Consider the following 72089-nt stretch of genomic DNA (forward strand, 5'->3'; position numbering starts at 1 on the left):
TAAAATGGTACCAGGATCATGACTGCAGATGGACAACTTGATCAGTTAAAGGAAGTTGAAAAATAAGAGACTTACTGGCAGGACCATGGAGTGAAAATTGAATAAAAGAAAATGCAGCCATCATATCTAAGAATTGGTAAACTGCAATATATTATATCTTTATATTTAATACCACTTTAAGACTGAGGCCATTGATGTGTATCTAACTTGTTTGGTTATTCCATGCAAGAAGCATTGATGAGCTCCATCAGTGACCAGTAACTGAAACCACAGAGATGGGAGGTTTGGGTGGCAGTGCCCTTTGGTACTGTCAGAGCCGGATCAACATAGGAGCCAAATGGAGCTCCAGCTCCAGGCCCCTTCCTTAACCACTTGCCGACCGCCGCACGACTATATACGTCGACAGAGCGGCACGGGCAGGCAAAAGGACTTACAGGTACGTCCTTGCCTGCCCGCGGGTGGGGGGTCCGATCGGACCCCCCCCCGGTGCCTGTGGCGGTCGGCAAATCTCCCCCGGCGATCGGTGGTGAGGGGGAGGCCATCCATTCGTGGCCCCCCCCTCGCGATCGCTCCCAGCCAATGGGATCATTTCCCTGCCTCTGTATTGTACACAGAGGCAGAGGAAATGATGTCATCTCTCCTCGGCTCAGTATTTTCCGTTCCGGGCCGAGGAGAGAAGACTGCAATGTGAGTGCACAACACACACACACACAGTAGAACATGCCAGACACACAAAACACCCCGATCCCCCCCCCGATCGCCCCCGACCCCCCCCCAATCACCCCCCCCTGTCACAAACTGACACCAAGCAGGTTTTTTTTTTTTTTTTTTCTGATTACTGTATTGGTGTCAGTTTGTGACAGTTACAGTGTTAGGGCAGTGAGTGTTAGGCCCCCTTTAGGTCTAGGATATCCCCCTAACCCCCCCTAATAAAGTTTTAACCCCTTGATCACCCCCTGTCACCAGTGTCGCTAAGCGATCATTTTTCTGATCGCTGTATTAGTGTCGCTGGTGACGCTAGTTAGTGAGGTAAATATTTAGGTTCGCCGTCAGCGTTTTATAGCGACAGGGACCCCCATATACTACCTAATAAATGTTTTAACCCCTTGATTGCCCCCTAGTTAACCCTTTCACCACTGATCACTGTATAACCGTTACGGGTGACGCTGGTTAGTTTGTTTATTTTTTATAGTGTCAGGGCACCCGCCGTTTATTACCGAATAAAGATTTAGCCCCCTGATCGCCCGGCGGTGATATGCGTCGCCCCAGGCAACGTCAGATTAGCGCCAGTACTGCTAACACCCACGCACGCAGCAAACGCCTCCCTTAGTGGTATAGTATCTGTACGGATCAATATCTGATCCGATCAGATCTATACTAGCGTCCCCAGCAGTTTAGGGTTCCCAAAAACACAGTGTTAGCGGGATCAGCCCAGATACCTGCTAGCACCTGCGTTTTGCCCCTCCGCCCGGCTCGGCCCAGCCCACCCAAGTGCAGTATCGATCGATCACGGTCACTTACAAAACACTAAACGCATAACTGCAGCGTTCGCAGAGTCAGGCCTGATCCCTGCGATCGCTAACAGTTTTTTTGGTAGCGTTTTGGTGAACTGGCAAGCACCAGCCCCAGGCAGCGTCAGGTTAGTGCCAGTAGCGCTAACACCCACGCACGCACCGTACACCTCCCTTAGTGGTATAGTATCTGAACTGATCAATATCTGATCTGATCCGATCAGATCTATACTGGCATCCCCAGCAGTTTAGGGTTCCCAAAAACGCAGTGTTAGTGGGATCAGCCCAGATACCTGCTAGCGCCTGCGTTTTGCCCCTCCGCCTGGCCCAGCCCAGCCCACCCAAGTGCAGTATCGATCGATCACTGTCACTTACAAAACACTAAACGCATAACTGCAGCGTTCGCAGAGTCAGGCCTGATCCCTGCGATCGTTAACAGTTTTTTTGGTAGCGTTTTGGTGAACTGGCAAGCGCCAGCGGCCTAGTACACCCCGGTCGTAGTCAAACCAGCACTGCAGTAACACTTGGTGATGTGGCGAGTCCCATAAGTGCAGTTCAAGCTGGTGAGGTGGCAAGCACAAGTAGTGTCCCGCTGCCACCAAGAAGACAAACACAGGCCCGTCGTGCCCATAATGCCCTTCCTGCTGCATTCGCCAATCCTAATTGGGAACCCACCACTTCTGCAGCGCCCGTACTTCCCCCATTCACATCCCCAACCAAATGCAGTCGGCTGCATGAGAGGCATTTTCTTTATGTCCTCCCGAGTACCCCTACCCAACGAACCCCCCCAAAAAAGATGTTGTGTCTGCAGCAAGCGCGGATATAGGCGTGACACCCTATTATTGTCCCTCCTGTCCTGACAATCCTGGTCTTTGCATTGGTGAATGTTTTGAACGCTACCATTCACTAGCTGAGTATTAGCGTAGGGTAAGCATTGCACAGACTAGGACACACTTTCACAGGGTCTCCCAAGATGCCATCGCATTTTGAGAGACCCGAACCTGGAACCGGTTACAGTTATAAAAGTTACAGTTACAAAAAAAGTGTAAAAAAAAAAAACACAAACAAAAATATAAAATAAAAAATAATAGTTGTCGTTTCATTGTTCTCTCTTTCTCTATTCTCTCTCTCTATTGTTCTGCTCTTTTTTACTGTATTCTATTCTGCAATGTTTTATTGTTATTATGTTTTATCATGTTTGCTTTTCAGGTATGCAATTTTTTATACTTTACCGTTTACTGTGCTTTATTGTTAACCATTTTTTTGTCTTCAGGTACAGCATTCACGACTTTGAGTGGTTATACCAGAATGATGCTTGCAGGTTTAGGTATCATCTTGGTATCATTCTTTTCAGCCAGCGGTCGGCTTTCATGTAAAAGCAATCCTAGCGGCTAATTAGCCTCTAGACTGCTTTTACAAGCAGTGGGAGAGAATGCCCCCCCCATCGTCTTCCGTGTTTTTCTCTGGCTCTCCTGTCTCAACAGGGAACCTGAGAATGCAGCCGGTGATTCAGCCAGCTGACCATAGAGCTGATCAGAGACCAGAGTGGCTCCAAACATCTCTATGGCCTAAGAAACCGGAAGCTACAAGCATTTTATGACTTAGATTTCGCCGGATGTAAATAGCGCCATTGGGAAATTGGGGAAGCATTTTATCACACCGATCTTGGTGTGGTCAGATGCTTTGAGGGCAGAGGAGAAATCTAGGGTCTAATAGACCCCAATTTTTTCAAAAAAGAGTACCTGTCACTACCTATTGCTATCATAGGGGATATTTACATTCCCTGAGATAACAGTAAAAATTATAAAAAAAAAAAAAAAATGAAAGGAACAGTTTTAAAATAAGATAAAAAAGCAAAAAAATAATAAAGAAAAAAAAAAAAAAAAAAAAAAAAAAGCACCCCTGTCCCCCCTGCTCTCGCGCTAAGGCGAACGCAAGCGTCGGTCTGGCGTCAAATGTAAACAGCAATTGCACCATGCATGTGAGGTATCACCGCGACGGTCAGATCGAGGGCAGTAATTTTAGCAGTAGACCTCCTCTGTAAATCTAAAGTGGTAACCTGTAAAGGCTTTTAAAGGCTTTTAAAAATGTATTTATTTTGTTGCCACTGCACGTTTGTGCGCAATTGTAAAGCATGTCATGTTTGGTATCCATGTACTCGGCCTAAGATCATCTTTTTTATTTCATCAAACATTTGGGCAATATAGTGTGTTTTAGTGCATTAAAATGTAAAAAAGTGTGTTTTTTCCCCAAAAAAATCGCTGCGCAAATACTGTGTGAAAAAAAAAAATTAAACACCCACCATTTTAATCTGTAGGGCATTTGCTTTAAAAAAAATATATAATGTGTGGGGGTTCAAAGTAATTTTCTTGCAAAAAAAAAAAATTTTTTCATGTAATCAAAAAGTGTCAGAAAGGGCTTTGTCTTCAAGTGGTTAGAAGAGTGGGTGATGTGTGACATAAGCTTCTAAATGTTGTGCATAAAATGCCAGGACAGTTCAAACAGTTTTGGAAAGTAGACACCCCAAGCTATTTGCTGAGAGGCATGTCGAGTCCATGGAATATTTTATATTGTGACACAAGTTGCGGGAAAGAGACAAATTTTTTTTTTTTTTTTTTTTTGCACAAAGTTGTCACTAAATTATATATTGCTCAAACATGCCATGGGAATATGTGAAATTACACCCCAAAATACATTCTGTTGCTTCTCCTGAGTACGGGGATACCACATGTGTGAGACTTTTTGGGAGCCTAGCCGCGTATGGGACCCCGAAAACCAAGCACCGCCTTCAGGCTTTCTAAGGGCGTAAATTTTTGATTTCACTCTTCACTGCCTATCACAGTCTCGGAGGCCATGGAATGCCCAGGTGGCACAAACCCCCCCAAATGACCCCATTTTGGAAAGTAGACACCCAAAGCTATTTGCTGAGCGGTATAGTGAGTATTTTGCAGACCTCACTTTTTGTCACAAAGTTTTGAAAATTAAAAAAAGAAAAAAAAAATTTTTTTTTTTGTCTTTCTTCATTTTCAAAAACAAATGAGAGCTGCAAAATACTCACCATGCCTCTCAGCAAATAGCTTGGGGTGTCTACTTTCCAAAATGGGGTCATTTGGGGGGGGTTTGTGCCACCTGGGCATTCCATGACCTCCGAAACTGTGATAGGCAGTGAAGAGTGAAATCAAAAATTTACACCCTTAGAAATCCTGAAGGCGGTGATTGGTTTTCGGGGTCCCGTACGCGGCTAGGCTCCTAAAAAGTCCCACACATGTGGTATCCCCGTACTCAAGAGAAGCAGCAGAATGTATTTTGGGGTGCAATTCCACATATGCCCATGACCTGTGTGAGCAATATATCATTTAGTGACAACTTTGTGCAAAAAAAAAAAAAAATAAATAATAAATTGTCACTTTCCCGCAACTTGTGTCAAAATATAAAGTATTCCATGGACTCAACATGCCTCTCAGCAAATAGCTTGGGGTGTCTACTTTCCAAAATGGGGTCATTTGGGGGGGGGTTTGTGCCATCTGGGCATTTTATGGCCTTCAAAACTGTGATAGGTAGTGAGGAGTAAAAACAAAAATGTACGCCCTTAGAAATCCTGAAGGCAATGATTGGTTTTCGGGGCCCTGTATGCGGCTAGGCTCCCAAAAAGTCCCACACATGTGGTATCCCCATACTCAGGAGAAGCAGCTAAATGTATTTTGGGGTGCAATTCCACATATGCCCATGGCCTGTGTGAGCAATATATCATTTAGTGACAACTTTTTGTAATTTTTTTTTTTTTTTTTTGTCATTATTCAATCACTTGGGACAAAAAAAATGAATATTCAATGGGCTCAACATGCCTCTCAGCAATTTCCTTGGGGTGTCTACTTTCCAAAATGGGGTCATTTGTGGGGGTTTTGTACTGCCCTGCCATTTTAGCACCTCAAGAAACGACATAGGCAGTCATAAATTAAAGGCTGTGTAAATTCCAGAAAATGTACCCTAGATTGTAGGCGCTATAACTTTTGCGCAAACCAATAAATATACACTTATTGACATTTTTTTTACCAAAGACATGTGGCCAAATACATTTTGGCCTAAATGTATGACTAAAATTGAGTTTATTGGATTTTTTTTAGAACAAAAATATCATTTTTTTCAAAATTTTCGGTCTTTTTCCGTGTATAGCGCAAAAAATAAAAACGGCAGAGGTGATCAAATACCATCAAAAGAAAGCTCTATTTGTGGGAAGAAAAGGACGCAAATTTCGTTTGGTTACAGCATTGCATGACCGCGCAATTAGCAGTTAAAGCGACGCAGTGCCAAATTGTAAAAAGTGCTCTGGTCAGGAAGGGGGTAAATCCTTCCGGGGCTGAAGTGGTTAAGATAGGCCTAGCCCAATGTTGTGAGTGAGTCACTAATGCTGTACATCCCTGCTCTGTATGCAGTGTACACATGATTGATATGTAAATTGCGGCAGCATATTTCATTTGTTTTAACAAAAATTTTTAATTTTATTTAGTTCCATTAAAAGGCCCACCAAAATCCTTAGCACCAGGCCCATGATGCTCTTCTGCCCTGGGTACTGTGTGCAAACTCCTGATTGGCTGAGAGTAATCCTGCTACATGCTGCCCCAGTTAGTGACAGCCCACAGAATATTTCTAGCAGAGACGTTCTTCCTTATAAAACAAAAGAAATTAACCCCGTCCACTTCTTGTAAACCTATTAAATGAACAAGGAACCTCATTGGGTTGGACATCTGTGGCTACGCGGAGTTGTTGAAATAAGGGGTTTATCTGCCTTTTCTTCAATGTAAAACTCCTCGAAAGCATTCAATAGATCAGATTTAAAGCTTTTACTAAACTGTCAATTCTTAATAGCCTTAATTTGTGACGGAAAATGGGGTACTATCATGATTGATAGCAGGCTTTGCAACAAATGCAAATGAATGTATGTCAACAAATGAGAGTTGGTACATGGGTGACTGGACGCTATGACCGAACAGCTGCAATGGTGCCATGACTAATTTTTTTTTTTTAACCCTTCTTCCCAAACAATGAGGGAACCTTATCTGAGCAATCAGTGGCCTTGTCCACAACTAATCATAAATCCCATTTTTTTTTTTTAACCTATAACCAGACCTGTGTGTATTCCGCAGATTCCTAATTTAGAACCTGGGAATAAAAAGGTTTGTTTAGTGATTGGCCATCAGCCTGCTTAATGTGATCAGACAGGATCTGAAAAGGAAATTTACAGCACTTAAAACTTTCAGATTAGTAACTTGATGGCTCAAAGATATTTGTTTCCTGGAATCCCTTCTTCTAATTGAGCTTTAATTCGATTCACAGAGTGCAGTAAGAAGCATTGGAGTATGTGGCAAACATGGCTGTTGTCTTCCATTAACACATATGAATGTCTGTATTTGCAAAGCACACCATGACTGTTAGCTAATTGTTCCTAAACACTGAATCAGTTGAATGTAAATTATTATGTATGAAGATATACTGAAGCCATCGTTTGTTCTCAGAACTGTAGTGCCATTGAGAATAAAGCTGCAGACTCACACAATCATTTTATAGTTCTGGCTTCTATTTGCCCTGGTAAAGAAATACTGTAATGGTTTTTGGTCAATTTTATTTTTTTATATCTTTTTCTTTTTAAATATATGAATTGATTACTTATTTTTATTTTTTTTACAATGATTCAATTTTATTTGTTTATATCTTTTTCTTTTTAAATATATGAATTGATTACTTAGTTTAATTTTTTTTACAATGATTCAATTTTATTTTTTTATATGTTTTTCTTTTTAAATATATGAATTGATTACTTATTTTTATTTTTTTACAATGATTCAGTTTTATTTGTTTATATCTTTTTTATTTAAATATATGAATTGATTACTTAGTTTAATTTTTTTTACAATGAATCAATTTTATTTTTTTATATCTTTTTCTTTTTAAATATATGAATTGATTACTTATTTTTATTTTTTTACGATGATTCAATTTAATTTTTTTATATATTTTTCTTTTTAAATATATGAATTGATTTATTATTTTTTTTTTTTAACCACTTGCTTACTGGGCACCTAAACCCCCTCCTGCCCAGACTAATTTTCAGCTTTTATCGCTGTCACTCTTTAAAGGACAATTGCGCGGTCATACAACACTGTACCCAAATTCAATTTTTATAATTTTTTTTCCCACAAATAGAGCTTTCTTTTGGTGGTATTTGATCACCTCTGCGGTTTTGTATTTTTTGTTAAAAAAATTAAAAAACACAGATTAAAAACAAAAAACAAAATACAAAACCGTTTTTTATTTTGTTAAGGGGTAATTTTAACAGGTAATTTTTCCCCTTCATTGATGTACGCTGATGAGGCTACACTGATGGGCACTCATAGGCTGCAGATGGGCACCGATAGGCTGCACTGATGGGCACTGATTGGCTGCACTGATGGGCACCGCTATGCTGTGCTGATGGGCACTGATAAGGCAGCACTGATGGACACTAATAGGCGGCACTGATAAGGTGGCACTGCTGGGCACTGATAGGTGGCATTGTTGGGCACTGATGGGTGGCACTGATGGGCGTGACTGAAGGGCATTGATAGGTGGCACTAAAGGGCACAAATAGGTGGCACTGATAGCTGGCAGTGATGGGTGGCAGTGATGGGCACTGATGGGTGGCAGTGATGGGCACTAATCAGCACTGGTAGGTAACACTGATAGGCAGCACTGCTAGGTGGCACTGATGAAGCACTGATTGGCACCACTGGTGGGCATTGCTAGGTGGCACTTGTGGGCACTGATAGGTGGCACTGATTGCTGGCACTTACTGTGGGTACTGATTGCTGGCACTGTCAGGCGGTATTGGTGGGCACAGAGGCTCTTCCTCTTAGGGACCAATGTCTTTTCAAACAGCAGCAGCAGCTGTCAGCGTGAGAAGAAAAAAAACGATTACCAATCCTCTGTTTACATCACGTGATCTGCTGTCATTGGCTGACAGCTGATCACGTGGTAAGGGGCCGGGATTGACCCCTTACTCGGATCTGTGATCACCCGAGTCTCATTGACTCGAGTGATCACAGCGCACGCCCTTCAGGGGGCGTGGCCAGCTTTGAAAGCGTAGGACGTCAATAGACGGCCTCCCGGCAAAGCAGATCCGCGCTGTACCCGTCATTAGGCTATAGCGCAGATCTAAAGGAGTTAATATTGATTCAAAATCCTTTATTTTTTTCAATCAAATACTTTTTATTGAATTTAAAGGGGTTGTAAAGGTTCAATTGGTTTCTAATAAAAATAACAAATGTGTTATACTAACCTGCTCTGTGCAAGGGTTTTGCCCTGATCCTCCTCTTCTGGGGTGCCCCGCCGGCGCTCCTGGCTCCTCCCCGTCATCAGGTGCCCCCACGGAAAGATGCTTTCCATGGGGGCACCCGTGGGAGCATGCTCTTGAGTCCCGCTGCTGAGTCCATTGGGGATTTTACAATACATGGCCCCGTCCATTGGCCCCTCAATGCGGCAAATTCAGCCTGTACCTTTAGCAGAGAAACAGCCCCAAAGCATAATGTTTCCACCTCTGTGCTTGGCTGTATGGATGGTGTTTTCAGGGTCATAGTCAATATTTTTCTTCCTTCAAACAGGGCGAGTCGAGTTAATGCCAAAGAGCTTAATTTTGGTCTCATCTGGCCACAGCACTTTCTGCCAATCCTTCTCTGAATGATTTATATGTTCATTGGCATGACTGTACATGTGCCTTCTTGAGGAGGGGGACTCGCCGTGTTTGGAAGAAGAAAAATGCTGACTATGACCCTAAGAACACCATCACTACACTCAAGCACAGAGGTGGAAATATTATGCTTTGGGGCTGTTTTTCTGCTAAAGGTAAAGACCAAATATGCTGCATTGAGGGGCCAATGGATGGGGGGCCATGTATTGTAAAATCTTTCATGAGAACCTTCTTCCCTCATCCAGAACACTGAAGATGTGTTGTGGATGGGTCTTCCAGCATGACAATGATCCAAAACATACCGCCAAGGCAACAAAAGAGTGGCTCAAGAAGAAGAACATTAAGGTCATGGAGTGGCCTAGCCAGTCTCCAGACGGTAATCCTATAGAACATTTATGGAGGGAACTGAAACTTTGAGTTGCCAAGCGACAGCCAAGAAACCTTAAGGATTTAGAGAAGATCTGTAAAGAAGAGTGGACCAAAATCCCTCCTGAGATGTGTGCAAACCTGGTCACCAACTACAGGAAACATCTTACCTCTGTGCAGTGGCGGCTGGTGAAGTTTTAGGATGGGGGGCGCCAGACACCGCCCTTCCTTTTTGACCCCTCCTACTTGGTGAAAATGGGCGTGGTTTCAGCAAAATAGTGGGCGTTGCTCTAAGGTGGTGTGGTTAGCGTCTGAGATGAACGAGGGATGGAGGGAGAGGGAGAGAGGGATGAAGGGACAGCAGGCCCAGATCCTACACAACAATAGAAATATGTGTATTCTAGAAAGTTTAACAATCAGCAGATAAAGATACTCCAAACACCTGGTGTTAGCACTTCAATCATCCTGGCACCATGGTTGTTATGGTGTCAGGATGATTGAAGTGCATTATTTTTATTATTACATTGTAATATGAAATGAAATAATTCAACTTACCATAATGCAGAATCAGTGGGAGTCCTGAGCGTGTCACTAGCCACGTCGCCTGTCACCAGATGCCATCAAGTGTCCCCAGCAGAGTTCATCCTTACATCAGGTGCCCCCCAGCGGAGTCCCTCCTTACATGCAGCTTGTGTCCCATCAAATGCAGCCTATGTCACATAAAATGCAGCCTGTGTCACATAAAATGCAGCCTGTGTCACATAAAATGCAGCTTGTGTCCCATCAAATGCAGCCTGTGACCCATTAAATGCAGCCTGTGTCCAAATACAGCCTGTGTCCCATCAAATGCATCCTGTGTCCCATTAAATGCAGCCTGTGTCCAAATGCAGTCTGTGTCCCATTAAGCCTCTGCCCCATTAAATGCAGCCTGTGTCTAAATGCAGCCTGTGTCCAAATGCAGCCCGTGTCTAAATGAAGCCTGTGTTCCATTAAATGCAACCTGTGTCACATTAAACCTCCCCTTCTCGTACTTACCTTGCTGTGTTGTCCTCTCCTGCAATGTGTCTGGGAGAAGAACCCGTTATATGTTTTCTAGACCCTTCCACAAGCATGGTTCGGTGCCACAGTCAACCTATGTGCACATCTACAAGGAGGGTGATGACGTGGACATCAGGAGTACAGGCACAATCCAAAAAGGTAGGCCACACAAGTGCTACCATGGCCAGACTAGCCGGGTCTACAATGTCACACAGCATGCGGTTAGAATAATTGTGAACAAACAAGTCAAAGGTAAGATTCTTGCCAAAAGAATCAATGTCCGTGTAGAGTAGACACGTGCGGTTCGTTTCGTTCCGAATTAAAATTCCCACAAGTTTTTGTTTTTTGGAAATTCGGATATCTGAAATAATGAAAAAAAAAATTCGGACGAAATTCAAATTCGAATAGTTTTCAAATTCGAATTCGAAAAGTTTTCAAATTCGAATAGTTTTCCAATTTCCAAAGAGAATAGAACAGAAAATAAAGGAATAGAATTAAAAAAAAAATAACAGACTAGAAAAGAATATAACAGAAAATAAAAGAATAGAATAGAATCAAGTAAAACAGAACAACATAGAATAGAAAATAAAAGAACAGAATAGACTAGAATATAATAGAAACAAATATAATAGAATAGAATAGCATAGGAAGGATATAACCATCTTCTGAAATTCATATTTCAAGTAGAACAAATTTGAATTCATATACATAAGAATAGAATAGAATAGAACAAAGAACAGATTAGACTATAATAGAGTAGGAAAGAATAGAATTTAAAAAAACAATAGAATAGAACAAAAAGAATATAACCATTTCCCAAAATGCAAATAGAATCAATTCGAATTTGAATAGAATAGAAAATAATAGATTAGAATAAGATAGAAAATGGCAGAATAGTAAAGAAAAAAAGAATAGAATAGAAAGAATATAACTATCTTACGAAATTCGAATTTTTGAATAGAATAAATTTGAATTTGAATAGAAAAAAATAGAATAGAATAGAAAATAATAGAATAGAATAAACAAATAAAAAAAGAGTATAATTAAAAAAAAACAACAGAATAGAATAGATTAGAATCAAAAGAATATAACCATTTCCCAAAATTCTAATAGAATCAATTTGAAAAAGAATAGAATAGGAAGTTGGTTATATTCATTCTATTCTAATCTATTCTGTTGTTTTTTTTCTATACTATTCTGCTATTTTCTATTCTATTCTACTCTATTCTTTTCTATTCTATTCAAATTCAAATTGATTCTATTTGAATTTTGGAAAATGGTTATGTTAGTTATATTCTATTCTATTGTTTTTTTAAATTATATTCTTTTCTATTCTATTCGAATTTCAGAAGATGGTTATAATCTTTCTATTATAATCTATTCTTTTTTTTTTAATTCTATTCTTTTCTATTCTATTTCATTCTATTCTGTTCTTTTATTTTCCATCCTATTTTGTTCTGTTTTACTCGATTATATTATATTCTTTTATTTTCTGTTATATTCTTTTCTACTCTATTCATTTTTTTTTCTATTCTATTCCTTTATTTTCTATTCTATTTTATTCTCTTTGGAAATTGGAAAACAAATTTTTTTCGTTCTGCACATGTCTAGTGTGGAGCACATCCACCACTAAAAGAGTAACAAAGGAGGGGTTTTTGGGACTGTAGATGAGGCCCATGTGTATATATGTCTCTATCCCTTAATCTAGAACAAAAGAGGGGGAGTTTGGGACATATAGAATTGATTCTCTTAGATAATAAATGTGTTACAGTCTACATACACAAGTTTCTATACGCGTACATATAGTATATAGTATAGAAATGAACATGGAAACTGAACACTCACATGATGGTACATAACATGGTAAGTTTAGGGCAGCTATTCTCAATGGTGTGAACCACCATCAACAACAGAATATAGTAGTAGAAACTGAATGGATGAGGCATAATGTACTGTCTATGAGAGAGTATAGTGCATCAGATAAGCCCTACGTGTTTCGTGGAATCGCTCCACTTCCTCGGGAGTAGATGCATCCAATATCTGTAGAAAGATATAAGTACCAATATGGTCTTGTGTTCTATACCAAACAGTGATAGAAGATTATAACTAAAGGAAGGAGGATAAACCTCCCTTTACAATACTCACATTAGGCTGAATGTGAAGTGAGAAACCTGCAACAGGAAGGCCATTCAAGAAGTCTGTCCCGAGAGCCGTGGTACAGGGGCCCAAAGAACTGACCGGGAACTTACAAATATTCCATAAAAGAGGAAAGGAAAAGACTGTCCAAGAGTGGTGTATGTGGGCTCCAATTCTAAAATTTGAACAAGTTGTATAACAAGTGTCACTATAAATGTGTATTATTATCATAAGTAAAAGTAGGTAGGAACCCATAACCAGATAAGAACAAAAGAATACTTAAGTAGGTGTGTATCCAATAGGGGACATGACCATGGTGTGGGGAGAGGAAAAAGAATAAAGAAAAGACTAAACAGTAATGGTGTAATAGAGAAAACCTCAACACTTGAGATGTGAATGAGTGCTCAAAAGTAAAAAAAATGATGAAAGATTCCCAGAATGGTTACTATCACATGAGGCCATGATCCAAAAAGTGATGTGCAGTGTGCACAATAGGTACTGCCAGAAGAGCTGGCTAGTGTCAGATGGAGATCTTATATGCTCCCGGCATTCCCAAGGGTCTCGCCCAGCGTCATGCTGCATGACGGGAAGGGGAGAAAAAGGCGTCCCCAGCAGAGCAGCAAAGCCGCTCGGGAGGGCTGCAAACCCCACTGTCAGCCAAGATGGCCTATGGAACATGCCGGTGTTCTGTCAATTTCTCCAACTCATCAGAAACTTCAACCACGTCACTTCCATTTTTTTTAAACCCTTAGCAATTGGAGATTTTGACGAGTTGGTGGTTGGATACAACACCGACAACCGAATAGAGTCCGGTACAGGAAGACTGAGCTGTTTTGACAGCACAGCGGCTAATGAAGACAAAGTTGTCGCCACCTCAGAGGCACGCATTTTGTTGGCTAGTATCGGAGCAGAGTAAGAATCTCCACTCATAATATCCTGCACCAGACTGTATTCGGTTGCCGGTGTTGTGTCCAACCACAAATTCTTCAAAAACTCCAATTACAGTTGGTTTAAAGAAACCGGAATGTAAGTAGTTGGAGTTTCTGATGGGTTGGAGAATTTGACAGAACACCAACATTGAGGCGCCACCAGGATGCCACATGCATGGTGTGTGGGCATAGGCGTAGTGCCGATGCAAACTAGGACACGCCCACCCAGTCCCCCAGCACCAACCAGAGGTGGGTGAGAGGGGGGAGAGGGAGGGGCACCCAATGTTCATCACGGCTCAGAAGATAACCTGGAGCTACTCAGACCTACCATGAATGAGTAAGAGTATTAGATGTGATGTACAGATTGGCTGAGTGTATCCCATGAATCCCGGTAGTAGGCATAGGACCAAAAAGGTCTGCCATAAACTACAAGGAAACCATAGACTACAAGCTGGCCGGCTACATATGCCTCCATCCCTATTAACTTGTAACAAAGAAGGGGTTTTGGGACTTTAGATGAGACACATATGTCTCCATCCCTTAATCTAGGACAAAAAGAGGGAGTTTGGGACTTTGAGTGAGGCATGTGTGGCATAAAAAATGGTCAATGTAAAAAATATAGAATTTAGGTCAATTTAAGTCAATTTAAGGGTAGAGACAGTTTCCTGCAACGTGTGAAGGAAAACGAGAGGAAGTAAAAGGAAGCCAATTAGAATGGCATCTGGGTGGAGCTAAAACGTCAGCCAGCCCAGCCAAGAGAAGCTCACTTTGTCTGAACATTTGGAAAGGGACCTGAGCTCCTTGAGCCAATTCCATATGAGTTTATGGCATAAAGTACTGCTATTAAAACACCCTTTTCTCAAGAAAAAAAAAAAAAGTGACTTCTTTTTTTCAGCTGAGATTTGAGGCACTGGAGTCACATCAGAAGGAGAAAGAGGAGGACTAAAGCCTCGTACACACGATCGGATTGTTCGCCAACAAAACCGTGGAATTGTGTCCGAAGCGTGTTGGCCCAAACTTGTCTTGCATACACACGGCCACACAATTGTTGGCCAACAATTATGAACATAGTGACGTACTACGTTGTTTTTCAGCTCTTTAGCGCCACCCTTTGGGCCCCTTCTGCTAATTTTGTGTTAGTAGAAGTTTGGTGAGTGTTGATTCGCACTTTTCATTTCGTGCTTTCCAGTTCGTTTCTGAACGGCCGTTCGTCAACCTGCCATGTTGTGGAATCGGAGGAGATAACGTGTTATTTATTATTGGCCTTGGAATTATTGCTTTGACATTATTTTTTTGGTGAATAATGATTTTGATTTGGTATATTTTCTATATTTTTGGATGCATAGAATGCACTTTTTGGTTAAGTTCTATTGGCAGATAGCATGTCTAATTTTGTTTGTTTTCTTTTTAATGCACAATAAAAATATTGTGTAGAATAATACTTGGCTATGTGTTTTACTTCAAATGACAGTTTAGGAGTAGGCAGTTACATTAAAAAAAATACAATATAAAATTGACAAAGGAACACCAACATAATTGTATCTTTGATCTTAAAAACTACGGGATAATGGTGTTGTGGTAACTTGCCCAAATAAAAAAAAAAAAAAGCATAATAATATTATTCTTGATATCACTAGAAAAAAAAGCCTTTGAAAATTTGTTTGTAATAACTCCATCAGTATCACCAGCAAAGCAGCTTCATTATTATCCCATTAAAGAAGAAGAGAATTGTGCGCTGCATTTCTAGATTTCATAATTTGCCGCGTCATGAATGTTAATTTTCCATTACGAACGCTAGATTACAAGACCGACCGCTTCTGGCTCGTCCTTGCTTCCCGAGCATGCGTGTTTGTACTTTGGACGGACTTGTGTACACACGCTCGGAAAATCCAACAACCGACTGTTGTCCGTGGAAAATTTTAAAACCTGCCATCCAACATTTGTCCGCGGGAAATCCGACAACAATTGTCCGATGGAACGTACACAAGGTCGATTTACGGCCAACAGCCTGTCATCGAACATTTCCCGGCGAGAAGTCCGATCGTGTGTACGCGACTTTACTGGTGTCTCAGGGCCGGCAGGATCCTTTGCTCCCCCATGTATTGGTACTGGAAGGACATGAAATTTAAGTAAAGCCTTTTGAATATTTGTGCTCATTAGCTATGTTAATTTTGCAGACTTTTTTTTTTTTTTGCAAGTACTGTTGCTTTCCAGAGTCTGAAGTGAGCTGTACTGTCATCTATAATCTGGTTAGGGTGATCTATGGTAGCCATATGTTCCTACTGAGAAGAACTCTACTGCTCCTGGCAAAACAAACCAAGGTAACGTGTGCGCCTTCCGTGTTCAGCTTGTATTGTTGAGGGAAAACTGAAAGCAGCAGGTGGGGGCTGCTGCAGCTCCTCTTTAGTGTGCACTGAGTGCGGGCAAAACGAATGGGCATCTAGAGATTGATTTACTAAAGGCAAATAGACTGTTCAATTTACAAGGGAAGTTGTGCTTTGCAAAGGATGAGGTGAAGCTCTGCTAACTTCCATCATCCAATGATGTGCAAACAAAACTTTTTTTTTTTAAAAAAACTTTCTTTCCACACGATTGGGTATTCTTTACAAAAGTGAAATTTCACTGCATTCACTAAGCTCTGGGGAAACTTCCTTTGCAAAGTGCAACTTCACTTGCAAGGTGAACAGTTCTTTTTGCTTTAAGCAAATCAACACCTACAGTAAGTGTCCATTGGTGAAAAGCCTACTAACCTTTAGGCCCCATTCACACTTCTGAATGGTTCTGTTTGCGATTAGCTTTGGGAGACCTAGTAGGGGGTCTTCTCTGCTATTAGCGGTGGGTGGGAATCCCCACTGAAAGCAATTGGAGGCTGACAGCTCCCGCAACTATTTGCAGCTGATTGCATGGAACAATTGCCTGCGAATGATCAGCCTTGGATGCAAATGTGAATGCGGCCTCAGCAAATCAAACCCCCTCCCGAGTCTCAAATTCTCTGGGAAGGTAGGTGAAGACAAATCTAGCAATAACCCAGGATATGCCCGACCACCAGCAAATTAAAGAAGGTTCTCCTGATTAAAGCGTAAATAAACTCCCTCAATCAACATTAAAGAGGAACTGCAGTCTGCTCATATAATAAAAACATCTTTGCTGTTCTGAAGCTTCCCTCCAACCACTTTGCATATTATTTTATATATACTGTGATTCTGTACTTGCCAAATATGCTGCAGAAATCTCCCTCCACTGAGACTGGCTGCAGACATGTTAACTGTGGGCAGCTGAAGCTGCTGCCTGTTCTTCCTGGATTTACACAGACACACAGAGGCACACCTCCAGCTCTGCAGCTCTCATCGGCCCTCTTATGACTCATCCCCCCTCCCTTCCTGGCAAACTCTCACAAGAGCTGTGCATGATGTCAGAATCCTAGGCTAATGACCAGACAAGAAACAGGAAGTGGGCTGTATAAGGTATTTACTGGCAGAAAAAAAAATGTTTTACTATCCAAAGTTAAAACAACAACAAAGGCAGAAGATTTAATAGATGGAAAGATGAAATAATGACTGAAGGTCCGCTTTAACTGTTTTTAATCCTTATGCTGCTAGCATTAGCAGTAAGGTATATTATATTTACTTCTTTTAAACCTTATTTTTTTAGTTGTTTCCTGGTTTGGCCTAGGCTAAAATGATGTCAAAAATCCCTGGAATCTTCATGGGCATTTGCTTTGCTTTCATCTGGAGGAGGGGCTTTCTCAGCTAAGTACATGCTCTTGTCTGCATACCTGAGTTGAGGGCAGATGGATTCCAGGAAGCAAAGGCTACATGAATCATCTGCCCTTACTCAAGATGGCCACAGCTAGAAATGCTAGGGTGGTGTTTTTTTAAAGTGGAACATGGAGACATGGATGGAAGGATGGGTGAGTTTTCTCTAAATGTTAAAGTGGTTCTAATGGCTAAAGTTTTTTTTTTTTTTTTTTAACCTTATTGCATTCTAAGCATTAATATAAAAAAGACCTTCCAAATATTGCTCCCCCCCCAGCCCTCCTCTAAATACTTACCTAAGCCCAATCTCAACCTAGAGCTGTGCCCGAGAGCAGTGGCTCTCTCCACTCTCTCTCTGTCCTCACAGGGCAGAGAGGAAGCAACAGGAGCTATTGGCTCCTTCTGTTGTCAATCAAATCCTGTGAAGAGGGAGCAGGAGCTGGGCTGAGACACTCTGTCTGTGTCTATAGACACGGGCAGTGTGGCTCAGGATCAGACACGCACTAATGCCCCCATAGGAAGCTGTTTCCTTTGGGGGCACTTGCAGAAGAGGAGGAGCCAGGAGCACCGGCGAGGATCCCAGAAGAGAACAAGTGCCCGCACGAGTTGCCTCATAGGAAGTGCTTCCTATGGCGCATTTGCCAAAGAGGAGGAGCCAGGAGCGCCAGCAGACGGACTTCAGAAGTGGTGATTTGGGGCTGTTCTGTGAAAAACCGATGCAGGAAAACCAAAAGCAGGTATGATATGATTATTATTATTTTAAGAAAGAAGGTTTAGAATCACTTTAAATTTGGATTAACCACTTGACCTCCAGAAGATTTAACCCCCTTCATGACCAGGGCCATTTTTTGCAATACGGCACTGCGTTACTTTAACTGACAATTGCGCGGTCGTGCGATGCTGTACCCAAATAAGATTTTGGTCCCTTTTTTTCCCACAAATAGAGCTTTATTTTGGTGATATTTGATCACCTCTGAGGTTTTTATTTTTTGCACTATAAACAAAAAAACAAAAATGACAATTTTGAAAAAAATAAACCAATATTTTTTTACTTTCTGCTTTAACCACTTCCCGCCCGCCCTATAGCGGATTGACGTCCGGGAAGTGGTTGTGTTATCCTGACTGGACGTCATATGACGTCCAGCAGGATAACATGCCGCAGCGCGCCCCCGGGGGCGCGCATCGCGGCGATCGGTGGAGCGGTGTGTCAGTCTGACACACCGCTACACTGATCTTGGTAAAAAGCCTCCGGCGGAGGCTCTTTACCACGTGATCAGCCGTGTCCAATCACGGCTGATCACGCTGTCAATAGGAAGAGCCGTTGATCGGCTCTTCCTCACTCGCGTCTGACAGACGCAAGTAGAGGAGAGCTGATCGGCGGCTCTCCTGGCAGGGGGGGTCTGCGCTGATTGTTTATCAGCGCAGCCCCCCCGCAGATCACCCCACTGGACTACCAGGGATGCCACTAGGACCACCAGGGAAGGGGCAACGTGGATGGCCAGGTATGTACCCCATGGCCATCCACATGTGCCCAATCTGTGCCAATCAGTGCCCACAAATGGGCACTGATTGGCACTATTATGCCAAAGATCTGCCCAGCAATGACCAGATCTGCCCAGCAATGCTATATCAGTGCCACCTGTCATTGCCCATCTGTGCCACCTGTCATTGCCCATCGGTGCCACCTGTCAGTGCCCATCGGTGCCACCTGTCAGTGCCCATCTGTGCCCATCAGTGCCCACCTATCAGTGCCCATCAGTGCCACACATCAGTGCCACACATAAGTACCCATCAGTGCCACCCATATATGCCAATCAATGCCACCTACGAGTGCCCATCAGTGCCGCCTATGTGTGCCCATCGGTGCCACCTATGAGTGCCCATCAGTGCCGCATACCAGTGCCACCTATCAGTGCCCATCAGTGCCACCTATCAGTGCCCATCAGTGCCGCCTATCAGTGCCCATCATCAGTGCCCATTAGTGCCACCTCATCAGTGCCACCTCATTGGTGCCACCTCATCGGTGCCCATCAGTGCCGCCGTATCAGTGCCCATCAGTGCAGCTATATCAGTGCCCATTATTGAAGGAGAAAGCGTACTTATTTACAAAAAAATTTAACAGAAACAAAGAAAAACTTGTTTTTTTTCGAAATTTTCGGTCTTTTTTTATTTGTTGCGCAAAAAATAAAAACCGCAGAGGTGATCAAATACCACCAAAAGAAAGCTCTATTTGTGGGAACAAAATGATAAAAAAATTGTTTGGGTACAGTGTAGCATGGCCGCGCAATTGTCATTCAAATTGCAACAGCGCTGAAAGGTGAAAATTGGGCTGGGCGGGAAGGTGTCTAAGTGCCTGGTATTGAAGTGGTTAAACTGTATCCATTAAAAAATAAAAAAAAAATCAAAATTCTTTATAAATTTAGGCCAATATCTATTCTGCTACATATTTTTGGTAAAAAAAATCCCAATAAGTGTATATTGATTTGTTTGTGCCTCTATAAACTATGGGATAATGGCACTGATCAGCGACTTATAGCGGGACTTTGCGGCAGACATTCTGGCACTAACTGACCCTTTTGACATTTTTTGAGGACCGGTGACACTAATACAGTGATCAGTGCTAAAAAATATGCACCGTCACTGTACTAATAACACTGGGAAGGGGTTAACATCAGGGGCGATCAAAGAGTTAACGGTGTGCCCAGACAGTGTTTATGTGACCTGTGTGAGGTGCTTTTACTAAGGGAAAAGATGGAAACACAAAATCCATCCCTTCCCTCCTGTCAGAATGGCGATCTGCCTTGTTTACATAGGCAGATCGCCATTCTACCTCTCTGCCAAATGATGGGCGGGTGCCGGCGGACATCGGGTACCATGCACCCGCCGATCGGCTTCCACTGTGTATAATATATATATATATATATATATATATATATATATATATATATATATATATATACGTGATTTGGCGCACAGGTGCCGCCCTGTAGCAGTAAAACTGCCTATAGGGCAGACCTTAAAATGTTACTAAACCCACAACAGTAAAATCAGAGTGTATATGCAGTAAAACATGTTTGTTATACTCACTGTGGAACCTAAGGGGTTAATCCTCCGCATTGTGTTAAAAGGCTGCTCCATCTTGTTTACAATCAATGTTATAGAGTTTCAAAAAATAAATACCAATTTTAGAAAATTAGAATGACAAATAACATAACAACTGGCAAGAAGCAATACAGTATTAAATGTATCATACAATTTTATGAATCAGAACAATTAATATATAACAAAGTGAAAATTTTAAAATCGAACAGACAAGATCCAAGTCGTAGAGGTCAGGTCAATTAGCCACTTCCGGACCCCCGCACGCCGATATACGTCCTAACTTTGAAGAGGAATATCGTCTTTATGGCAGCAGCTGCCATAACCCCGGTATCCGCTTTTTCGGCCGGCGGTCCGGTTTCGGTTAATAGTGGTATCTGTGGCGGATTTGCCGCAAGATCACTTTTATCTGTGGTGGGAGAGGGGCCCCCCTCCCGCCACGCTCTGGCGGAGACGATCGGATCCTCTTCCTTGCTGGGTATGGAGACAAGTGAGGGGGAAGATGGCCCCCACCCGTCTCCATAGCATTGCAGGTCAGAAGCATTGTCAAAACGTCACTTCCGCCCATAGCTCTTAAAGGGCCATTTAAAAAAAAAAAAAAATTAAATGACAATTTTTTTTTTATTGCATTTTAGTGTAAATATGAGATCTGAGGTCTTTTTGACCCCAGATCTCATATTTAAGAGGTCCTGTCATGCTTTTTCTATTACAAGGGATGTTTACATTCCTTGTAATAGGAATAAAAGTGACACAATTTTTTTTTTTTTTAAGAAGAGTGTAAAAATAAAAAATAAAAGGTAAAATAAATAAGAAAAAAAAAAAAAATTTAAGCGCGCCCCGTCCCACCGAGCTCATGTGCTGAAACGAACACATCCGTGAGTAGCGCCCCATGGCTTTTTTTCAGCCAGAATGTGGGGGAACACAGTTTCGGCACCTCCAGCACTGGATGTATGTAATACCATGGGGTGTGGGGTATGCTGGAGGGTCTATTGTCACTGGTGGGGATCTGATTTTGTGTGAGGGTCTATTGTTGCTGATGGGGAATCTATTGTTGCTGAGGGGGGGCTTATGTTGCTGGAAGGGATCTACTGTTGAGGGAGAGGTCTATTTTTACTGGCTGCTGGAGGATCTATTGATGCTGGCTGCTGGGAGATCTGTTGTTGCTGCTGGGGGGGGGGGGTTAATGTTGCTGGGTGGATATTTTGTTAGTGGGTGTGGTATTTTGTTGTGGGTGGTTCACTGTTGCTGCAGGGAATCTATTGTTGTTGGGGTGGAGTCCATTGTTGCTGGGGGAGTCTATTGTTGTGTGGGGATCTATTGCAGGGGATCTATTTTACTGCTTTTCTTTTTATCATTAACATGTTTCATACAAATGATTTAACCACAAAATGATAGTTGGTTCTGTATTCTCTAAAAAGGGCAGTACTGGTAGGTGGGTAGGGGGTGGAATCAAGGGATGGTGGTCAGAGATTGATAGGGGGCAGAGACAAGGGGTGACTCAGACAGGGGAAGTTCCTGCACCTATTCTCCGAGAAAAAAAACCCTGAGCGCCCCCATACTGTGTTTAAACCACACATGTGAGGTATCGCCGCGATCGGTAGAGCAAGAGCAATAATTCTAGCCCTATACCTCCTCTGTAAATCAAAACATGCAACCTGTAGAATTTTTTAAACGTCGCCTATGGAGATTTTTAGGGCTAAAAGTTTGTCGCCATTCCACGAGCGGGCGCAATTTTGAAGCGTGACATGTTGGGTATCAATTTACTCGGCGTAACATTATCTTTCACAATATTAAAAAAAAATTGGGCTAACTTTACTGTTGTCTTATTTTTTAAATTCAAAAATGTGTATTTTTTCCCAAAAAAGTGTGCTTGTAAGACCGCTGCGCAAATACGGTGTGACAGAAAGTATTGAAATGACCACCATTTTATTCTCTAGGGTGTTAGAAAAAAAAGATGTATAATGTTTGGGGGTTCTAAGTAATTTGCTAGCAAAAAAAACTGTTTTTAACTTGTAAACAACAAATCTCAAAAAGAGGTTCTGTCCTGGTTAGGATCATAAAAAATATATAAGGAAATGGATAAAAAGAAAGTAGCGAAGAGAAAAGAGGGAGGGGGGAGGGTTTAGTAACAACCCCTCGGCTGCTCCATCTTGTATGCACAGATCCTTCTCTTCTTCCACTGACTCCAGAACATGTCCGGATAGTACAGAGCCTTTGGAGTCAGGCTGCACGTGCTCAGTTTGGTGTGTATTGCTAGAGAGTTTTTTTTTTTTCTTGGGAGGGTGCATGTGATCAGTACAGGGCCAATCAGCACTGTCCAGACAGAGGGTCAGGGGTCCTGCAGCCTATTTAGCGTTTTCAGTTTGTGGTGCTCGGGTAGAGTTTAGTTCCGCCTTAAATACAAGCAAATGGAAACAGAAAACTGGAAAGGTCGTAGAGGAGCACCAAGCGCAATGGATTTTATCCATGGTTTCACAAATATTAGATGATACCACTGTTAACATTAAACTCATTGTGTTACAAGCGAAGGCCTTTGATTTGTCTGTAATCTGATGTTGGGGCATGTACCACTTTGACTGCAGCAACACACACGTGTATTCTTTCTCTAGAAAATGACAATATTCAGGTGAATAATGAAGAACATTCCAGCACAGCATTAACACAATTGATTTATTGATGATTACACAATGGGAGGTTATCTTTTGCTAATTGACTCAGTAAATAGGCTGCATTAAATTGCTGTGCTTTGAGCGTTATCAGCCGCAAAACATGAAAAATCAAACATTCGGTGCCACTTCTGAAACTGTGTGGTCACTGGAGGAACAAAGACGCCACTATATAGTCTAATCTCAATATCAATTAAGTCACCAGATGAATAGAATCTTGAAATTCTTCAATGATGCGGGGAGCAGGACGTCGTGTTTCAGTTCAGCAGAGAGCACATGAAAAGCTCTTTGTCTCAAAGGTCACCTGAGTATGTCGTTCTTTAGTTAAAGAGTAAAGATATAATCACGATATCTATCATAATATAATCTGGCTGTGGTGGCACGTATAGAATGTGGACATGGATGGACTGACATAAAATAGATTATCTTGGAGATGTCTGCAAACACTGATAACCAAAGATGTAGATATTGAGGCTGATATATGAAAAGATTTGAGAATGTTCACAAATAAAATGTGTGAAGATTCCCTTTAATTATCCAATCACGTGGAAAGAAAATGTGTTTCACATGCACATGATTGGGTAACTGAAATTAATCTTAACACATTTGATGGTATACCAGACCCAACCTAAAGCCGGCCATAGATGGAATAAATCTTGGCCAGGGACCAGCTGAGATTTGATCATCTATGGGTAGGCTGTTTGTACCCAAGTCAATCCATCAACTTGGGTACAACCAGCCTGTTGGATTTTCCTTACATGCGATTACTGCCGTCGGCTATAGCTGCTAGCAGTAATCATTGTATTCTGCCATCTTGGAAGGCTTCCCACCAGCAGAACACAATAGCACTGTGGGAGGGATTCCCCCATCAACGCTGACTGTGTTGATGGGGGAATCAAGCACTTTTCTTTCCTTCTACTCATGGTGGAAGGAAAGAAAATTGCAAAATCTATGGGATGCTTAAAGTGGATGTAAACTCGAATTTTTTTTTAATGTCATAATGTAGAGTATAAGATTTCCTATCATTTGAGCCCAGTCTTGCCACACAGAGTTAATCCAGCTCTGAACAATCCTCTTTTATCGTTCAGTGAGATAAAACTTGACAAACAGAGAAAAACTTTGTCAAATCCTCCCCCTTGCTGTGAGTGACAGGTGATTTACATATCTCGTGCACTAGTCTAAGACAGGCAGTATTTTTTAATTCCCCCCCCCACTCCTTTCTTCAGCAGCTCTGCAAGGATTGGCTGTTCCACACCTCAGCATGATTTGGCATGCTGAAGTCATGTGGTTACTTTCCTGTCTTTTCACTGGATGTTAGAGATCATAGCAGAAGTTCAGTGTAAGAAATACACAGGAGAAAATGCATATTGACAAGGGGAGTGTAGAGGTGGGCGGGGAGTCTACTAACATCACGACTCCACCCACCGAGCTCCAGACAACAGACCCGCCCACAGAATCTGCAGTTTTTCGGGTCTCATAACAGACAGAGGGGAGACATTTGACAGGTAAAGATACATACAGGAGGCATGTATATCCTTATAGATAACCCCTATGGCAGGAGTTTATTAAGGATGACATTGGGTTCACATCCACTTTAAGTTATGTGCAGGACTACATCAGGTCTCCACCTTCCAAGACCAGAGACAATGGGGTTGATCTACTAAAGACTTTTCACTTTGCAAGGGAAGAAGGATCTGGGGCTTTCCAAAGCGAGCAAAGTCCTTTCTTGTATTAGGAGAGGTATGGACTCCAGAGAGAGATATCATTTTGTCCATTTACAAATCATTAGTAAGACCTCTTCTGGAATATGCAGTTCAGTTTTGGGCACCAGTTTTTAAAAAAGACATCGGGGAACTGGAGAAAGTGCAGAGAAGGGCAACCAAACTGATAAGAGACAAGGAAGAGCTTAGCTAGGTGTAAAGATTAGAGGAACTGAGTTTATTCTCTCTTGAGAAGAGGAGATTAAGGGGGGATATGATCAACATGATCGCCATGTATAAATACAAAAGTGGTCCATATAGTGAACTCGGTGATGAGTTATTCACTTTAAGGTCATCACAGAGGACAAGGGGGCACTCTTTACGTCGAGAGGAAAAGAGATTTCATCTCCAAATACGGAAATGTTTCTTTACAGTAAGAGCTGTGAAAATGTGGAATAGACTCCCTCCAGAGGTGGTTCAGGCCAGTTCAGTAGATTGCTTTAAAAAAGGCCTGGATACTTTCCTAAATGCACACAATATAACTGGGTACTAACATTTATAGATAACATTGATCCAGGGAATATCTGAGTGCCTCTCGGGGGATCAGGAAGGAATTTTTTCCCCTGCTGTAGCAAATTGGATCATGCTTTGCTGGGGTTTTTTTCGCCTTCCTCTGGATCAACTGTGGGTATAGGATTGTGTATACAGGATTGTCTAGATGGACTTGTGTCTTTTTTCAACCTGATCAACTATGTAATTATGAAAGTTGCACTTTGCAAGGGAATTCTCCCCAGAGCTTAGTGAATTCACTTTGCAAAGGATCATGGACAAAGTAAATAAAAAAAACAGCATTTTTGATTGAACATGATTGGATAATGGAAGTCAGTAGAGGTTCACCCCACTCACTAAGCTCTGGGAGAAATTCTCTTGCAAAGTGAACAGTCTATTTGCCTTTAGTAAACCAACTCCATTGTCTCTGGTCCCAGAAGGTTGAGGCTGGATGTGGTCCTGCACATATCTTAGGGCCCTTTTACATGGGCCTAAAAAACTGGCAGGTGGACCTGATCAGAAGTTCTATGTGGGTCTATGGGCAGGCAAATGTAAACAGACTTGTGACTGTTTAAACCCACCTACCTCTGAGTCAATTCAGGTCTGGAAAAACAAGAACGGAAAAAGACAGAGTCCTTTCACGTTTTTCCTGAGCTAACTGTGAGGAATCAGAGGTAGCCTGATGTCAGTGGACACAAGGGGTGTGTATAGGTGTGGCTGAAGCCTGAGGAAGTAACACGCATGTCCCGAGCATGAAGCACCACCCACTGACCCGACTCGGAAGTGATGTCCCCTTGTGTACTCCACCGATTGTAGTCCTCGCCATCCGGAGGCATTGTGAACCAGCAGTGTGACCGGACAATAGACAACACCGCAGAGACACAGCTACAACAACACCAGTATTGGACTTTCTTTCCTTACCTGGTAGTCGGAGTGGATGACACCATATGCCTATCTTTACCACACCTTTGTGAGTGGATTTTATTTTTATTATTTACATTAAGAAATAATTGTTTACTGCACTTAGAGGGCGCTGTTCTCCTGTTCTAGTGATAGCAGAGTAGTGATAGCTTCCTACCGGGATTGTTCAAATGGGTTCAGACTAGGATCCAAACATGCCTGAGCTCTTTTCGACCGGACTGGTCTGACGGACGCCGATGGACCAAATCCGGCGAACAATCCAATCGTGTGTGGGCTTCACCGGACCTTCAGCGGACTTTTCCAGTCGAAAATCTGACGGACTTTAGATTTGGAACATGCTTCAAATCTTTACGTTGTAACCACGCCGGACCCAGAAATCCGCTCGTCTGTATGCTAGTCCAACGGACAAAAACCGACGCTAGGGCAGCTATTGGCTACTGGCTATCAACTTCCTTATTTTAGTCCGGTGTACGTCATCACGTATGAACATCGGACTTTGGTGTGATCGTGTGTAGGCAAGTCCGGTCGTTAGAAAGTTCGTTGAAAGTCCGCCAAAAGTCCGTCGAAAGTCCGTCGAAAGTCTGTCGGACAGGCTGTCGGACTTTTGTAGCTGAAAAGTCCGACCGTGTGTACACGGCATTAGGCTTCATTCCCACGAGGCGGATCCGCTGCCACGGAGTCCGCCTCTGTCCGCCAGTTCAGCGTGAGATCTCTCCGTTGATCTCCGCTGAGCCGGCAGATGACAGATCCCTCTCTGCTCACTGAGCGGGGAGGGGCTTGTCGAGTGCCGCTGGATGCTATGGAGAGATCGGACGAAAACGGACAGCATGTCCATTTCCATCAGATCTCACCCAATCCAATCCGCCAGAGACGGATGCGAACGTAGGGCCATCCGTCTGATTTTAGCAGATCGGACCGGGTCGGATGTCAGCGGACATGTCACCGCTGACATCCGTAGCTCCATAGACTAACATGGAGCGCCCGTTCAGGTCCACCGACAAAACTGACAGGCGGACCTGAACGGTCCGACAGTGTGAAAGAGGCCTTAGACCCGTGATGACAGTTTCAAAGAATAGGGAAAGAAAAGACAGGGTCAGAGGATATATTTGTAAAGTTGCTTGTTGTCCCTGGTTATTTTAATGTGACTAATGTTTTTTTTTTTTAAATTACAAATACCCTTCCACACATTAGTGGCAATGTAGCAGTGTTATGACATCTTTGTCAGAAACATCATGTCAGCCGTCAGAGAGATTGTGCCAGCTGTAAGGCTCATGCCTTATGTGATTGTGCACATGTTTTTGGGCATGGGAGACTAACTAGGCATGCAATAATACACACACGCCTGTGCATAAGAACGCATGCACAGCGATGTGAACGTGGATGCACAGGCACATCCACCACAAATACTGGTTCCCTGTGACCTATTTAAAAATGAGGCCTGCATAGGATCATTGTTGGATAGTCTTTCAACTTGTATCTCTGTTATCCTTCAACCTGAATCTTCTTGACTTTGTTATTGACCTGCCTATCATCTGACCTGCCTCTGGATTAACCCTGCCTGTTTATGCCTGCTGCTTACCTGTATTACCAGACTGGACTTTTGACCAAGGTTTTGTCAATAGATTTCATAGCTTGTTGCCCACAGGTTGTCAACTTTGGCCATCTCTGACCTTGATCCTGCTCGTGATTTGGTGCCTTCCTGCTGGACTGCTGAACTCGACATGGGACCCGACTCTGCTCTCTATTAGTCTGGGAGAAGTCAAAATGCCCTCATGCCCTGACAACTGCACCCTTCCATTGCCATAGCAGTCCCTGCTTCAACTTCCAGGAGTGCTCAGATGAGAATTCTGCAAGAGGCCACCCTCATCATCTCCAGCTCCACATACAGGTGCAAGCCAGCTTGCTGGCACCTGCACTCTTCCATTGCCCTAGTAGTCCCCCTTTCAACTTTCAGGGGTGCTCGAATGGGAATTTTACAAGAGGCTACCCTCAACATCTCAAGCTCCTCATACATTTGCCAACCTCTATAAACTAGGGAAAAAGTGTGTCACCAGCGGAATATTAAAAATTTCAGATCTGCTGCAGTTATAAATCCCCTACCAGTATTGAGTGGTAGGTAACATTGCAATAAAAGTGTAGCTGCGCTGATCCTAAAATTGCTCATATATCTTTACCACAAAAACATGAACAAATTATAACTGTGATTCATAAACAAATAAATTCAATTATCAAAATTATATATATATATATATAAATATAGTGGAAAATATTAATATATAGTGGAAAATGTTGAGACATAAACCATGTGTTTAACAATAGTCCCAATAATCCTCTTCACAAGCTGATTGTTTGAATCCCATGTGCACAAATTCACATCCGTGATTTAAGAAACTTTTCACCAATTCGTGAAAAACCACCACCTTCTGAAATGGACACTCACCAGAAACCAGAAAAATGTTGCCTTTGGTTTATACTGGGTTAACCACTCCACTCTTATGGGTATATCTGGGGTTTTCCAAATAGGTTGCCAATAGTTACTCCTTACACCTCCACATTAGTCTTGCTATCTCAAAAAAGGCGGCATCCATCAATGCTCAACATGTTTAAAAATGTATTAATTAAATCAATAAGGTAAATATATAAAATGTGCACTCACAAATCTGGTGCTTTTAGGCCGGCACTAAGTTTTTCCAGCAATGTGTTTTTGGGGCTAACTCACGCCGGTTCATCTCCCGGGATCGGCGTGCTATCCAAGCCTCGGGTTAGGTCTGGAAGTGACGTTGGCGTTAACCCAGAAGCCTCTACGTGTTTTGCATACAATCATGCTTCATCAGGAAGGTTGTATGATTGTATGCGAAGTGTGTAGAGGCTTCTGGGTAAACGCCAACGTCACTTCTTGACCTAACCTGCACCAGATCGAGGCTTGGATCGCACGCCGATCCTGGGAGACGAACCAGCGTGAGTTAGCCCTAAAAACACACGGCTGGAAAGACTTAGTGTCGGTCTAAAGGCACCGTATTTATGAGTGCACATTTTATATATTTACCTTTTTTATTTAATTAATACATTTTTAAACATGTGGCGCAATGATGGATGTCTGCTTTTTATGAGATATCAAGACTAATGTGGAGGTGTAAGGAGTAACTATTGGCAACCTATTTGGAAAACCCCAGATATACCCATAAGAGTGGAGTGGTTAACCCAGTATAAACCAAAGGCGACATTTTTTTCTGGTTTCTGGTGAGTGTCCATTTCAGAAGGTGGTGGTGTTTCACGAATTGGTGAACAGTTTATATAGATCTATATCTATAGATCTATATATATCTATATATATATATATAGATATATATATAGATCTATATATATATATATATAGTTTTGATGATTGAATTTATTTGTTTATGAATCACAGTTATAATTTGTTCACGTTTTTGTGGTAAAGATATATGAGCATTTTTAGGATCAGCGAATTTGCCATGCCAACCTCTGCTTATCTCTGACCTTGATCCTGCTCATGATTTGGTGCCTTCCTGCTGGACTGTTTCTGAACTCGGATTGTGACCCTACTCTGCTCTCTACTAGTCTGGGTGAAGTCAGGGTGCCCTCATCGCTGTGTTTCTGCTTCCCTGACACCAGCACTCCCAAGTTCAAATCTGCGGTCCCAGCTTCCTGGCACCTCTGCCCTTCCATTGCCCTAGCATTCTCTGTTTTAACTTCCAGAGGTGCTCGGATGGGAATTGTGCAAGAGGCCACCCTCATCATCTCAAGCTCCTCATACAGGTAAGTGTCAGTCATTGGCATGCGCACAGGGTGTGCCAGTTGTGCCTGGGCATACTCTTATCACCTGGTGCACATTAGCATTACCGCTCTGTGCCGCAGCGGGAAGATCAATGTGCCAGATCCATATATAGGTAGACACACACACACACATGTGTTTTGAGCTTTGGGGTGCACACCTTAATGCAATAGGCTGTGCACGCCTATGGTAATGTACTTCTAGTTGCACTACCAGTTCCTCTTGTATTAGGTGAATAAAGAGGTAGAATGCTTTCTAAAAACAGAAAAGTGACTGATATGTGTGAGAATTCTATTTCATTATTATCTTTTTTGTTTACAGACTTTTTTATTTAGAGGAAAAATTGGTGGTACGAGAATATATTACAAATAAAAAATAAATTGTTCGGATACACTGTTGTATACATGTAATAAAAGCATTTTTATAATAATTATTCTGTTAGCCTAAATACACAAGTACTTGTTGTAAAAAAAAGAAGGGGACACTGATAAAATAAAGCTAAATTAAATGAAATACATTTAAACATGGTGCATTATTTTCAACCTTTGAAAATATAATATCATTATGATGAATGAGTATTTAAATTCTTCCATAGGTATTACCAAAATATAAGTTCAGTTATTTAGAGTTTGAAAGAGAATTTCAGCGTGTTTGATCCACGAATCCCATTTTTTGTAGTAGAAATGTGTAGTGTTATATAATGTATGAAAAAATCTTTCCATGAGACAGATTGAATTTATTCTTGAGTAAAACCTTGGATTGCGAGCATAATTCGTTCTGAAAACATGCTTGTAATCCAAAGCACTTGTGTATATCAAAGCAAATTGCCCCATAAGAAATAATGGAAACTCAAATGATTTGTTCCACAACCATTTATTCATAAATCCTTCAGTTTATAGTCCATATAAAAAGATTATAGCAATGTGATAGGTTGTGTAACCATAAAATGTCCATCCACAAATGGCAGCCTTCACAAGGGGATTAGAAGCAAAATCCAGCAGGAGCCACAGAGTATAAAAGAGAAGAGAGGAGCCTCTAATGCCACGTACACACGACCGGACTTTCCGTCAGAATAAACTCTGACAGTCTTTCCAAAGGAGTTTCGACGGAGTTCCGCTGAAATGGACTTGCCTACACACGATCACACCAAAGTCCGTTAGTTTAGAACGCGATGAGGTACGACGGGACTAGAAAAGGAAGTTCAATAGCCAGAAGTCAATAGCTGCCCTTGCGTCGTTTTTGGTCCTTCGGAATAGCATACAGACGAACGTTTTTTCCGATAGGAACTGATTCCGTCGGAAAGACTTAAAACATGTTCTATTTCTAGGTCTGTCAGAATTTTTGAAAAAAAAAAGTCCACTGGAGCCCACACACGATCGGAATATCTGATGAAATGATTCCGTCTGACCTTTTCTGCCGGAAAGTCCGGTCGTGTGTACGGGGCATTAGTGTAGCAATATGTTGCTAAATGTACCTTCATTAAATGCAGGGCTTTTTTTCTCAAACAATAGGTGCTGGAACTTAACCACGGCCCCACAAAATCCCTCCCTCTACACACACCCTCCAAATCACATCAAATAGTGGGTGTGTTCAGTCAAATTTCACAAAAACAGGAGGGTCTTAAAGGGGCATTAAATACCAGGATTTCATTACATACAGAGTGCAGAGCTGTCACTTGTAAACACAGAAACCAGACTTCAAGTGATTGTGGTGAGCAGGCACCAAAGGGTCTGAGCCAGAGGTGGTGGAACTGAGTTCACCAAGTTCCCCCTGAAAAAAAGCCCTGATTAAATGTAACCATATTGCTACACTTAGAGGCGCCTCTCTTCTCTTTTATACTCAGTTGTGACGCTACTTGTATATCAAGTCAAAATGTATTAAAAAATTTTGCTTGTCTTGCAAAACGCTCTCAAACCAAGTTACTCGCAAACCAAGGTTTTACTGTACTTTCAATTGAGTGATAGGGAATAAAGATGACTTCCATTGAAAAGCAATTAACCAGGGAATCGCTACACTTATCATATGGATAAGTCTCATGTGTGGTATGAAAATGCCATAAATAGCTGTAAATAATAAGCAGTTAGATAGATTAAAAGAAAGATTCATACGTGTGTCAGAAATAGCTGAAGCGAAGTTTTCCAGTTGGCGCCAGATATGTGAAATTTTATCGCAATCCCAGAAAATGTGGGAAAAAGAGCCTGAGGATGGACATCCTCTAAAACAAGTTGATGGAGTTGATGGAAAAATGGCGTGCAGTTTATTAGGGGTATAGCACCATCTTGTAAATAGTTTAATGGCTGTTTCTCTTACTGTGAGTGATCTCGTGTTTTTGTGAAGGTTTATAAATGCTATCACTCCATTCCTCAGTAGAGAAAGATATGTTGCATTCCAGTTCCCATTTTTGCATATAAGAGAGTTTCTCTTGCGAGTCAAAATTCACTAGATTTTGGTATATTTCTGAAATTAGGCTTCTTCCTCTTGGGTTTATCTTTACATAAGATTTGAAGAGGCCTGTGTCTGTCGTAATATAGTAAGTATTATAAAATTGTCTAATTTGCAGATACCTACAATGTTCATTATTTGGTATATGATATTTTGTCTTTAGGGACTGAAATTACAAGAAAAGATAATCCCCCTCCGTTGGGACTTTGTAGGCAACAACCACACATAAGTAGATTAGAAAATATATTTATTATGTATATATAAAATCCTTCGATCATACAATGATCGTTGGTTTGACATATCGAAAGATAAAAAGTCAAAAAAGACAACCGGTTACATGATTTGCATGACAATTGATTTTACTCTCCGGTACAGAGTGGTCTCCGGTAGCTGACGCGTTTCTGGTTCAAGCACCTTCGGAGATTTGATAAGAGTATATGCAGTCATATTTTTGTCTTACTATAAAAACAGAAAAAAAAACATATCATAGCAATAAAACATGGATATTGACAACCATAGGAGACAAGTGGATGACAGTTGCTATAAGCGAACACCTACCATGCAAAATGTTCCGTCGTGCAACTTGAAAAAATAATAAATAAATAAAGCGCTGCCAGCGGGGGGTGTCGATAGGTGCCCACCAAGAACACCAGTATCACACGATAATGTCAAAGGGAAAAACTCGCTTATTTATTCTGCCTGATGAATAGACAAAAAAAAAAGGGACTGAAATTAAGTGAAATTGGAGTTTTCAATGAGTTTATATAAGGATGTTAAATTATTATCGATCCACCAGGAGTAATTATCTAGTTCATATAGACTTAGAGGGAATTTTGGGTCTCCTAAAAACGTAGCTTGAGGGGGGGATTTTAAGGTCAGATTGTATTTTTTTTTTATATATTCTCCATAGTTGTAAAGAATGAAGAACTACTTGATTTAAATCTACAAACCTTTTTTGCGGGATATTTGTAGACCATAGTATACCCGATAGGGAGTAGGGGTATACAGAGTTATTTTCAAATTGGACCCAAATTTCATTATCTTAACAGAACACAACCAATAACACAAGGAAGTCTCTTCACTTCTCAGGAAAGGGAACTATAGCCAGCCGACGTGCAATAAGATGGACTAAACTGGCTGGGTAATAAAAGATCATCCAATAAATGACTTCGCTGGAGTATTTAGTGGAACTGTAAAAGTTTGGACAAGCAACGCAGCTGGATGACAAACGAAGGGATCTAAATTTCTCCCCGGGTCCGTAAGGGGGACGAGCAGGACAGCAGCCATGACACCGAAAGAAAGAGCTATAATAGGAAAAATGGAAAGTTAGAAAGCCAAGAAAAACAAGTAATAAATAGATTTTATTGAGAAACAGCGGAAACCGAGAACAGGACCTATGAACGTAACATCTGAATCTGATTTGCAGTATTTCAGAGATGCTTTGGACTAATAACTCTTTCAATGCCAGGCTTGACAGAGCGTAGGCAGAATATAGACAGAACATATGGGAAAATGTAGTGAAAATGATCACATTAATGAAAATGTATTCAGAAGAGACAACATATAAATGATCACAAATGTATTTAAAAAGATGTAGAAATGATCGCTGTTCTCAAAGCCTAAGTTTAGATAAAACTTTTTTTTGTTTATTCAAATCAGCACAAGGGACAATACTTACATTTAATTCTAAATGCCCCTTGTGCTGGTGCTGGCTGTCATAGTTGAACTCCTCTGTTCTCTGTGGCCGAGGCATTCCCCTCTCCACAGCTTTACATACAGAAAGGGGTGGTAATGCTTGTGACATTATTGTCCTTATATGGCCACAGCTGACAGCTACCTTCAAGGTTTGGTCCGAACCCAAGCTCACCTCAAAGGGCCAAGATGTGAGCAAGGTGCGGCATGGTGTGATGGGCAGTGAACACATAAAGTCTGAGTTAGGCAATAAATTTATATTGTAGAGTGGTTCAACACAACTTATTGAGGCCCGGCAGGTAGGAACAGTAGGTGTAGTCCTTGCACTGTTCCTCCTCCTCAGGAACCTTTCTCTACCTCTAAGCACTGTCCCTGCCAGATGGGAAACCTATCCCTACACTAGCCACTTGCATAAAGCTTGCCGAACCCAGAAGCCGGAGTCTTAAATAGACTCTGTCTGAAACAAAATGGCCACTGAAGTCACATGGGGTGCCAGCATCCAATCAGACAGCTGTCCCCTTGTGATCACAGGAAGTCATAGGAGAACCAAGTTCCTCACAACTTCCTTCACCTGACGCTTTGATCAAGCACCACCTACAGTGTACAGACTGCACCTGCTAATAATATCATTGTCCTAATATGGTCACATGACCATATTAAAGTGGTTGTAAACGCACAAAAAAAACCCCCTGCAAGACACAGGCATAATGAGCTAGTATGCATAGCATATTAGCTCATTATGAAATACATACCTTAGATCTAAGCCCCCGCAGTGGTCCTTGTACACTGCTTCGACCGGCAACATCGCTCCCGTAGTTATTTCCGGGTATCGCGGGCTCCGGCGCTGTGATTGGCCGGAGCCGCGATGACGTCACTCCCGCACATGTGAGTGGGAGCCGCCGGTAACAGCACGTCAGCCGAAGCAATGCACGAACATGCCGTTGCTTCAATGCGCATGTGCCGATGACGTCAGCACATGCTGATACAGGGGATATCTCCTAAACCTGAATGGTTTAGGAGATATCCACGGTAGTTACAGGTAAGCCTCATTATAGGCTTGCCTGTAGTAAAAAGTGGATTTATGGGTTTACATCCACTTTAAGTCAATGCCATTGACCACATGGCCATATTAGGTCATCAATGTCACAAGCATCCCCACCCATTTGTGTATAAGCAGTTGAGGGGCGGGGAATTCCCTTCCACAGCTGATTGGCACTGACAGCTTCGTTCTGGTTTCAATGGTCTCCACTTTGGTTTAACTTCCTGCTAGTGACAACAATGGACCCTGCCTGCACAATGTGTGTTGGCACGGCCTCTTGTGGTCTCCCACCAGAGGGTGCAAGTGACAGAATGACAACACAGGGGCACATTTGAAAGAGAGTTGTCAACTCATAGCAGGAAGTGCTTCAACAAGAATAAATAGTTATTTTAACATAGATATATGTCAATCCACCAGTGCTCAGGATCCAAAATAGTTAAATCTCCAGACAGCTTCCCAAAAGTTATGGGTCCTCTGATTTGGTTGCTCCACAAGATAGGGCATCTCAGGATATATATTCAAAATGAGAATAGAAATGCCTCATGGTGTAGTATTCCAAACATTTTTTTTTAGAATTCCAGAATATTTACCAGAGACAAAGATTAAACCAGCATGTCATCACAAGCCATGAGAGGGTTTCTAACCAACAAAATGGCAGCAGTCCGTGTGTGTAGTGGCCTTACGTGACCTAGCTCCACCCACGCGTTTGTCATCATCATAAGACGTCCCTGATGAAGCTAGGCATGAGGGCTGTGGCCATTTTGTTGTTTGGAAACTCTCCCTTGTCTTGTGATGACATGCTGATTTAATCTTTGTATCTTGTGAGTATTCTGGAATTCTAAAAAAATGCTTAATTGTTGGTAATACTACACCATGAGACTTTTCTATCCTCCTTTTGAACACATTTGCTGAGATGCCCCATCTTTTGGAGCTATCAAATCAGAGGACCCATAACTTTTGGGAAGCTGTCTGGAGATTTGCCCGTGTTTGGTGTTTAATAAGGCGCTGTTTTTTGGTGGTCCACAACCGAGGGTAAGAGGCTCTGCTGCAGGTGGAGGATTCTTTCACATCACCCTTTTGTAATACTGTATGCACATCTGAGGTACCTTTTTGGATCCTGATTACCATCATTTGGACTTTGAAGGACTCTATATCTTTATTTATCTAATACCTTAAAGAAATGCATTATATATCTCTAGTTATTTTAATATAATGAAAGCTACATATTTTAAAAGGCTTAAAACAGCATTTGAAATTACATTAACATAAAAAAAAAAAACACATGTGCAATTTCAGTGAGTGGGTTTAGATTTACTTTAATGCAAGTATCTCAGGGTTAATGCTAAAGATCATTTCTGAGATATATATCATTGTCTGTGTCCACTTTTCGACGGAAAAGAAAAATCTCTAAGTAAAACTGTGTAATCTGCAGAGCCAAAGGCTCGATATTTAAATATGGGTGTAAGTGTGATTATATAGAGGCAGCACTATTTATTACCAACTGACTGTATTGATTGTGTCTTGTGTTGGCCGGAGCCAGCAAGAGTTACTCTTGCTGTGTACTAATACTGCCAGAAAAAGGTAAATACGTATTTTCAGTTGGCAGAGCACACTGCTAGAAAGTGCTTCCATCCCCACCAGTTGACCATCATTCAACAAGTTTCTGATACGAAGTGATATTCCACCAACGTCAGCTTGTCTTTTACATTCTACTAGGTCAGTTAGTAGGGCGCTTTCCAGAACCATTAACTTCTGCAAAGATCTCAGCGTGAGCACAGTTATAAAAAGAAATACTTAAAGAAGCATGTATTGATCGGGTCTTATAACAGAACACGGCGCACTTTGGGACTGGTATTCTGAAGCTGCTGATCTGTAGATCAGGGACATGCTGGTTAGTGTGATTGACATCCTACACTGACCTTGACCTGGTTCACCGATTGAAACTAGTTGAGGTTCTTCTATAAATAGTTGCTTTGCTTTATTTGTGCCAAGTCAGTAAATAATATCCAACACAATTAGTCTGATATTTCGTTTAAAAAACCTCTTGAAGCTTTTCGCGTATACGTGTATCTACAAATGTCATTGACATGCGATGTATATTTCAGATGAGGGCCTTTACTTCTTCACCTAATAACACATTTTTAATTGACCTTTTTGTGAATTGTGTTGATTTTTTTTTTATGTACATTGATTTTAGATGGAAATTATAGATTTTGTTATAATAGCTGTGTTAACCTTTAAATTCATTTTGACGTGGCTTTAATGTTATTGTATGCTTGCATATTTTTGGTATTATAAAAAGTAAATATTAAACAGAGCTTGTTATAGACCTTCCATACATATCTGAATTCTCAAACATGTGCTAATCAACTAAACATAGTCATAAATTAGTGAACCCAAGTACTAATTATGTGTCCACACAAAAAAACGCAAAAAAAATATACAAAAAAATATATATGACAAAAAATTATATAAATAAAAAGTCCCCCGAAAGAGTCTTTAAAGGTGTGAAAAACAAGCAAGGTCATGAAAATTGTGAAGAAAGAATGCTTGTGCAAATACGACCCTCTTAATACAATGCTACCTTGTGCTCGTGTGATATCATCCGCACTCACCAGATTCCGATGACCCCCTTGTTGTATAGAAAAAGGAGTCAAAAGCTCTTTGTGGTCACTATGGGACCTATCTGGTGCTCTCCAAAAAGGGTTCATGGTCTGGATGTTGTCTCCTCCTTGTGTGAATCCTTATTCTGACCCTCTTAATTCGTTGGCAGAATTAGTTTGTAAGATTTGTGTTGTATGTTAGTGCAAATAAAAAAAGTATCACGGACAGTACTCAATTTTCTTTGTAAGATAAGAAAGGAGAGGATTCCTTTCATAGTGAAAAACCGCATATATATATAGTAAACTTCCAACATCAAATTCTACCTATAGGTAAGCCTATAATAAGGCTTACCTATACAGTAGGTAGTGTAAATATCTCCTAAACGTGTACCATTTAGGAGATATTTACTGTACATGCAGCCAGTGACATCACTGACGCATGCACTCTGAAGGAACAACTACCCGCGCCGTTCCTTCAAAGCCGAGTGCCGTGACTGGCGGCTCCCGCGTGCGTGCGCGGGAGTGACATCATTGCGGCTCCAGACAGTCACAGAGCCGATATCCACGAATACGGAAGCAAGACGGGTGAAGATGGAAAAGGCCTCCAGCAATTTCACATAACGTGCTAGTGTGCAATGCATACTAGCATATTATGCCTTTACTTTGCAGGTAAGAAAAAAAAAACATACCTCCAGCGGTTTACAGCCGCTTTAAAAGTTAGTGAGTAAAAGCGTTACAAATAACTCCATATGAGTAAAAAGCATCGGTCTGGTATATGTATAGCAGGATGGATGCCGCCTTGTCTTTGGTGTGCGTTCCACCTACAGACCGGAAGTGACGCGTTTTGTCATCAAAACGTGCTGTCCTCAGAAGGAGGATGGTTGTACTGCAGTCAGTCTATTGCTCGACTGCAGTACAACCAGCCTGTCTGTTTTTTTTTTTAGTTCTATCACTACTGGCGCCTATAGCTGCTGGCAGTGATCATTATATTGTATTCCGATGGCTGGGAAACCCCTGCTGTCAGGATACAATAGCACAGCAGGAGGGATTCAACCATCAACGCAGTCAGTGTTGATGGGGGAAACAAGCAATTTCCTTTTCTTCAACCTGTAGTTGAAGGAAAGAAAATGCATAATGTATGTTCTGCCTTAAAGTGGTTGTAAACCGCAGACATGAAACATGAACAAAGCATGTCCTTCTATAGTGTGTGTATATCTCTTTTAGGAGCACTAAGTGTCATTTCTGTCTGCTGCTTCGTTCCTCTGCTGTCAGAATGAATCACTTCTGACAAGTTTTCCTGACACAAAGAGAAAAAAGGTGATGGGGAGGGAGCCCACAGCCTGTGATTGACATCCTCAGCTCTGTTCTTGTGTGCTGTGCGAGGGTAGGGGAGGGGGGTGTTCCTTCCCTCCAATCAGCTCTCAGAGCTCTCCTCACTGAATTCTGCAGAGTGTGACTTCAGCTCTCCACCCCTTTTCTCAGACAAGCTTTATAAATTCTGGACTTTGAACGTACGTAGAGAAGAAAAGAATGCAGATGAACATGTACAACTTATGTAGGATGAGGCCAGGCTGTGTATCAACTGAGGCCAGTCACTTCACTGGGTATATGTAAAGGTTTACAACCACTTTAACAACTGTTGAAATAAGATATCAGCCACACAGGGAGTACATTGAGGTTGATTTACTAAAGGCAAATATTGCGCTAGATCTGAGGGGAAGCTCTGAAATGAGGGGAAAAGTGCTGATTTCTATCATCAAATCATATGCAAGCAAAAATGCAGTTTGTTATTTTCCTTGTATGTTCCCGTCTAGGAGCAACTGCAATTGCAGTGCACAGACTATATGCCTTTAGTAAATCAGCCCCAATGCATTCAGTGGGATGTCCAACTTACAGAGTTCCAAAAGGAGCAGTGTTGCACAAAAATGCAGAAAGCAGAACTTAAATATATACAGTAAAATGCGATTGTGGCTCCCTCCCTGTACATACAGTATAGTAAATAGTTTCAAGTAAATGATAGGCTTGACTATATTTGCTCAATGACATCACTCAATGACCTCAACCAGATAGAACACCTTTGGATGAATTAGAGCGGAGACTGAGAGCCAGGCCTTCTCGACCTCACTTTTGGAAGAATGGTCAAATATTCCCATAGACACACTCCTAAACCTTGTGGACAACCTTCCCAGAAGAGTTGAAGCTGTTATAGCTGCAAAGGTTGGGCCAACTCAATATTGAACCCTACGGACTAAGACATTGATGCCATTGAAGTTCATGTGCTGAAGAAGCTCATTAGAGAGTGTAACGCGTACAGGTGTGAGGTGTCGCCATTATGGACGTTTTTCTCCGTACTCAACATTATTGATGCTATGCATGTTTTTCACATTTGTATGTGAGTAGTTTATCCCTGACTTAAGTTTTATTAGATGTTATAAGCAGAGAGCACTATGGTTTGCCATTGTTTTATATGGCTACACATGACTGAATGAGATCCCGGGAGGAGGTCTGAGCTGTCTAGGTGCACCGTGATGAGGATTCGTGTTCCCGAGGTATCCTGAGAGATATTTCACCAGGCGTGTGTGACTCTGTAGTGGAGTCCATATCATGAGAACCCGGGAGGAGGTCTGAGCTGTCTAGGTGCACTGTGATGAGGATTCATGTTCCCCAAGTATCCTGAGATATATCTTACCAGGTGTGTGTGATTCTGTAGTGGGGCCCATTTCGTGAGAAACTGGGAGGAGGTCTGCCTTGTCCAGGATCACCAGGAGGAGGAAGGGTTTCCCTGAGGCATCCTGAGAGATATTACTACAGGCGTGTGTGACTCTGTAGTGAGGTCCATCTTATGAGAACCCGGGAGGAGGTCTGAGCTGTCTAGGTGCACAGTGATGGGGATTCGTGTTCACGAGGTATCCTGAGAGATATTTCACCAGGCGTGTGTGACTCTGTAGTGGGGTCCATGTCATGAGAAACCTGGAGGAGGTCTGCCTTGTCCAGGACCACCAGGAGGAGGAAGGGTTTCCCTGAGGCATCCTGAGAGATATTACTACAGGTGTGTGTGACTCTGTAGTGAGGTCCATCTCATGAGAACCCGGGAGGAGGTCTGCCTTGTCCAGGAACATCAGGAGGAGGAAGGGTTTCCCCGAGGCATCCTGAGAGATATTACTACAGGTGTGTGAGACTCTGTAGTGGGGTCAACATTGGGAGGTGAGTAAGGCATTCCAGGTAGAGGTGGTGGTCACTGAAGTCACTGAATATCAATGAACTGTCACTGAATGTTGCAGTACGGTGGAATTTTGTCAATATTTGGACTTGATTTATGAGTTTTTGGTTGCGCTACACTATATATATTATATTTTGTTTATTACCTATTGAGAGTCACAAGTGGCTACACTGTAAGTGGTGTGGACCGCAATCACGCCAAGCCTATTAGTAGGCCATTATATTGATTATTTTATTTTCACAATCACATTGTTTATTGCACTGTTTATATATATGTTTTCACTACTTGTATATCAAGACATCGCTCGTTTATCAAGTCAAAATGTATAAAAAAAAAATAGCTCGTCTAGCAAAACACTCTCTAACCAAGTTACTCTCAATCCAAGGTTTTAGTGCGGCACAGTGGTTTAGTGGATAGCACTTTCACCTAGCAGTAAGAAGGGTCGCTGCTTCAAATCCCAACCACGACACTACCTGCCTGGAGTTTGCATGTTCTCCCTGTGCCTGCACGGGTTTCGTCCGGGTACTCCAGTTTCCTCCCACACTCCAAAGACATGCTGGTAGTTTAATTGAATCCTGTCTAAATTGTCCCTAGTATGTATGAATGTGAGTTAGGGACCATAGATTGTAAGCTCCTTGAGAGTAGGGACTGATGTGAATGTACAATAGATGTAAAGCGCTGTATAAATTGACGGTGCTATATAAGTACCTGAAATAAATAAATAAAATAAATAATAATAGTGTACATTTGTCCCAATTAATGTCCCAGTCAAAGAAAACAGTTGATGCTAATTTATGTAAGGAAACAAAAAAAAAATTGACTTTAAAACAAAATTAAATGTGAGCATGTGGTGTGTACAGGTGAAGCTTTATTTTAAAATCATGTGTAAAATTAGATACAATAACAATATTTGGAGCTGCAAACCACATTTAATATAGGATTTCCACTCCATTGTGTGAAGTCCCTAATTTGAGTACATATTGGCAGCGGATAGGAACATGTGTTAGGAGGATATCTAGCTCCAGCCAAACAATTATCTAATGTTGTAGCTCAGAGTCCATTGCCTGAGAGGGACCATGCTGTGCAGTTCATGTTGTAATCTCTTTATACATGATCTTGAGGGCCAATTTTCTTGCTACTTGGATTCCAGATTAACTTTTCACATAGTCGTTGGTTTCCCAGAAGAGACATCCTCTTCTTCTATAGGGGACGTTCAGAGCCAGAATAGTTATTTAGAGGTGACTGCCCTTTAGCTGCTGTTTGGACCATAACTATGCTGTTAATTTAGCATGAAGGATCCACATTAGAGCAATGATACTATAGCAGGCAAACTCCATAGTGAGCATTTTAAAATCTGTTTGAATTTATTTCAAAGCCATTCTCTCTCTTGTAGAGGCATGTTAGGGGAATCATTTTTTTTTTCACATAAAACAGACAGAGAAAGGCTTTTCGGTGAAAGTATCATGTTATTTTCTTCTTCGCTCAAGAAGCATTTCATGTGTTTCGTTTAAATGTATTTTTTTTTTTGTAATTCTGCTGATGCCATATTTTCTTCTGGTTATTTATTGCTGTGCAAGCTTTATTTTGTAAAGCTAATGGGAAAAAAAACATAGTGCTTCCCCAATGCACAAACCAAATAACTCCCAAAAAGTAGACCTTGCCCTAGATTGGTCCTAAATAAAAATGACAAAACAATGACGGGGGGCGGAAATGCCAAAGTAGAGAATATTGATTTTAAAGTGTTTGTTACCCTAAAAAAAAAAAAAAAAAAAAAAGAAAATGGATCCTGTTCCCTTAAAGCAGGGCAACCCGGGGCCCTCCAGCTGTTGTGGAACTACATTTCCCATGAGGCATTGCAAGGCTGGTAGTTACAATGACTCCCAGAGGCACGATGGGATTTGTAGTTCTGCAACAGCTGGAAGGCCCCAGGTTGCCTACCCCTGTCTTAACCGCTTCAGCCCCCGGAAGAGTGCCCACTAGCCCCACAAATTAAAGGGGATGTACAGGTACGCCCAGGGGCGGACTGATAACTCATGGGGCCCCCGGGCAATCAGAGATTATGGGGCCACACAGTATACAATCACACAGTATACACATACATGTACACACAGTATACACAGACAGATGTAAAAAAAACACAGATTTATACATACTGTCCCTGGTTTAACTGAGGCTGGCAACCCTGATGGGGACCCCTAGTGGCCCAGGGCCCTCGGGCAGTGCCCGAGTGGCTCAATGGTCAGTCCGCCCCTGGGTACGCCCATTTGCCCACCGCTGCCATTGTACCGACGTATATCGGCAGTCGGCAAGTGGTTAAAGCATGTTATACAGCACAGTGCTTGTGCTGTGTAATTTGGCCCTTTCTATCACCTGAAATACCTGGCTGATCCTCTCCCCCCCCTTTAAACTGACCACGGTTTATCATGGCAGCTGAGCCCTGACACTGTGGTCAGTTTACGTGCCTCCGTCATCCGCAGCTCTCCTCTGTCCTCCTCTCCCCCCACCCCTCCCTGCCTGTCTGCTCATACCAGTGCCCACCCCCTCCCTTCCTGCTGGTTTAATAAGTTGGTGTTCTTACTATAATCCGCTCTGTTATAATAAATGCTGTGTCCCAGTGTATGTGTTTTTTTAAAAATCCACCGCTAAATACCTTATTTTATAGTGCCGCTCGGCGCTCACGTGACTGGCTGCCTCTCTCCTCCTCTCCTCCTCCTGGCTGACGTCAGTGGGGGTTTCTTGGGCCCGTCCGCTTTGCTGTCAAATTGAGAGAGGCAGCCGGTCATGTGAGCGCCAAGCGCTATAAAATAAGGTATTTAGCGGTGGATTTTTTATAAACACATTCACTAGGATACAGCATTTATTATAACAGAGGGGATTATAGCACCAACACTATGTGGCTTAAAGGATATCTAAAGCTTTGTTTAAAAAAAACAAAAACAACAAACATGTTATACTTCCTCTTCCTCTCCTCTGTGCACAGAGTGGCCCCGATCCTCCTCTTCTGGGGTTCCCTCAGCAGCGCTCCTGGTTCCTCCTCTTCTCGAGTGCCCAGTTGGAGAGCCGCTCTCCCTCGGGGCACTTGTGCGGGCGCATCCAGTATCCTACTGCTGCGTCTATTGACACAGATAGCAGGACTCAGCCCAGCTCCCGCGTCATTGGATTTGATTGACAGCAGCGGGAGCCAATGGCTGCGCTGCTATCAATCTATCCAATCAGGACCCGAGACACCGGCTGGAGCTGCTGTGCTCGTTCTGGTCGCTGGAAAGACCAGGTTCAGGTAAGTAAAAGGGGAGCTCTGGGGGGGCAGCTGCAGCACAGGAGGCTTTTCACCTCAATGCATAGAATGCATTAAGGTGAAAAACCTTGGGGGTTTACAACCCCTTTAACAACCACTGTAAAGTGATTCTAAATGTATATATTTTTTCTTTAACCACTTGACCTCTGGAAGATTTACCCCCCCCCCCCCTTTATGACCAGGCAATTTTTTTTTTAATTTTTTTTTTCGATACAGCACTGCATTACTTTAACTGACAATTGCGCGGTCATGCGACGTTGTACCCAAATAAAATTGATGTCCTTTTTCTCCCACAAATAGAGCTTTCTTTTGGTGGTATTTGATCACCTCTGCAGTTTTTATTTTTTGTGCTATAAACAAAATGTAAATTAAAAAAACAAACAATATTTCTTACTTTCTGCTATAAAACATATCCAATAAAAAAATTTAAAAAAATCAAATTTCTTCATAAATTTAGGCCAATATGTATTCTGCTACAAGTGTTTGGTAAAAGAAATCCCAATAAGCGTATATTGATTGGTTTACGCAAAAGTTATAGCGTCTACAAACTATGAGATATTTTGTTTTATTTGTTTTCATTTTCATTTTTACTAGTAATGGCAGCAATCAGCAACTTATAGGGGGACTGCGATATTGAGGTGGACAAATTGGACACTAACTTGGACTCTTTTAACACTCTTTTTGGGACCAGTGACACTAATACAGTGATCAGTGCTAAAAATATGCACTGTCACTGTGTTAATGACGACGTCAAGTGGTTAACCACCTAAGCCCTGGACCATTTGGCTGGCCAAAGACCAGAGCACTTTTTGCGATTCGGCACTGCGTCGCTTTAACTGACAATTGCGCGGTTGTGCGACGTGGCTCCCAAACAAACTTGACGTCCTTTTTTCCCCCACAAATAGAGCTTTCTTTTTCGTGGTATTTGATCACCTCTGCGGTTTTTATTTTTTGCGCTATAAACAAAAAAATAGTGACAATTTTGAAAAAAACGCATTATTTTTTACTTTTTGCTATAATAAATATCACCAAAAAATATATATAAAATTTTTTTTTTTTCCTCAGTTTAGGCCGATACGTATTCTTCTACATACTTTTGGTAAAAAAAATCACAATAAGCATTTATTTGATTGGTTTGCGCAAAAGTTATAGCGTCTACAAAATAGGGGATAGTTTTATGGCATTTTTATTATTAATTTTATTTTACTAATTATGGCGGTGATCTGTGATTTTTATCATGACTGCGACATTATGGCAGACACATCGGACATTTCTGACACTATTTTGGGACCATTGTCATTTATACAGCGATCAATGCTATAAAAATGCATTGATTACTGTGTAAATGTGACTGGCAGTGAAGGGTTTAACCACTAGGGGGCAGTGAAGGGGTTAAGTGTGTCCTAGGGAGTGATTCTAACTGTGGGGGGGAGGGGCTGTGTGTGACATGACACTGATCACCGCTCCCGATTACAGGGAGCTGTGATCAGTGACAGTGTCACAAGGCAGAACGGGGAAATGCTGATTTACATCAGCATTTCCCCATTCTTCCTCTCCGTGAGACGATCGCAGGTATCCCCGCGGACATCAAGTCCGCGGGACCCGCGATCACAGTCACGGAGCTTGCGACCGGCGTGCGCGCCGCTGGCGGCGTGTATGTGGCAGCAAATTTAAAGGGATGTACCTGTACGCCCATTTGCCTCTCTGTGCCATTGTGTCGACGTAAATGTACATGCTGCAGTCGGCAAGTGGTTAAAGTGCTTTTAAAGCCTCAAGGTTTTTCACCTTAATGCATTCTATGCATTAAGGTGAAAAACCTCCTGTGCTGCAGATCCACCCAGACCCCCCCCCCCCTTTTTCTTTACCTGAGCCCGATCCGATCCAGCGATGTGCTCAAGCGCAACAACTCCAGCCGCTGTCTCTCTCCTCATTGGACAAATTGATAGCAGCAGAAGTCATTGATTGGCTCCCACTGCTGTCAATTGAATCCTGTGACATGGGAACAGGTGGCGAGTCCCGCTGTCTGTGTCAATGTGGGTGCCCCCCAGTGAAAGCGACTTTCCGTTGGGGCACCTGATGAAGAGGAGGGGCCTGAAGCACTGGTGGGGACCCCAGAAGGAAAGGATTGGGGTTGCTCTGTGCAAAACATTTGCACAGAGCAGGTAAGTATAGGCGTGTTTGTTATTTTTATAACAAAACAAATCCAGGGTTTACAAACTTTGATGTTGATGTATCACAAAACATTCAAGGGTTACTTTACCATTACCTAAAAAACACCCGTGCCGGTAAGGGCTGCTTCAGAGGAAATCTTGTTCTCTGACCATTGGGTTATAGTGCCGCCTACCGCTGAAGGGTATGGTCAGAGATCAAGACCACTGCTGTGTCCTTCAGTGAACAGAAGGGAAAACCTGAGCAGCTATGACTAAAGTCGGATAATGCCCTTGTTATAGGTGTAGGCCATTTACATACCTCCCAAAGCCTGGCTAAAAAACACCCAGAGATGGCCTTGTTGCTAGGATGTTGCTAAGACACTCCCAGCCTTTACAGTTCATCCTCACCAACACAGCTCTCAAACCCCCACCCTACATTGTGTGGTTCACTATCCACTTGGTCACGGCATTGCTAAACTCAGAGCCACTGCAACAAGGAAAAGAGAGGACACACAAAGGTGTTTCAATCAGGTCTTAGCAATGTCCTAGCAACAAGGCAGGATTGGATGATGCCATCTTCAGGAGTTTTTAGGCCAGGCTTCGGGAGGAACGTGAATGGCCTACACATATAGCAAAGGTATTATTTTAATTTGGCCAAAGCTGCTCAGTTTGTTTTTATCTATAGGCACCACTTACCTGCATAAGCAGTTTTTTTTTTTGGTAAAGGTGAACTGATCCTTTAAAGATTTAATCAGATCATCTAATTTCAGTTGAGTTCAATTGTTTTCTGTCCTTCTTGCTGCTTTCTTCCTTTCCCCATATAAAAAAATATTGTATATTTAGTTGCCCGTTACACATATATACTTTGAATAATAACAAGTATGCCTTGGAGCTTTACCGAGAGCGCTTCATTTTCTCCTCCGCCACTTGTGTTAATACCCACCTCACAAAATAGATAATAGAGTACTCAGAGCACTGGATCTTGAATTTTACCTTTAATGTCAAGGTAACACAACCATTCAGTCAAGACAAAGAAGACACATTTACAATGGAAATCAAAGAAACACATCCTTGGGCCATAATGCAAATGTCACTGCAGGAGAAGTTTAATGCACTCATAAGTATGAAGAAATAGCAATAAGCAACCCGGTAAATCAAATCCATATACAATCTTAACAAGAAGCCTGATATTTGATGGTAATAGGTATTAACTTGAATTGTTTTATTTTATTACAACTCCATTTCTGTTTAGATTCCTTTGTTAACCCTCCATTGACTGATCACAGTATCCATATTTCTTAACAGGGTAATAGGAGATGTGGTGGTGGTGGATGGTGTGTGTCTTTGGGTGGGTGTTTGGGGTGTACAGGACGCCAGGGATGTGTCCTGGACAACAGGTATATTTCCCCATTATTTGAGTTGTGGTCCCCTTATGGGGGGGCAATAGAAGACTTTTTCTCTACTCAGGGGTTCCAACCCATTCAGGAACAGAGGTGAGGGGCTCTGGGGTAGTGTCACGTACCTGATCGAAGACTGAAATTGCAAGGTGGGCCTCGCTTGTATCTTCAGCCCAGGTCCCACGGAAGATGGAACAGAGGGTACTGAGGGATAGGAGGAACACGAGTGCCGGCAGGTGTTGATAGGGGTACTTGCAGCAGGAAATGCGGTCCCGGGCAGGCTGGCAGAACATCAGGTCAGGAACAGTAACTGTGCATGGAGATCCAGCCGAAGTTAAAGAGGCACTCCGCATAGGCTGCAGGTTCCAGATGCGAGGCTTGTCAGAGCAACCAGCAGACTTGAGACAGGAACTCACTGTGGTGAGCAGAGCTGATATAGATGACAGCCAGGTAGGCACTCGAATCAGATGTGGGAACAGAGCCAGGAACAGAAGCGTGGTCACAGGGATAGCCGAGGTCAGCAGCAGGCAGGCAGCGAGGTACAGAATCATAAAGCAAAGACGTGATTAGGAACTGAGCCGGGGTAAGGAACTGACAACAAGGCAAAACCAGGATCCAAGTTCAGGTCAGAAGGCAAGCCGGGTCAACAACAAGGGAACAAGCAGAGTAGCAGCAGGATGCAGATAATAGCTAAAAAGACCAGTCAGCACTTAAACATGAGCAGGAGCTTCCTTAAATAGCCTGTCTGGAGCCAATATGCACTGAGTGGGCATGCGCGCCCATGAGCACTCCTGGGCAAGCTCACCACTGCTAATAATTTTGTGCACATGCGCATTTCTGCGAGCCAAACATCTGATAGGCATTCTCTGACAAGTAGCCTGTTCAGAGAAGAGAGGACTGATTGACAATTTTTTTAGGATTGGTAAGTCCTCATTTGGGACCTGGAAATTTAGAGGCTCAGAGAGACTTTGGGTGGGAAACAGCCTCCAAACCCTGATTACAGGGACTTGGGTCCTAAAAGGGTTAACCCATCTGCAAGGAAGTCAAGGAACAGGAAACAGCCTGCAGGTGTCTGTGAGGTGGAGTGGAGCCTAATGTAGCTGAATAAGCAGTGTGGACTGTGTTACAGCTGAGACACGGTTGCTAAACTATGAAGGCCTTCTTTTTGGGACCCCTGAGGCAGGCGGGAAGTTTCAAAAACCCTGTTAAGGGATGAGTGCAACTGGCGGTGAGCCAAAGCTTTTATTTTTGTACCATGCTTGAGGTGATTGTAGCCGTATTAGTGCACTTGCAACAGAAACAATTGAGTACTGTCCGTACAGAAAAAGTACAAGAAATTGATGAACTATTTTTGTTTGTTTTTTTATACTGATTTTTGTTTGTTTCTTGCCGAGGATAAGTTATTTTGCCTATTTGAAAATTGAAGGGCTGTTTGCTTTTACCGATACGGCTGGTTGGTGATCCCAGGCTTCCACATATTACAGGGGGGAACTTAACGTATGATAAAAAAAGGGTGATTCTAGTGTATTCTGGAGACATCCTGGGGCCTCTTTGTTGATTGGGGAATGTGTGCGGGGGATGTGCTATGAGAAGTAAAGTTCTCCCGCTAAAAGCAGGGAACTGGAGATAAGTGCTCAGAGGTATAAGGCAGCTTGTGTTAGAGAGCTTTCAGGGAAAAGTCTTCTTTTTTCCTTGTAGTAATGCTAATCTCTAGCAGCCATATAGCCATGTAGTCCTTCTCTCTCAGCAAGCGTCCCACTTACACACACTCATAAGGTGCCTAGTGAATGAACTAGTAAATTAAAGAACTTATTGCTCTGAAGGAAGCATAGCCATTTCATCATGCTTTTGTCCCTTCTTGAACAAACCATGAAATGAAAGGAAAATCCACGGAGGGGAAATATGAAGAACTGCATGACGATTCTGAGGGAAGGAAATCCATTAGCCTATCAGCAACTTAGATGGGCTATACTGCAGGATAGAGGTCCATCACCAGCAAAGTGTCAGCTGTGGTTGGTTGAAGCAGGCTATTGCTCTTCTGTGTGCTGGCATTGGAGCAGCCTTGTTGCCTGGTCACATTTTGCCAGACTGTGAAGAAGTCTTGAATATTGGGATAGGTGTAGGAAGGTAAAGCTCTGTCACCTGTTCAAGGATGGTAGCATTAAATAGTGCCTTAAATAATTGAAAAGAGAGGGTTATTCTTACAGGGTGACTAGCACTTGGAGAATGAGAAGTAAACAATAGCAACCTTTGGTTGCAACTCACAGAAACCTACTGAGGGCTATTGGAAACGTTCCCTTATTACTCTGGTTGCTTGCTCCAGTTTGTATACATTTTAAGTGGGTTCTTACCTTGTTTCATGTCCGACATAGCCAGATGGGGACCATTTTAGTCTTGCAGCTCATTCTCTCTCACCAAGTAATTATAAGCTGTATACTAAGTTGTTAGGCAACTGGTCCTTTGCCGTTTTTTGGAAATATAGGATCTGTGATACAGACTAGAGTGACAAAACTATGGGACTTTTGCCAACTGTTCAGGCACACCACCTGGTTCAGAAATAGTTTAAATAGTAAACATGTTATGGTTGGATATTTATTATATATATTATTATCTGAACCATTTCAGGGTTCTTGAAGACAGTCTAATACACTACATTTATATGCCAGGATGTAATGTAAAAAGTTTATTTAAGGCTGCTGGAAGTAATAAAATGGAAATGATACGACCGCCCTTCACTTATTGTGATGTGGTGATGTATTATCCACAGTGGCTGGGGAAGCAAATCACAAACAACACCACTTTACTATATGCTGGGTCTTGTTTTCGGTCCCTCCTCCTAAACTTCTGCTACAATATCTAGTCTTCCGATATCAGGCAAACAGAAGTAGAATAAATATTGTCTCTTAGCTTACTGAAAACCATGGCAGCCCTTGATGTGGAATCCAGTGACTCACCATTAAAGCGGAGGTCCGGCGTTTTTTTTTATTTAGAAAAAAAATCACCGCCCTGTTTTTTACACCAAATCCCATATCCAACAGGATTAGTGGTGAATGTAGGTTTTGTAAATGCTTTTTAAAAAAAACGTACCTTGCTGTACCCACCGAACGCTCCCATTTTCAGTTTGTGCAACAGAAGCTCCCTGGTATCTCCTTCTGGGATACGGCGCTGCTGGCTATCTCACGCATGCACATACCATACACGGCATGGCGAGAGGATGCTTCAAGCGGCGGATGCCCATTGACTCCTGGGATTGATGACACTCATAACCCAAGAGCCAATGGGTGGGTGGGCAAACATGACGTACCTCGCTGCGGTGGGGTACCGCAGAAGTGGGGAATTAAAACCTCCAAAAAAAGGTATTTGCACTTTAGAAAAAAAAAAATGGGGAGTAGATTATTGGAAGTGGTCACGAAAGCGGGGGGGGAGTCGACAAAATGCCTGGAACTCCACTTTAAGAGGTCTGCATGCATTTTTTACACATTGGTGTTCTAAGGATTAAATCGGCAGCATCTGCATACCTTTATCACAACTTGTATACCCTTGGGGCATTCCATTGCCCTGGGCCCAATCTAGCAATATTCACTTTCTCTTCCATTTAACAAATCCAGCAATTGTGGAACGATTTGGGCTGAAGTTACCAGAGGTGGGGGACTCGAGTCACATGACTTGACTCGAGTCAGACTCGAGTCACCTGTTTGAGGACTTGCGACTTGCTTGACAAAATTAAATAAATGACTCGACTTGACTTTGACTTGTCACTAATGACTTGTGACTTGACTTTGACTTGGGCTATTTGACTTGCAATGACTTGGCACCACCAGTGCTGTGTCTTGGCCTAGGCAAAAGCCGACCCCCACCCCCCACAAAAGAAAGCTCCCCCCAAGTCCCAGCTTCGGGGTAGATCAGTATTTTGACTTAATTTGTGACTTGACCAAAATAAATGACTTGACTTGACTTGCTTGACTTCTAGCAGGGACTCGACTTGACTTGCTTGCTTTTCGCCACAGTAACTTGGGACTTGCTTGTGACTTGAAGGTTAAGACTTGAGACTTGCTTGTGACTTGCACATGTATGACTTACTCCCATCACTGGAAGCTACACACGGTTTAGGGAAAGACAGGCTCCAAAATGGGGAAAACCCACCATGATAGACACTTCAGGTAAAATCTTCTTTACATTACAGAAACAGAAGTGGTCTCCAGCCATTTAAAGATGCTAGCTTACTAAACTTCCATCTATCTCTCTACATTGCAATGTATCTGTTGTTCATTATCATTCAGTATTATTTACCTTTCTCTTCTCTATGTCTAGGCCGACTCCCTCCTGTTACGGAGGTTCTATGTGGAACTTTTTTTTTTTTTTTCACAGGAAGAAAATTTTCTGTTTTACCTTTTATAGAGGTCAAGAAGCAGCATATATTGAGTGGACCATTTATAACAATAAAATTGTGTCAGAAAATAAATCCAAAGCACATGTTTAGCGGTGGAAACATATGATCGATGCTCACTTAACCCAAAATGCATACCTATTGGTAATGTACATTAGTACGTTGAGCAGTGCGAACGCTGCATGTGTTTACAGAGAATTTGAACAGCTTCCAGACAGTGCTGGGCAACTTCTTGAAGTATTTAACCCTGTTTTCACAATTAAAATTATTATTAAATTTGTTATTATTTTTTTATTTTTATTTTTTTGCAATATCTTTTTTTTATTAAAGAGAAAGAAAATTACATATTCAAAAGATCACGGGTGCAATGTTGTACAAAATATAGATAACGGTTGCAAATAGGTACACAATGGACCAAGATATTAGTGGAGTTCCACCCACTTTTACAACTCTTCAGCATCCCTCACTAAACTGTGCACTGTAAACAAATTGGATATTTTAATTTTTTTTTTCAGCACCTACTGTATATCTGCTGTATTCATTTTACACTTCCTCCTCCCTGGCCGTGGCCCATCGCATCATTTCCTGTTTGCAATGCCTTCAGGGAAGGGGCGGCAACTTCCTCTGACACTGCCGTTGCTATGGAAACCTGACCTGAAACCTATTACACTGCTTGTGCTGCACTGAGCATGTGCGAGATCTGCAAGGATGAGATCCAGGAAGAAATACAGTCTGGCTTCAGGTGCCCACACTTAAGATGGCCACGGCCTGCTGTAAGTTTGTAAAATAACAAACTACTGCTATAAACTAACAAAACAGACCTTAGTTTACAGACTAACTTTACTAGAATACATTAAGCTTGTGTATTATAGGGGTATTTTTATTTAAAAAATATAATTTCGGCCGGAACACCACTTTAACCTTATATCAGAAGCATATTGGACAATATGGAGTATTAAAATGTGTAATCTTTTGGCAGAGATTATTGCATATGATATAGGAAACAAAACAGTAGACTTAAATAAAATGAAACATAAAGAGAGAAAATTTGTTATTATTTCTTTTTTTTTTCACTACTTGTAACCATTAAAGAGGAAGTAAACCCTGATGGGTTTTACTTCCTCTTTGTTTCCCTGCAAAGGTAAAGCATAATGGGCTACTATGCCCATCATGTGTCACTTACCTGACACAGGAGCCTGCGATGTCACCGCTATCCCCTCTTCCACGAAGCGTCCATCTTCCTTCCGGGTATCGCAGCTCAGGCGCTGTGATTGGCCCGGAGAAATGGCACCCTCAGTGCGCCTGCATGTGCCGTAGACATCGGTGCCTGTCTTTTGCAAATATCTCCTAAACCGTGTAGGTTTAGGAGATATTTATTGCACCTACAGGTAAGCCTTAATCTAGGCTTACCTGTAGGTAAAATTGGTCTGTATGGGTTTACAACCACTTTAAAATATAAAACCAGAACATTATTTTCTGAATCAGTATACCAATAGAATAAAAACATGACATTTTTTTGCAACAGTGTCCTTGATCCACTGCTTCACCGCAGGAAACAGACTACTCTGAACCCAGAAGTGCTGAGAGCTGAGCGCTTCCAGGTTCATAGGTTATATGAGGGATGTAGGAAGGGACATTACTCCATCTCCATCTCTACACACTTGCCATCTTGAAGGGAGACATCTGGAGGGGGGGTTGGGGTTTGGATGGGAGGGTTTCTAAAAAAGGCACCATGAATGCAATTTTTATGGTACTAATATAGTGCTGACAATTTATACAGTGCTTTACATATATTGCACATGTACATTCACATCAGTCCATACCCTCAAGGAACTTACAATGTAAGGTTCCTAAATTTAGACAGGAGCCAATTAACCCACCAGCATGTCTTTGGAGTGTGGGATGAAACTGGATTACCCCGAAGAAAACCCACACAGACACAGAGAGAACATGCAAACTCCAGGCAGGTAGTGCCGTGGTTGGGAGTTGAAGCAGTGCTGCTAGGTATAGGTTCTAACCACTAAGCCACTGTGCATCACTATAGCTGCTGAATTGCTGCTGTGTGTGTGCCCTGATGCTGTGCAGCCTCAAATTGCCTCAGCTCCCGGGAGTGACTACCTTTCTGGCCCTGGCCCCCACTCACCATACTTTACCATACCAAATTTTATTGAATTATCTGTAAGTATTCAGGATCGGCATAACTGCCTTTTGCTGTTATATTTAGTACCACATGAGTTTAATCAATTTATCTCTCATAGATATTCTTGAACTTTTGCCCCTGATGAGTGTTTACACACGAAACGCGTCAGTAATTGTGGGTTCAGATACATGCCTGCACCAGTACTTACTTCAGTTCATCATTTACATCTATCATGTTTATATTATTCCATATTACTTACCTTATTGCAATGTGCCACCTATGATGATTGTACCTATATGAATTTACATAATTTATTCATGAACATTTTATACCGTGTGTTACCAAGTTGATATGCATTTATATATCTTTGACGTTTTTTTTGTACATGTAGATGTATGTGTTATAAACACTTGTCATATATTTTTTGTACTATTTTATGAATTTTACATCTTCACATGTCATTAAATATGTTTTCCCATTAATCTCCTCCACAATGTCCTTAGTCTCATTTAAAGTCCCAAATTCCTTCTTTCTTTATTAGATGAACCCGGGATGGAGGCACATAGCATATGTGCTTCATTCAAAGTCCCAAAATTCCCCCCATTTCCATTGCAGATAAGGGGCATCTATGGATAAAAACAAACTGTGCAGCTCTGACTAAAGTTGAATAATGTCATTGCTATAGGTTTAGGCCAGGGGTCTCCTAACTTTCTAAACAAAGGACCAGGTTTACTGCCCTTTAGGCCTTAAGGGGAGCCGGACTGTCACCCGTGGGAGAAGAAAAATGTTTTCAATAAAAAGAATAGTGCCCCATCTTTGGTGTCAGTGGAGGAATAGTTCCTCACAGAGCTTTTTTTCTCAGATAATAGGTGTGGGAAGTCTCCCTTTCCAAATCACTCCTTGTCTCTGCCCCTACCCACCTCTGAGCACTGTTCCTTGGTTTCACCCCTTATCCACCTCCCAGCACCACCCTTTTAGAGAATACAGAACCAAGTATCATTTTGTGGTGCTAAGTCATTTGTATGGAATTTTAAAATAATAACAAGCTAAGCTGTAAAATAGATCTCCTGGAGCCAGCAACAATAGACCCCACCGGCAACAATGGACCACCCGCAACAAAATACCTCCAGCAACAATAGACCCCAAGCAGCAGCAACAGATCTCCCCTCAGCCAGCATCAATAGACCCTCCAGCACACCAAGCGTGCCATTACATACGTTCAGTGCTGGAGGTGCCGGAACTGCATTCCCCCCTCGTTCCTGTTGAAAAAATGCTCTGGTTCCTCATATTTGGTGTTAGTGGGAGAAATTGTGCCCCATCTTTGGTGTTAGTGGGGGGGATAAAGCCTCATTGTTTGTGTCAGTGGGAGGAATAGTGCCCCATATCAGTGGAAGAAATAGTGTCCCAAGGGCCTAATAAGGGCAAGCAAAGGGCCGCATCTGGTTTTTGAGACCGATGGTGTAGGCCATTTACCTACCTTCTAAAGCCAGCTTGGAATAATCCCAGAACATTGCTAAGTGAGGTCTAGTCATTACTGCTCACCTCCTTCATCTCAGAAGTGAGCTCTCAAAAGCTGAGCTCAGAGCTACTGCATCATGGGAGAGAAAGAGCATGCAAGGGGGTTTGAATCAGAAATAGAGCTCATTCCTGTGATGGTGGAGGTGAGCAGTAACAGCTAAGTCTCACTTATTCTCACTTATCCTAATTGCCGGAAGGGTGTCTATGTACGTCCTCCCGAGAATGCTTCACCTGCGCGCCCCCTACAGGGCGCACGCGGAGCGTTCAGTGATCAGCAAGTCAGTGAGACTCAGCTGATCACAGATCGGAGTAAGGGCTGATCCCGACCCCTTACCACGTGATCAGCTGTCAGCCAATGACAGCTGATCACGTGATGTCAGAAGATCGTAATCGGCTTTTTTTTTCCTCACACTGACAGCATAGGGAAAAAAGTCAATTAGCAGCCTCTGTCAGAGGGAAATAAGTCCCGATCACGAAGAGCAACTGCTGCTACGCAGTGCCCACTAGTGCCACCTACCAGTGCATATAAGTGCTGCCTATCAGTGCCCACCAGTGCCACCTACCAGTGCCCACTAGTGTCACCTATTAGTGTCCACCAGTGCCACCTATCAGTGCCTATCAGTGCTTCCAATCAGTGCCCATCAGTGCCTTATCATCAGTGCCAACTATCAGTACTGTATATCAGTGTCACCTACCAGTGCCTATCAGTGCCCTTCAGTGCCACCTCTCAGTGCCCATCAGTGCAGCCTATCGGTGCCCACCAGTGCTGCCTCATCAGCGCACATCAATGAAGGAGAAAAATTACCTGTTTTCAAAATTTTATAACAAACTATGAAACAGTTTTTTCTTAATTTTCGGTCTTATTTCGTTTTTTTTTTTTTAGCAAACAATAAAAAAACCCAGCAGTGATTAAATACCACCAAAAGAAAGCTATATTTGTGTGAAAAAAAGGATAAAAATTCTATTTGGGTACAGTGTTGCATGACCGCGTAATTGTCATTCAAAGTGCGATAGCGCTGAAAGCTGAAAATTGGCCTGGGCAGGAGGGAGGTTGAAGTGCCTGGTATTGAAGTGGTTAAGATAAAAAAAATCTTCTGCCTTTACAACCACTTTAAGGCTTCATAAGGCTCAGGATTCAGGAGGTATGTAATTCGCCTACACCTATAGGGCAAAGGCATTATTCAACTTTAGTCAGAGCTGCACAGTTTATTTTTATCTACAGACACCCCTTACCTGCATAGGTAATTTTTCGTAAAGGTGAACTACCCCTTTAAACATAAATATTGATGGGGTTTGTCACTCTCGCTTTAATGACGTTTTTAGCTGACTTTCAGCAAGCTCTAAAGCTGGCCTTACATGCGGCAATATTATAGAGCAATCAAACTTTTTATTCTAAATCACAATGCAATCGAAGAATTAAAATGATAGTTTCTAGTGACTGGAAGGAATAAAAATGAAAAATCTGATACCTTTCGTCAAAGTTTCTGTAGATTGTTTCTGTTTTTGATTTGATCTCTCAATAAACTATATAAAACAATAAATTATCGTCCAATTTGAATTCACAATCCATGGCAATCTGGTAGTCGATCAAACTCATGGATGGTAGATTGCTTCGTTTCTTGCGATTACTTTTGTTCATATATGCGGTTCTTCAAAAGTGGTTAACCACTTCAATACCAGGCACTTTCACTCCTTTCCTTCCCAGGCCGATTTTCAGCTTTCAGCGCTGTCACACTTTGAATGAGAATTGCGCGGTCATGCAACGCTGTACCCAAATTAAATTTTTATCATTTTGTTCACACAAATAGAGCTTTCTTTTGGTGGTATGTATTCACGACTCAGTTCTATTTTCTATTTTCTATTTTAAAAGAAATCCTATAAAATCTCGGTAAGGCCTGACCTGGACATTTTATAGATAGGCAACTCCTATCCTCATATTGATTAGTGGTTCCAAATTAATAATAACTACTGCAGTAGGGAACAGACAAAAAAGATACATTCCGCATCTTTCCAAATAACTGTTCTGCTTTATTATGACGCAACTGAAGGTTTTTATACACATGATTACGTAGGTATCACATTATTATAACAATTGTACGTTTATGCTAACAAGGGGCGTAACATAGGCAGGCTAATTCTAATCAGGACTTGAAAGAATGTAAACATTTACTGAAAACATTATTAGTGCCGTGTTTACAGTGAGGGCAGTGTGCAATACATACAAAATAGAATACAATTATATACAGAACTTACAAATTTCCATTACACTTTCCCAGGCCAATTTTCAGCTTTCAGCGCTGTCGCGCTTTCAATGACAATTGCGCGGTCATGCAACACTGTACCCAGATTAAATTTTTATCATTTTGTTCACACAAATAGAGCTTTCTTTTGGTGATATTTATTCATTACTCAGGTTTTTATTTTTTGCGATATAAGCGAAAAAAAAGAGGAAATTTTGAAAAAAAAAAACAATATTTTAAAAGAAATCCAATAAAATCTAATTTTGTCATAAATTTAAGCCAAAATGTATTCTGCCTCATGTCTTTGGTAAAAAAAAAATCCAGTTAAGAGTATAATAATGGGTTTGTGTGATCACGGACAGATGTACGCAGATGATCATGTACAGATGTGCGCAGATGATCACGGACATATGTGTGAAGATGATCATTGGGACGTGATTTGACTGTTACATATGTGGGGGGACAGGTGTTTTTACTGTGTGGGGACATATGTGGGGTGACAGTGTTTTGGGGACACTATTTTGGGGATATTGTGTGGGGATATGTGTGGGGACACTGGGCCGGTGATCAGTGTGTAAAAAGCTGTAAAAACAGCTCATACTCACTCAGGGCTGGTGCTACCACTAGGCAAACTAGGCAGCCGCCTAGGGCGCACTGCTGGCTAGGGCACCTGGCCACTGGTGTTCTTACTCTCTTCTCTCTGCAGCAAGCAACTAAGTCTCAGCATCAGCAGACAGCCATCGCTCCGTTCGCACATAGTGTCAGAGGCACAGCGGCGGAGGAGGACTGTGTCTGTGTCCTGACTCCCAAATGAATGGAAGCAAGCAAACATTTAATGATGGGTGCAGGTAGGCTGCATTGATGGGCCCTTAGGAGGCTGCATTTGATGGGCGCCGGTGAGGCTGCATTGATGGGCACTGGTGGGCTGCATTTAATGGGCACTTCATTAAAAAGGTGGGGCATACATGGGCAGGGCAAAGGGGGTGTAGTCAGGGGTGGAGCCAAGGAGGGTCGGCAAAATGAGATTTCGCCTAGGGTGTCAAAAATCCTTGCACCAGCCCTGTACTCACAGATCACTGGCTGGCTGCAGCGATCCGCTGTCCTCTCCTCGCTGACAACTTCCGTGTGAGGAGAGTCGATCGTCTAGCAACCGGCTCTCTATTTACGTCACATGATGGCTGTGATTGGACACAGCCGTCATGTGATCAGGAGGGCCAATCACAGAGCCCTCCTGCCGAATGGAGATGTGTCGTGTTCAGGTGACATGAGCACATTGGGATTGCACCACTGCGCGGGCATGCGCATGCACGCGATCCCCCTCCTTCTGAAGGACGTCCCCGAACGTCCACTCAGAAGGAGGAAGCGCCCACCTGGCCATATATGTGCAGTGGCCGGGTGGGAGGTGGTTAAAGAATAACTAAAAGCAAAGCATTTTTTGCAGTTTTGGATAGAGTTGAAAGGGATTGGAACACCTGTCAGGTTTTATTTGCTGCCTGTGCACCAATTAGGGAGATTCACCCTCGCAATTTGTCCTGTTTACAATTATCATCGAAAGTAAAGAAAATACCAAATTTTGGGTTGACACCGGAACAGTAATAAAGGAAAATATTCCAATAGGGACACTAGTTCTGAAGAACCAGATTACTCTCCAGGATTTCCCTAACTTTGGATTGACTTCTTCTCACTTCTCACTTCCTGTGTTGGCTATGGGACAGGAAGTGAAGGGAAATCTCCCCAATGGGACACAGATGGCAAAAAACTGACAGGGTTTATAACTATCCCTTATTGTATTCAAAATGAAAAAAGGCAAAGCTTTGCCTTTAGTTACACTCTAATGCCAATTAAAATTTCCACCTGTATGGCCAGCTCAAAGCCCGATACCAGACAAAACGTTTTGCTAAGCTTTGAAGAGTTTGGAGAAAGGTGAGAATCTCTGTCAACTTTTAATTGCTGTGTCCCCATTTGGGAGATTTCCGCTCACTTCCTGTCTATTTGATGGGTGTCAGACAGTACAGAGAGTGAGGGGTCCCAAAAAGCAATGAAAACACATTTTCTGATAGAGTAAAGAAGGGCTACCTGGCAGCCAATGTGGCCATGACTCAAATTACATCCATACACAAGGGGAACATTAAAATTTCAGGGGGATACACAGAATGCTAGTCCTTAAAATTGAATGTTAGTGCAAACAAAAATAATATCACAGACATTACTCAGTTGTTTTTGTTGCACTAAAAACGCCTGCAATCACCTCAACCAATGCTTACATTTAATAGAATTTACCTTATTATTGCCTATGTACAACTTAAAGGAGAAGTATGGGCAAAGTTTTTTTGGCCATACATCTCCTATGAATAAAGTCTGCTGTCGGGTGAAGTCGCTCAGCCAGTCCAGGTCGGGAAAAGATCGCAACCATATGGCCAGGACCGGCACCTGACTCAGCCCCTTAGCGATCCGCTTAGCCTGAGCCAGCTTCTCCCATCCCCTACACAGCCCAACGCTCCTGAGAGTGCTGAAGGGGAGAGAAGAGAGCTGCTGATTGACAGTCATGGCTCTCTGCTCACAGCGGAAGAGGAGAACTTAGCGATCAGTGGTGGTTGATCACTCAGTTCTCACTGCAGAGCCAGCGGGGGACAGATGCAGCATCTAGTTGAGGATAAATGTTAATTTTTTGAAAATCCCGAACTTCTCTTTTAACTAACTACCAAAATCTTGGTAGGACCAAAGCTACACTATATTGCCAAAAGTATTGTGACGACTGCCTTTACACGCACATGAACTTTAATGGCATCCCAGTCTTATGCCCCGTACACACGGTCGGACATTGATCGGACATTCCGACAACGAAATCCTAGGATTTTTTCCGACGGATGTTGGCTCAAACTTGTCTTGCATACACACGGTCACACAAAGTTGTCTGAAAATCCGATCATTCTGAACGCGGTGACGTAAAACACGTACGTCAGGACTATAAACGGGGCAGTAGCCAATAGCTTTCATCTCTTTATTTATTCTGAGCATGCGTGGCACTTTGTGCGTCTGATTTGTAGACACACGATCGGAAATTCCGACAACGGATTTTGTTGTCGGAAAATTTTATATCCTGCTCTCAAACTTTGTGTGTCGGAAAATCCGATGGAAAATGTGTGATGGAGCCCACACACGGTCGGAATTTCTGACAACAGGGTCCTATCACACATTTTCCATCAGAAAATCCGACCGTGTGTACAGGGCATAAGTCCGTAGGGTTCACTATTGAGTTGGCCCGCCCTTTACAGCTATAACAGCTTCAACTTTTCTGGGAAGGCCGTCCACAAGGTTTAGGAGTGTGTCTATGGGAATGTTTGACCATTCTTCCAGAAGCGCATTTGTGAGGTCAGGCACTGATGTTGGATGAGAAGGCCTGGCTCGCAGTCTCCACTATAATGCCCTGTACACACGGTCGGACTTGCCAACAGGTTAACCGCCATCGGATTTAGAACACGTTCTCTATCTAAGTCTGTCAGAAACGCCGTCAGAAAAAGTCCGACAGGGCATACACATGGTCGGAATATCCGACCAATAGCTCCCATCTGACTTTCTGTTGGGAATTCTGGCCGTGTATACGCAGCATAATTCTTCCAAAAGGAGTCCTATCAGGTTGAGGTCAGGACTCTGTGCAGGCCAGTCAAGTTCCTCAACACCAAACTTGCTCATCCATGTCTTTATGGACCTTGCTTTGTGCACTGGTGTGCAGTCATTATGGAACAGGAAGGGGCCATCCCTAAATTGTTCCCTCAAAGTTGGGAGCATGAAATTGTCCAAAATGTCTTGATATGCTGACGCCTTAAGAGCTCCTTTCACTGGAACTAAGGGACCAAGCCCTGAAAAAAAAAAATCCCACACCATAATCCACCCTCCTTCAAATGATTTGGACCAGTGCACAGAGCAAGGTCCATAAAGACATATATGAGTGCGTATGGGATGGAGGAACTTAACTGGCCTGCACAGAGTCCTGACCTCAACCCGATAGAACACCTTTGAGATGAATTAGAGCCGAGACTGCGAGCCAGGCCTTCTCGTCCAACATCAGTGCCTGAACTCACAAATCTGCTTCTGGAAGAATGGTCAAACATTCCCATAGACACACTCCTAAACCTTGTGGACAGCCTTCCTAGAGGAATTGAAGCTGTTATAGCTGCAAAGGGTGGGCCAACTCAATATTGAACCCTACGGACTAAGACTGGGATGCCATTAAAGTTTATGTGCGTGTAAAGGCAGGTGTACCAATATTTTTGACAATATAGTGTATGTCACCTGTAAGAATCTCCTGACTCATTATTTATTTATTTTTGATATTTTTTTAAATTTCACTATAAGGTTTTCCAAGACTGATTTATCTGATACTATATGATATTGTAGGTAATCCTTACATGTCATTGATGATATTATTTAAAACAATTATGGAAAGCACAGCGTTGAAGGCGTTAACAAGTACAATTGCCCTGAACAATTTTTGTGTTGACAAAGGTAAGCTCTATGACCCCTAAACAGTCGTAAACACCTCTGCAATATGACCTTACTTGCTTATGGTGATGAGGATTTGACAGCATTATAAGAGAAATCTGATAAGAGCAGGTCAAAAGCCAGGAGACTAAGTAACTTTGGCCTAGATGTCAGCTGAATGTGTGTTTTTCCCTCAAAATAAATATATGAACTCTTGACGTAAAATTCTGGCTTATGTACCTTTTGAAAGGCCAGAATCTTTAAAGCTCTATTTCCTGTGTCATCACTGACTTCCTAAAATCGTTAGCGTTTGATTGGGTTGCAGGTGTAATCAGATGCAATTACTGTTGTTAACCATGTTAAACATAACATGTAATAATTTATTATGTATCAAAACAGGATAAAACTCTAAAATAGCAAAAGATAATGCATACGTAATGAGTTTATATTATCTGCTACAGTTCTCTTTTTTTTTTTTTTTTTTTGTGGTTAGCCTATTATATAGCGACTTGAAAAAGTATTCATACCCCTTGAAATTGCCACATTTTGTCATGTTACAACCTACAAATGTATTTAATTGGGATTTTATGTGATAGACCAACACAAAGTGGCACATAATTGTGAAGTGGAAGGAAAATGATAAATGGTTTTCCAAATGTTTACAAATAAATATGTGAAAAGTGTGGGGTACATTTGTATGGCGCCCCCCTGAGTCAATACTTTGTAGAACCTCCTTTCACTGCAATTACAGCTGCAAGTCTTTTTGGGGATGTCTCTACCACCTTTGCACATCTAAAGAGTGGGGTCACTGGTTCGAATCCCAACCACGACACTACCTACCTGGAGTTTGCATGTTCTCCCTGTGCCTGTGTGGGTTTCCTCCAGGTACTCCGGTTTCCTCCCACACTCCAAAGACATGCTGGTAGGTTAATTGGATCCTGTCTAAATTGTCCCTAGTATGTATGAATGTGAGTTAGGGACCTTAGATTGTAAGCTCCTTGAGGGTAGGGACTGATGTGAATGTACAATGTATATGTAAAGCGCTGCGTAAATTGACGGCGCTATATAAGTACCTAAAATAAATAAATAAATAAATACATTTTTGCCCATTCGTCTTTGCAAAATAGCTCAAGCTCTGTCAGATTGGATGGAGAGCGTCTGTGAACAGAAATTTTCAAGTCTTGCCACAGATTCTCAAATGGATTTAGGTCTGGACTGTGACTGGGCCATTCTAACACATCAATATTCTTTGATCTAAACCATTTCATTGTAGCTCTGGCTGTATGTTTAGGGTCGTTGTCCTGCTGGAAGGTGAACCTCCGCCCCAGTCTCAAGTCTTTTGCAGACTCTAATGCAGCGTACACACGGTCGCACTTTTCGACCGGACTGGTCCGACGGACGCTGACGGACCAAATCCGGTGGACAATCCGATCGTGTGTGGGCTTCACCGGACCTTCAGCGGACTTTTCCAGTCGTAAATCTGTCGGATTTTAGATTTGGAACATGCTTCAAATCTTTACGTCGTAACTCTGCCGGACCCAGAAATCCGCTCGTCTGTATGCTAGTCCGACGGACAAAAACCGACGCTAGGGCAGCTATTGGCTACTGGCTATCAACTTCCTTATTTTAGTCTGGTGTACGTCATCACGTACGAATCCTTCTGACTTTGGTGTGATCGTGTGTAGGCAAGTCCGTTCGTTAAAAAGTCCGTCAAAAGTCAGTCGAAAGTCCGCTGGAAAGTCTGTCGGACCAGTCCGGTCGAAAAGTCCGACCGTGTGTACGTGGCATAACAGGTTTTCTTCTAAGATTGCCCTGTATTTGGCTCCATCTATCTTCCCACCAACTCTGACCAGCTTCCCTGTCCCTGCTGAAGAAAAGCATCTCCAACATGATGCTGCCACCACCTTGTTTCACAGTATGGATGGTGTGTTCAGGGTGATGTGCAGTGTTAGTTTTCTGCCACACATAGCATTTTGCTTTTAGGCCAAAAAGTTCAATTTTGGTCTCATCTGACCAGAGCACCTTCTTCCACATGTTTGCTGTGTCCCCCACATGGCTTCTTGCAAACTGAAAATGGGACTTCTTATGGTTTCTTTAAACAATGTCTTTCTTCTTGCCACGTTTCCATAAAGCCCAGATTTGTGGAGTGCACGACTATTAGTTGCCCTGTGGACAGATTCTCCCACCTGAGCTGTGGATCTCTGCAGCTCCTCCAGAGTTACCATGGGCCTCTTGGCTGCTTCTCTGATTAATGCTCTCCTTGCCCGGCCTGTCAGTTTAGGTGGACGGCCATGTCTTGGTAGGTTTGCAGTTGTTTTATACTCTTTCCATTTTCAGATGATGGATTGAACAGAGCTCCATGAGATGTTCAAAACTTGTGATATTTGTTTATAACCTATCCCTGCTTTAATCTTTTCCACAACTTTATCCCTGACCTGTCTGGTGTGTTCCTTGGTCTTTATGATGCTGTTTGTTCACTAAGGTTCTCTAAAAATCCTCTGAGGGCTTCACAGAACAGCTGTAGTTATACTGAGATTAAATTACACACAGGTGGACTTTATATACTAATTAGGTGACTTATGAAGGCAATTGGTTGCACTAGATTTTAGTTAGGGGTATCAGAGTAAAGGGGGCTGAATACAAATGCACGCCACACTTTTCACATATTTAATTGCAAAAAAATTTGAAAACCATTTATCATTTTTCTTCCACCTCACAACTATGTGCCACTTTGTGTTGGTCTATCACATAAAACTCCAATAAAATACATTTACGTTTTTGGTTGTAACATGACAAAATGTGGAAAATGTCAAGGGGAATGAATACTTTTTTGAAGACACTATGTTAAAAAAAACTCCCATTTTCTGCAGAAGAATCTGAGTTGAGGCAGTTGGTGAATGATTACATGTGTCTTTACAACCTGGTGCCATCACTATACACCACTGAAAAACGAAACTGTCCATTTATGCCGACATGCATTAAAAAAGGACTGGTAACTGGAGATTAAAGCCTCATAAATACTGCACTTGTCCATGAGATTCCAGCATTTTTAGCCTTTGTCCATGAGATTCCAGCATTTTTAGCCTTTGTCCATGAGATTCCAGCATTTTTAGCCTTTGTCCATGAGATTCCAGCATTTTTAGCCTTTGTCCATGAGATTCCAGCATTTTTACATGACTTCTTGCATTCCGGGCATTCATGCCTGGATGCATACTGCTGTATACAAAAGGCTATGGCCCCTATCCTTGGGCCAGATAGTGGATAGTGAATCCAATAATGCGATCAATCAGCTGTGCGAGGTGTCTGCAGTGATGCTGATTATTAATTGTTCTTTACATTGAAGTCAGATACAGCAAAGTGACACGTTCCCCCTGTGTGTGTGCTCCCAATGCCCTTACCTCAAGGGGCTTAGAATCAAGCCCTGTTGTAGATGTAGAGTGATGGTCGGGGGGTGCCTGTTCTTCAGGTTGTCAGGTGATGTCCGCTGGTTGCAGATGAATGGATTCCCCAGCTGCTCCTGGATGGGAGTGATTCTGTAAGTCCCTTGAGGTAAGGGCATTGGGAGCACACACACAGGGGGAACGTGTCACTTTGCTGTATTTGACTTCAATGTAAAGAACAATTAATAATCAGCATCACTGCAGCCACCTCACACAGCTGATTGATCGCATTATTGGATTCACTATCCACTATCTGGCCCAAGGATAGGGGCCATAGCCTTTTGTTTGCTTTCACCATTTTTATCATTATTGGACACTTTATATTTATTGTTGTACACAGATCATGTGACACAGCTAACATTTATGTTTGATTTATTTATGTGCTTGCGCAAAATCCTATTTAATATTTATTTACTACATGGTGATTTAGTGTACACTATTGATTTTGCGGCATCACCTTCAAGATTTTTTGCTCACATTATATGTAATTTCAACAATTTCTTTCTGCACGTCAGTTAGTAGCGCAGAGGTCCTATCACTCAATAATACTGCTGTATACGTTAATACTACTCATTGCACCAGCTAGCCCCAGTCATCCACAGCAGCTTTCAGCCTCTCAAAAAGTTCTTAAGGCCTCAGGACTGGATGGTGTGACTGTACCTTCTACCTGAGCCAAAACTTCAGGATCTCATGCAAAAGATCTAAATTGACTTTAAGATTAGATTGTAAGCTCTAACGAGCAGGGTTCTCTGATTCCTACTGTATTAAACTGTATTATAACTGTACTATCTGCCCTCATGTCGTAAAGCCTGCGTAAACTGTCGGTGCTATATAAATCCTGTATAATAATAATATCAATAAAAGTAAATGCCCAGTGTGCATGAGGCCTTAAAGCTGAGCTCCACCCAGATTATGATTTAACTCTATCTTAAAATGGACGTGCCGGTACCCCCATGTCATGAGTAGTTCTATCCTTACCAAAAATGGGTTGAGGTTTTCAGGTTTCTGATGTGTTGGTTGAAATTAGAATGTATCTATGGTCAGCTTTACCCTCCTGACCATAGCTGAAAGGTCAGGCAGGGCATCAAGGGTCTTTTTATTCTCCCTGCACAATAAATTCACAGGTACCTTGAACTGTCTAGATTCACCACAAACCCACTGTAGGGCGAATCCAAACCTCATCCTTGAATGAATTAAAGTGATGGCTCGTTTTATTTTTTCCTATAAAAATAACAAACATGTTATACTTACCTCCTCTATTGCAGTGGATTTGCACAGAACAGCCCAGATTCTTCTCTTCTCGGGTCCCTCTTCTGTGCTCCTGGCCCCTCCCTTCTGTTCAGTGCCACCACAGCAAGCAGCTTGCTATGGGGGCACCCGAGCCGAGTCACAGCTCTCTGTGTCCATTAAGACACGGAGCCCCAACCCGACCCTGCCCCCTCTCTCCCCTGATTGGCTAGCTTACTTTTATCGACAGCAATGAGAGCCCATAGCGCGGCTGTTATGTCTCAGCCAATCGGTAAGGAGAATCTGGACAGCTGAGACAGTCGTGGACATCCCTGCACAGAGGGGACCTCGGGTAAGTATTGGGGTGGCTGAGGGGGGACTGCTGAACACAGAAGGCTTTTTATCTTAATGCATAGAATGCATTAAGACAAAAAAAACCTTCGGCCTTTACAACCCCTTTAAGATTATGATTTAACTACATCTTAAAATGGCCATTCTGGAAACACCACGTCATGAGTAATTTTATGCTTACGGAAATTGGGCATTGAAGTATCAAGGTTTTAGATCTGTTGGTTGAAATTACAATTTAGCAATGGTCAGCTTTACCCTCCTAACCACAGCTGTAAGATCAGGCAGGGCATTAAGGGCCTTTCTTAAATTCATTACCTGTAAATTTCACTATAAATTCCTCAAAACCCCCGGATTCACTGCAAACCCACCCTAGGGCAAATCCAAACATTATCCCTGAATCAATTGAGATTATGATTGAACTCTGTCCTAAAATTGCCAATCTGGAACTAGCTTGTTATTAATAATTCTATCTTCATGAAAATTGGGTTTTGAAGTCTCCAGGTTTCGGATGTGTTGGTTGAAATTAGAATTTAGCTATGGTCAGCTTTACCCTCCTGACCACAGCTGAAAGATCAGGCATGGCTTAAGGGTCTTTTTAAATCCTATACTGGTGAATTCCACAATAAAATCACTGGCACCTTGTACCCTCTGGATTTACCACAAACCCACTGTAGGGCAAATCTAAACATCATCACTAAATAAACTGAGATTATGATTCAACTCTATCCAGGGTCGGCGCTACCTATAGGCAAGGTAGGAGCCGGCCTCAGTAGGGGGGAGCCACCAGTGGGGTAGCGTGGGGGAGGGCAGGAAAATTCCAGGAGTTCCGGGAGTTCAGGTTCAAAGATGGCAGCAAACAGCGTTGTCCTTGGGGTGTGGGTGGCTGGGCATCAATCTCCACACGACAGGTGTTTACCATTTGGCGGAGGGCAGACAGGCCTGAGAGCCTGGGACTTGGGAGAATAGCGCCATCACCTTCAACTTGACCTCCCCCTCCTGACCCCCCCCGAAAAGGCGAGAAGTAGCAGGCACAGCAAACCCCGTGCTTCTAGAGCATAGACTTCTCCAACTTGCTCTCTAACATGAGGCCCGGGGGACAGGCCGACTCGGGGCCCAGAGGACGGGCAGGAGGCGCAGGCTGCAAGGGAGCCGCCGGAAGGATCAAAGCACCCCTAGATAAAGGAGACAGACTGGCATGGAAGGTACCGTACACTGGTCATCATACAGAAACCTATCTGCAGACAGAGACTGGGACAATGGGACAGATGAGGCATACTACCTTAGCCTGTCTATATACTACACCAGCCTGTCCATATACTACCCTAGCCTGTCCATATACTACCCTAGCCTGTCTATAGACTACCCTAGCCTGTCTATAGACTACCCTAGCCTGTCTATAGACTACCCTAAAGACTACCCTAGCCTGTCTATATACTACCATAGCCTGTCTAAAGACTACCCTAGTCTGTCTATATACTACCCTAGCCTGTCCATATACTACCCTAGCCTGTCTGTAGACTACCCTAGCCTGTCCATATAATACCCTAGTCTGTCTATATACTATCCTAGCCTCTCTATAGACTTCCCTGGCCTGTCTAAAAACTACCCTAGCCTGTCTATATACTACCCTAGCCTGTCCACATACTACCCAAGCCTGTCTATAGACTACCCTAGCCTGTCTGAAGACTACCCTAGCCTGTCTATAGACTACCCTAGCCTGTCTAAAGACTACCCTAGACTGTCTATATACTACCCTAGTCTGTCCATATACTACCCTAGCCTGTCTATATACTACCCTAGCCTGTCCATATACTACCCTAGCCTGTCTATATACTACCCTAGCCTGTCCATATACCTGCAGACCATGGCTGGCATGAGGAAGCAAGCTGGTGCCACCACTATTTGTCTTCAGGATGGGTCCAGAGGCGCAGGTGTGGGCCTGCGGACCTTGGCTGAAGAAATAGGTGACGTCATCGCCGGCTTGGCCATTCATATAGCCAAAGCCCGCGAACCCAGAAGGAAGACCAGGATACAAAGGAAGCGCCTTCAGCAGTGACAGAGTGCCGCTGGAGGGCTTCATTTTCAAGTAAGTCTGTCATAATGTGCTAGTATGCGATGCAATTTTTTTGATGTGGTTTATTCCCACTTTAAGGGTATTTTTAAAGTAATTATAGGTAAATTTCACAATCAATTCAGTGCTACATCGAATCCTCCAGATTCACCGCAAACCGTAGGGTGAATCCAAACCTCATCCCTAAATTGAATAACTTGAGATTATGATTTAACTCTATCTTAAAATAGCCATTCTGGAACCACCACATCATTAATAATTCTATACAAAAAATGGGCATTGAAGTGCCCAGGTTTTAGACCTGTTGATTGAAATTAGAATTTGGCTATTGTCAGCTTTACCCTCCTGATCACAGCTGAAAGATTAGGCAGGGCATTTCACCATAAATTCAGTGCTACCTCAAATCCCCTAGATTCACCACAAATCCACTGTAGGGCAAATCCAAAAAACATCCCTGAATAAATTGAGATTACGATTTAACTCTCTTAAGATGGCCATTCTGGAACCAACACATCTTGAGAAATTCTATCCTTACCAAAAAATGTGCGTTGTCTTCAGATTTCAGATTTGTTGGTTGAAATTAGAATGTAGCTGTCCATTTTAAACTGAATCAAGTTCTTTTCTTTTTTTTTTCATTTCTTCTTGCTATTCAGATTTCGGGAACCTAATTACAAACACTGGCAAGTTCTCTGCAGTCTTCCAAACACTTAAAAAAAAAACAGTGACACAAAATGAAAGGGCAACATGGAGAAAAGAGGCCCTAAGACCTAATGAATCCACACTAAACACCTCTCCACAGAAATGTCAAACATTTCTCTTAGCACAAAACAAGGCTTAGAGAATTTTCTGCTTTTGTCTCTCTCCTAATTCCTTAAGCAGAGAGAGAGATTTTCTTCTGGGAGTGTTATTGCACAAAGAAGCAAACAGCAAATAAACAATGCCCTCTCATAGAGTGAGCGAGTATGAATAAAATTCATGAGTCCTTAAAGAGTTTACACTGAAAGAATGTGGGGGATTATTTACAATTAAAGCATAGGCCCTGAAATTGGTTTTATCGAAATGAATAAGAGAACAGTTCTTTTCTATGAACATGCACCTGGATCCTCTCAGTTTGTTTAAAAAAAATCAAAATCATGTATTTCATAGTGGTTTGATGTTCTAAAATCCGGTGCACAAAGGGACCCAGCTTAATATGTTAAAATAGGGAAGAGCATAAAGGCGTTCTAGAAAATCTCTTCTCCTTTACATCTTTCCTTAAGACAGTTTAAAGTTTAGAAGACTATTAATAATGCCATTGAGACAACCTAATCCAGTAGGTTTTTTTTCTTCTTTTTCAAGCCTCAAGCACAGTTAGCATAAATGTTTTAGATCTGAGATCATGTGATCTATCCATTCTTCGTCATGTGGTTTTGCTTGGGTGTGGCTATGGAACTTTGATTTTTTTTTTTTCATGCAAGATTGTTGGTTTTTTTTTGTTTAATAGACAACAATGAATATTTGAAATTAATGTCAATGCCATTGTATAAAAATAAAACTCTAAAAATAATAGTCTAGTCCAGTTGATCACAATCTCTCTTGGTTGGGATTTTTTAGGCGTATAACACAACTGTGTCAAAATTTTGCTAAAAATGTAGACAATCCTCCAGTCAGCCTTAGAACTGTCTTAAAGTGATTGTAAAGTCAGAAGGTTTTTTTTATCTTAATGCATTCTATGCATTAAGATAAAAAGCCTTCTGTGTGCAGCAGCCCCCGCCTCAGCCCCTCTAATACTTTCCTGAGCCACCTCTAGTTCCAGCGATGTTGCACAAGACACTTGGTTGGCCAGGACTCCCCTCCTCATTGACTGAGACAGTAGCATGGCACCATTGGTTCCCGCTGCTGTCAAAGTCAGTCAGTCAATTAGGAGAGAAAGGGTGTGGGGCCTGGCCGCGGCTCCATGTCTGAATGGACACAGGGAGTTGTGACTCGGCTTGGGTGCCCCATAGCAAGCTGCTTGCTGTGGGGTCACTCAACGGGGTGGAGGAGCCAAAAGCACCAAAGAGGGACCTGAGAAGAGGTCCCTCTTTGGTGATCAGGGCAGGTAAGTATACACATTTGTTATTTTTAGGAAAAAAAAGGAGACTTTACAATCACTTTAAGTTCACACAATCATGGGCTGACACACCATTACTCACCAGCTGAGCACAAGCCGCAATAGTTAGTTGTTCTT

Source organism: Aquarana catesbeiana, linkage group LG03 (assembly GCF_042186555.1).
Source record: "Aquarana catesbeiana isolate 2022-GZ linkage group LG03, ASM4218655v1, whole genome shotgun sequence".
In the NCBI taxonomy this organism is placed as follows: domain Eukaryota; kingdom Metazoa; phylum Chordata; class Amphibia; order Anura; family Ranidae; genus Aquarana; species Aquarana catesbeiana.